The sequence below is a fragment of the Schistocerca serialis genome, chromosome 1 (assembly GCF_023864345.2).
Source record: "Schistocerca serialis cubense isolate TAMUIC-IGC-003099 chromosome 1, iqSchSeri2.2, whole genome shotgun sequence".
Taxonomy (NCBI): domain Eukaryota; kingdom Metazoa; phylum Arthropoda; class Insecta; order Orthoptera; family Acrididae; genus Schistocerca; species Schistocerca serialis.
Window position 1 is genome coordinate 458,557,156 of NC_064638.1, and position 72,089 is coordinate 458,629,244.

Below are 72,089 nucleotides of genomic sequence, written 5' to 3' on the forward strand. Positions count from 1 at the left end.
ACCTTATCAGTCCACCTAATTTTCAACATTCGTCTATAGCACCACATCTCAAATGCTTCGATTCTCTTCTGTTCCGGTTTTCCCACAGTCCATGTTTCACTGCCATACAATGCTGTACTCCAGACGTACATCCTCAGAAATTTCTTCCTCAAATTAAGGCTGGTATTTGATATTAGTAGACTTCTCTTGGCCAGAAATGCCTTTTTTGCCATAGCGAGTCTGCTTTTGATGTCCTCCTTGCTCCGTCCGTCATTAGTTATTTTACTGCCTAGGTAGCAGGATTCCTTAACTTCTTTGACTTCGTGACCTTCAATCCTGATGTTAAGTTTCTCGCTGTTCTCATTTCTACTACTTCTCATTACCTTCGTCTTTCTCCGATTTACTCTCAAACCATACTGTGTATTCATTAGACTGTTCATTCTGTTCAGCAGATCATTTAATTCTTCTTCACTTTCACTCAGGAGAGCAATGTCATCAGCGAATCGTATCATTGATATCCTTTCGCCTTGTATTTTAATTCCACACCTGAACCTTTCATTTATTTCCATCATTGCTTCCTCGATGTACAGATTGAAGAGTAGGGGCGAAAGGCTACAGCCTTGTCTTACACCCTTCTTAATACGAGCACTTCGTTCTTGATCGTCCACTCTTATTATTCCCTCTTGGTTGTTGTACATATTGTATATGACCCGTCTCTCCCTATAGCTTACCCCTACTTTTTTCAGAATCTCGAACAGCTTGCACCATTTTATATTGTCGAACGCTTTTTCCAGGTCGACAAATCCTATGAAAGTGTCTTGATTTTTCTTTAGCCTTGCTTACATTATTAGCCGTAACGTCAGAATTGCCTCTCTCGTCCCTTTACTTTTCCTAAAGCCAAACTGATCGTCACCTAGCGCATTCTCAATTTCCTTTTCCATTCTTCTATTTATTATTCTTGTAAGCAGCTTCGATGCATGAGCTGTTAAGCTGATTGTGCGATAATTCTCACACTTGTCAACTCTTGCCGTCTTCGGAATTGTGTGGATGATGTTTTTCCGAAAGTCAGATGGTATGTCGCCAGACTCATATATTCTACACACCAACGTGAATATTCGTTTTGTTGCCACTTCCCCCAATGATTTTAGAAATTCTGATGGAATGTTATCAATCCCTTCTGCCTTATTTGACCGTAAGTCATCCAAAGCTCTTTTAAATTCCGATTTTAATACTGGATCCCCTATCTCTTCTAAAACAACTCTTGTTTCTTCTTCTATCACATCAGACAAATCTTCACCCTCATTGAGGCTTTCAATATATTTTTTCCACCTGTCTGCTCTCTCCTCTGCATTTAACAGTGGAATTCCCGTTGCACTCTTAATGTTACCACCGTTGCTTTTAATGTCACCAAAGGTTGTTTTGACTTTCCTGTATGCTGAGTCTGTCCTTCCGACAATCATATTTCCTGCAGCTATTTCGTCTTAGCTTCCCTGCATTTCCTATTTATTTCATTCCTCAGCGACTTGTATTTCTGTATTCCTGATTTTCCCGGAACATTTTTGTACTTCCTCCTTTCATCAATCAACTGAAGTATTTCTTCTGTTACCCATGGTTTCTTCGCAGCTACCTTCCTTGTACCTATGTTTTCCTTCCCAACTTCTGTGATGGCCCTTTTTAGAGATGTCCATTCCTCTTCAACTGTACTGCCTACTGCGCTATTCCTTATTGCTGTATCTATAAGGATTAGCGCGGTAGGCAGTACAGTTGAAGAGAAATGGACATCTCTAAAAAGGGCCATCACAAAAGTTGGGAAGGAAAACATAGGTACAAGGAAATACATCAATACTAGATGTTAACTAATTTCTCTTCTTCTGAAACGCTTACCTTGCCATTGCCAGCCTACATTTTATATCCTCTCTACTTCGACCATCATCGGTTATTTTGCTCCCCAACTAGAAAAATTCCTTTACTACTTTAGGTGTTTTATTTCCTAATCTAATTCCCTCAGCATCACCCGACTTAATTCGACTACATTCCATTATCCTCGTTTTGCGTTTGTTGATGTTCATCTTATACCCTCCTTTCATGACACTGGCCATTCCGTTCAACTGCTCTTCCAAGTCCTTTGCTGTCTCCTACAGAATTACAATGTCATCGGCGAACCTCAAAGTTTTTATTTCTTCTCCATGGATTTTAATACCTACTCAGAATTTTTCCTTTGTTTCCTTCATTGTTTGCTCAACATCAGATTGGATATCATCGGGGAGAGACTACAACCCTGTCTCACTCCCTTCCCAACCACTGCTTCCCTTTCATGTCCCTCGACTCTTTATAACTGCCATCTGGTTTCTGTACAAATTGTAAATAGCCATTCGCTCCCTGTATTTTACCCCTGCCACCTTCAGAATTTTAAAGAGAGTATTCCAGTCAACATTGTCAAAAGCTTTCTCTAAGTCTACAAATGCTAGAAACGTAGGTTTGTCTTTCCGTAATCTAGTTTCTAAGATAAGTCGTAGGGTCAGTATTGCCTCACGCGTTCCAATATTTCTACGGAATCCAAACTGATCTTCACCAAGGTCAGCTTCTACCAGTTTTTCCATTCGTCTGTAGAGAATACGCGTTAATATGTTGCATCCGTGACTTATAACCAGATTGTTCGGTAATTTTCACATCTGTCAACACCTGCTTTCTTTGGGATTGGAATTATTATATTCTTCTTGAAGTCTGAGGGTATTTCGCCTGTTTCATACATCTTGCTCACCAGATGGTAGAGATTTGTCAGGACTGGCTCTCCCAAGGCCGTCAGTAGTTCCAATGGAATGTTGTCTACTCCCGGGGCCTTGTTTCGACTCATGTCTTTCAGAGCTCTGTCTAACTCTTCACGCAGTATCGTATCTCCCATTTCATCTTCATCTAAACCCTCTTCCATTTCCATAATATTGTCCTCAAGTACATTGCCCTTCTATAGGGCCTCTATTTACTCCCTCCACCTTTCTGCTTTCCCTTCTTTGCTTAGAACTGGGTTTCCATCTGAGCTCTTGATATTCATACAAGTGGTTCTCTTTTCTCCATAGGTCTCTTTAATGTTCCTACAGGCAGTATCTATCTTACCCCTAGTAAGATAACCCGCTACATCCTTACATTTGTCCTCTAGCCATCCCTGCTCAGCCATTTTGCACTTCCTGTCGATCTTGTTTTTGAGACGTTCGTATTCGTTTTTGCCTGCTTTATTTCCTGCATTTTTATATTTTCTCCTTTCATCAATTAAATTCAGTATTTCTTCTGTTACCCAAGGATTTCTACCAGCCCTCGTCTTTTTACCTACACTCCTGGAAATGGAAAAAAGAACACATTGACACCGGTGTGTCAGACCCACCATACTTGTTCCGGACACTGCGAGAGGGCTGTACAAGCAATGATCACACGCACGGCACAGCGGACACACCAGGAACCGCGGTGTTGGCCGTCGAATGGCGCTAGCTGCGCAGCATTTGTGCACCGCCGCCGTCAGTGTCAGCCAGTTTGCCGTGGCATACGGAGCTCCATCGCAGTCTTTAACACTGGTAGCATGCCGCGACAGCGTGGACGTGAACCGTATGTGCAGCTGACGGACTTTGAGCGAGGGCGTATAGTGGGCATGCGGGAGGCCGGCTGGACGTACCGCCGAATTGCTCAACACGTGGGGCGTGAGGTCTCCACAGTACATCGATGTTGTCACCAGTGGTCGGCGGAAGGTGCACGTGCCCGTCGACCTGGGACCGGACCGCAGCGACGCACGGATGCACGCCAAGACCTAGGATCCTACGCAGTGCCGTAGGGGACCGCACCGCCGCTTCCCAGCAAATTAGGGACACTGTTGCTCCTGGGGTATCGGCGAGGACCATTCGCAACCGTGTCCATGAAGCTGGGCTACGGTCCCGCACACCGTTAGGCCGTCTTCCACTCACGCCCCAACATCGTGCAGCCCGCCTCCAGTGGTGTCGCGACAGGCGTGAATGGAGGGACGAACGGAGACGTGTCGTCTTCAGCGATGAGAGTCGCTTCTGCCTTGGTGCCAATGATGGTCGTATGCGTGTTTGGCGCCGTGCAGGTGAGCGCCACAATCAGGACTGCATACGACCGAGGCACACAGGGCCAACACCCGGCATCATGGTGTGGGGAGCGATCTCCTACACTGGCCGTACACCACTGGTGATCGTCGAGGGGACACTGAATAGTGCACGGTACATCCAAACCGTCATCGAACCCATCGTTCTACCATTCCTAGACCGGCAAGGGAACTTGCTGTTCCAACAGGACAATGCACGTCCGCATGTATCCCGTGCCACCCAACGTGCTCTAGAAGGTGTAAGTCAACTACCCTGGCCAGCAAGATCTCCGGATCTGTCCCCCACTGAGCATGTTTGGGACTGGATGAAGCGTCGTCTCACGCGGTCTGCACGTCCAGCACGACCGCTGGTCCAACTGAGGCGCCAGGTGGAAATGGCATGGCAAGCCGTTCCACAGGACTACATCCAGCATCTCTACGATCGTCTCCATGGGAGAATAGCAGCCTGCATTGCTGCGAAAGGTGGATATACACTGTACTAGTGCCGACATTGTGCATGCTCTGTTGCCTGTGTCTATGTGCCTGTGGTTCTGTCAGTGTGATCATGTGATGTATCTGACCCCAGGAATGTGTCAATAAAGTTTCCGCTTCCTGGGACAATGAATTCACGGTGTTCTTATTTCAATTTCCAGGAGTGTATTAAGTCCTCTGCTGCCTTCACTACTTCATCTCTCAAAGCTACCCATTCTTCATCTACTGTATTTCTTTCTCCCATTCCTGTCAACTGTTCCCTTATGCTCTGCCTGCAACTCTGTACAACCTCTGGTTCTTTCAGTTTATCCAGGTCCCATCTCCTTAAATTCCCACCTTTCTGCAGTTTCTTCAGTTTTAATCTACAGTTCATAACCAATAGATTGTGATCAGAGTCCACATCTGCCCCTGGAAATGTCTTACAAATTAAAACCTGGTTCCTAAAGCTCTGTCTTACCATTATGTAATCTATCTGAAACCTGTCAGTATCTCCAGGCTTCTTCCATGTATACAACCTTCTTTTATGATTCTTGGACCAAGTGTTAGCTATGATTAAGTTGTGCTCTGTGCAAAATTCTATCAGATGACTTACTCTTTCATTTCCTAGCCCCAATCCATATTCACCTACTAAATTTCCTTCTCTCCCTTTTCCTACTACCGAATTCCAGTCACCCACGACTATTAAATTTTCGTCTCCCTTCACTATCTGAGTAATTTCTTTTATTTCATCATACATTTCTTCAATTACTTCGTCATCTGCAGAGCTAGTTGGCATATAAACTTGTACTACTGTAGTAGGCGTGGGCCTCGTGTCTATCTTGGCCACAATAATGCGTTCACTATGCTGCTTGTAGTAGCTTACCTGCACTCCTATTTTTTATTTATTATTAAACTAACTCCTGCATTACCCCTATTTGATTTTGTATTTATAACCCTGTATTCACCTGACCAGAAGTCATGTTCCTCCTGCCACCGAACTTCACCAATTCCCACTATATCTAACTTTAACCTATTCATTTCCCTTTTTAAATTTTCTAACCTACCTGCCCGATTAAGGGATCTGACATTCCACGCTCCGATCCGTAGAACGCCAGTTTTCTTTCTCCTGATAACGACGTCCTCTTGAGTAGTCCCCGCCCGGAGATCCGAATGGGGGACTATTTTACCTCCGGAATATTTTACCCAAGAGGACGCCATCATCATTTAATCATACAGTAAAGCTGCATGCCCTCGGGAAAAATTACGGCTGTAGTTTCCCCTTGCTTTCAGCCGTTCGCAGTACCAGCACAGCAAGGCTGTTTTGGTTAGTGTTACAAGGCCAGATCAGTCAATCATCCAGACTGTTGCCCCTGCAACTACTGAAAAGGCTGCTGCCCCCCTTCAGGAACCACACGTTTGTCTGGCCTCTCAACAGATACCCCTCTGTTGTGGTTGCACCTACGGTACGACTATCTGTATCGCTGAGGCACGCAAGCCTCCCCACCAACGGCAAGGTCCATGGTTCTTGGGGGGGACCTTGGCTACAATAAGGCGTTCAATATGCTGTTCATAGTAGCTTATCAGCATTCCTGTTTCTTTTATTTATTATTAAACAAACTTCTACACTACCCCTATTTGATATTGTATTTATGACCTTGTATTCACCTGACCATGTCCTGTTCCTCCTGCCACCGAACTTCACTAGTTCCCACTATATATAACTTTAATCTATACGTTTCCGTTTTTAAATTTTCTTAGCTACCTGTCCGATTAAGGAATCTGACATTCCAAGCTCTTATTCGTAGAGCGCCAGTTTTGTTTCTCTTGATAATGACGTCCTCCTGAGTAGTCTCCGCACGGAAATCCGAATGGGGGACTATTTTTCCTCCGGTATATTTTACCCAAGAGTATGCCACCATACAGTAGAGCTGTAGGCCTCGAGAATAATTACAGCTATAATTACCCCTTGCTTTCATTCATTCACAATACCAGCACATAAGGCCATTTTGTTTCATATTACAAGACCAGATGAGTCTATCACCCAGACCGTTGCCCCTGCGATTGCTGAAAAGGCTGCTGCCCCTCTTCAGAAACCACACATTTATCTGGCCTCTCAATAGATACCCCTCGGTTGTAGTTGCACATACATGACAGCTATCCATATCGCTGAGACATGGAAGCCTCCCCACCAATGGCAAAGTCTAAGGTTCAAGTGTTTTGCATTGTGCATTGTTTAACTTACGTAACTTCACTGTTATTAATTTAGGACCATGATATATAACTGCTGTTTAAAATAAATTTTCATATAAATTGTGAGCCTGTATGGTAGTTATTTTAGATGTAATGCTAATTTCTTTTTCTTATGAGTTTTTAAACGGTAGTTACAGGCACCTATTGTGTTCTTTAAGTAATGATGTTCCTAAATAAGTTGGATATGTTACATGTTGTGCTCAATGTCTAGGTTAGTAATTACCTGAGGTATAGCTCCAGTGAATCTGGCCAGATCAACGTGCGTTGGGTCTTTTGTTTAACGATTATCCATAACTTGAGTACAGTGCTTAATATTTATTTATATAGCACTTATGCATTGAACAAATAGTAACTGACTGCTGTTTAGGACCTTAGTTGCCCAAGGTCTAGGTTTGGTGTATCAATGTAACTGCGTCTAACTTCGACTATTAGCACTCCTATCCCGGTATACTGAACCTAAGTGGTTCATGGTTTCCGGTTGCTATTGTCAGTTATTTTTTTAAATCTACTTTCACACTACACCCTACTCACAAATTTCACACGTTGTGTTCCGTAAAGGAAGCGATAATCGTGATGCGTAATTTCTGTTATTGTTCTAAAACTAACAGAAAAAAAGGACTGATAATGTACCTTATTATTTCAGGAAAGTTGTTATATTTGCCTACCTTATTGTGGCTTCATGATTTAACTCCTATTAAACATACTATTTGAGTCATGCAAGATTCTTTTAACCACTTTATAATAATCATGATTGTATTATTTGTATTGTTATGACTGGATAAAATGTCATTACAGACTTCTATAAGACATAGATTTTCTGGACGCCATTTGTTGCTAATATTGAATAAAGCATAAGTCACACATTCTATGGCTGTAGATCTTCATTAGTTCTTACACTCTTCGACCGTACTGTCTTTACCAGTTAGCGTGTAATGTCTACCTCTGTAAGCCTCTAAAGCTTAAACACCACATTTTTTTGATTGTAGATCTTCATATGTTCTCGTAAACTTTAACAGTACCGTCTTTGATGTACGTCTGTGATATATGTGTCTCTGTAAACCCAAACTTACTGGTTGTAAACACTTAAGATTCATCTAGTATCACTGATGTATTTCTGTGGTACTTAAATTTTCGAAGGTTACTTGTCTAATGCATGCTGTTATGGAACAAATTTGTATTGGATATGCAGCTGTATGCTGTTTGAATTTAATGCATTTTTGATGAATAGATCTACAGTTTTGTAAGTATTTTCCAGGTGATTGCTCGGCGCACATGTGTTACTTTATTCTGAAAGTTTGTCTGCGTATACCACATATGTTTTTCTTTTCTTTATTTTATAGTCCTCTGGCATGACGTCAGATAAAACTGAAACTGGTTGAGAATAAAGGTGTATATGTACAGCTGGTGGTTCAAAATGTTTTTTCTTCAAATACTTGACAGCCTTATACTTCTCCCTACAAAATGCTTTAAAAAATAATATTGTAGAATATTACACCAGTGCTACGTTATTTTTTATCCATAATGCGATAGAAACTATAGCAACAAAATAATTTCGTAGATCATGTTGAACTGATTACTGCACAACGTGTTCTGCTATAACAGTACCGGCATCCAAATCCGAGAAATTTGATCATTACTGAGAATGCATCTGCAATTTATACGCTGTAAAACATGAATCTTCAATTATTAGAACATGTCCGTCTAACGTAAACAGATGTACTACTTTGAAATTTATTATGTACTGTGGCTTTTATGACATGAACGCTACTTATTTGGTCATGGCGATGAGCACAAGGTGATTTTTGATTTTATACGTTTTATCTATGAAAAATCTTTACATAATGGGACAACTTGGCGTGAGATTTCACCTCAAAATGAGCAGCTTTTATAATAAAAAATTTTTAAGACCTTAAGATAGCAGCAAAGTCTGTCGAAAGCAGTTGTTGTAAATGAAGAAATATTATGCGATCTTGGTTTTAGAAAGGTTTTACTAAGAATGCCTAATGGCTTGATAATGTGATAATGTACATCCGAAACATTTTATGGTAAATAAATCATATTGGTGGATAACATTCTCAGTACTGGCTACACAACCGCTATTCCGACACTTCATTGTGGGATGTGGGGACGCCAGTAACAGCAGTGGTCGTCGGCTGCCGAGAGTGTCTGCAGGGAGGGAGCCGAGCTGTGCCCAGCAAGGTGGGGCTGGAGTGGAGGAGGCGCATTCCTGCTCGCGCTGTCGTCTGCCCACGAGCCGCTCTGCAGTTAAATGCCGGCAGGTATTTTTAGGGCCGCAGCAGCAGCAGGGGGACCATTCCCGCCGCCTTTGACGTGCCGCCCGTGCAGCAGACGTGCGTAAATCCCGAAGTGAGGTGAGATGAGCTGCCGCCCATGCCGGACACGTCGGCGCCATCGTAAATGGGCGACGGCTGCCATTTGATGGTCGCCATCTGAGGAATGCGCCCGTGGGGACGGGAACGTCGCGTCTCCTCCAGCTGCCTACACTACTGCCTCATCACACTCTGGTCTCCGTCTACGTAAACTAGGTGTAGAACCATACAAAGGGTGGTCCACTGATAGTGACCGGGCCAAAGATCTAAAGAAATAAGCGTCAAACGAAAAAACTACAAAGAACGAAACTCGTCTAGCTTGAAGGGTGGAACCAGATGGCACTAGGTTGGCCCGTTAGATGGCGCTGCCATACGTCAAACGGATATCAACTGCGTTTTTTTTTTAAATACGAACCCCCATTTTTATCACATATTCGTGTAGTAACATTCCGCCAGTGCGGACGGTATTTGCATCGTGGTATATTACCCGTGTTAAAATGGACCGTTTACCAATTGCAGAAAACGTCGATATCGTGTTGATGTATGGCTATTGTGATCAAAATGCCCAACGGGCGTGTGCTATGTATGCTGCTCGGTATCCTGGACGACATCATCCAAGTGTCTGGACCGTTCACCGGATAGTTACGTTATTTAAGGAAACAGAAAGTGTTCAGCCACATGTGAAACGTCAACCGCGACCTGCAACAAATGATGATGCCCAAGTAGGTGTTTTAGCTGCTGTCGCGGCTAATCCGCACATCAGTAGCAGACAAATTGCGCGAGAATCGGGAATCCCAAAAACGTCGGTGTTGAGAATGCTACATCAACATCGACTGCACCCGTACCATATTTCAGGAATTTGCATGGCGACGACTTTGAACCTCTTGTACAGTTCTACCACTGGCCACAAGAGAAATTACGGGACGATGACAGATTTTTTGCACGGGTTCTATTTAGCGACGAAGCGTCATTCCCCAACAGCGGTAACGTAAACCGGCATAATATGCTCTATTTGGCAACGGAAAATCCACGATGGCTGCGACAAGTGGAACATCAGCAACCTTGGCGGGTTAATGTATGGTGCGGAATAATGGGAGGAAGGATAATTGGCCCCCATTTTACCGATGGCAATCCAATGGTGCAATGTATGCTGATTTCCTACATAATATTCTACCGATGTTACTACAAGATGTTTCACTGCATAACAGAATGGCGATGTACTTTCAACATGATGGATGTCCGGCACATAGCTAGCGTGCGGTTGAAGCGGTATTGAATAGCATATTTCAAGACAGGTGGATTGGTCGTCGAAGCACCATACCATGGTCCGCACGTTCACCGGATCTGACGTCCCCGGATTTCTTTCTGTGGGAAAAGTTGGAAGATATTTGCTATCGTGATCCACCGACAACGCCTGACAACAATCGTCAGCGCAATGTCAATGCATGTGCGAACATTACGGAAGGCGAACTACTTGCTGTTGAGAGGAATGTCGTTACAACACGTATAGCCAAATGCGTTAAGTTTGACGGACATCATTTTGAGCATTTATTGCATTAATGTGGTATTTAAAGGTAATCACGCTGTAACAGCATGCGTTCTAAGAAATGAAAGTTCACAAAGGTACGGTACATGTATCACATTGGAACAACCGAAATAAAATGTTCAAACGTACCTACGGTCTGTATTCTAATTTAAAAAACCTACTTGTTACCAACTGTTCGTCTTAAATTGTGAGCCATATGTTTGTGACTATTACAGCGCCATCTATCACAAAGCTAAAATAGTGGTCCAACTATAACATTCATATTTCTTTACGTACTACACCAATATGTGATAAAAAAATGGGGGTTCCTATTTTTAAAAAATGCAGTTGATATCCGTTTGACCTATGGCAGCGCCGTCTAGCGGGCTAACCGTAGCGCCATCTGGTTTCCCCCTTCAAGCTAGACAAGTTTCGTTCGCTGTAGTTTTTCGTTTGATGCTTATTGTTTTCCCCCTTCAAGCTAGACAAGTTTCGTTCGCTGTAGTTTTTTCGTTTGAAGTTTATTTCGTGAAATATTTGGCCCGGTCACGATCAATAGGCCACCCTGTATAGCGCGGAGACGCTGTAACAAATATCAAAAATGTATGAAAAGGCCGCGCGCGTTGTGATTTGGAGAGAGGGAGGAGGGGGGGGGGGATGATGTTGTTCAGTTCCTGTTTGTGCTAGGAACACGTGATACAAAGTTTCTGGTTTAGCCCAGACCAACGGCCAATTTTATAGCCATTCGAACATCTCTCTTACTATAGCTATGTTACAATCCATTAAGGAAAGTTTGAGAGATGAAACGGAGCTAGCACCAAGGACAATTGTACGAATCGATTAATGCCTCCTGCAAAAGATTTTAATTGGGCTGAAATTACTACCCAGCTAACGGCACCATTTGCATGTGCACCGTTCGGATTTACTGTGTGAAAACATCACCCTCCTTCTGATTTTTCGTCCAAAAGCAGTCATTCTTAAATAACTCCGGTCTGGAGAGAGACCGGTGGTTCACATATGGTCCACCATTATGAGGGACCTTTGTGTTATACGTTTTCATCGTTGAAAAACTCTTGCTTCGTTTAGATTTTGCGTGCAAGAAACAATTTTTGGTGGGAGATTTTCGAAGCGCTCCACTTCTGTACTATAAACTCGAACAAAACGGTTGAAACTTTCCACAACGGTAGATAAACGGAAAAAGGCAAAACGGAACATTTTATCCAGTAATCTTAATCCGTTGTCGAGATACGACGTGGGGTATAGCTAAATGTAGCACGTAAAGTTCGTTCTTTCCCAAACTGACTGTGCCAAAATACTTTAAAGCGAGTCAAATAAATAAAAATGCATTCTTACGATAAAACTGAAAAAATTCAAAACTCGCTTTAAAAAATATAGCTTCGTTCAAATGTGTAATGAGCAATGACAAAGGGAGAAAGTTACTCGGAAGTATCACAACTGAGGACATAAGAGAAACGACTCAGATCCAGAACAAGATTAAAAGGAGACCAGAAGGAATACAGCTAGGGTGGTTACGGCATGTCGAAAGAGTGGAAGAAGACGGTGGCCAAAGAGAGTTCTTTCATGACAGCCTCTTGGAAGGAGAAAAAGAGGAAGACCACGAAAGGGGTGGCTAACGGGTATCAAGGAAACAGACAGAGGAGGAATAGAAAAGGATGATAAAGGATGGCGAGATAGGGGCGTTTGGCGACAGAGATGCGGGATGCGGAATAGCCTTAGGATCACCGCTACAAGAAGAGAATAAATATTTTCGTCGTCCGTTACCTTCACTGCCTTACATTCTGAAAATAAAGAGCCTCTGCGGTGGATGTGATGACTTGGAATTACGCCGTCCTTGTCGGCGGGTATCTACAAGAAACAATTCAGCGTCGACTCACTGGACTGCTAAAAACTTTCTTACGAAATATAAATGCAAGAGGGGACACATTTGCAAGGTAACTCCTGAGCAAGATGCGACGTAAGTATATGGAACAAATTTCTCATGAAACCTAGTTCAAAAATTCAAACATGAAGGCAAAATGCACCTGACAGAGTCGGCAGATATAGGGAAAGATGTGAGATAATCAATTCGGTATGTCAAAGCATGTGGGAAACCCAATGTCATAAGCAAGCAGATCAGATGTACAATTTATCCGTGGTGGCTACGAACGAACATCGAGCCTGAATATCTGACATTCCTTCCGAGCATCAAATCTCGGATTTACTGAAAACAATGATGTTAAGGTTGTGTAGAAAGATAGTTGCGAGTGCGAGAAGCTGTTTGTAACTCACTTACCTTTTCAGATGCTCAGCACATAGACGAATTTCGAACGCCGTATCTTCCGAAGCAATTAAAAATGAGAGCAGCATGAAAATTTTGCTTGTAAAAATCAACCCGAGAAAGACACGATTTTTCCCAAGATACATGTTATAATGGATCCCAATCATACACTGAGGTTACAAAGATCATGGGATACCTCCTAATATCGTGTCGGACCTCCTTTTCCCCTGAGTAGTGGAGCATCTCAATGTGGTATGTACCCAACAAGTCCTTGGAAGTCCGCCGCAGAAATGATGAGCCCGGCTTCCTCTATAGTCATCCATAATTGCGAAATTATACTGCAGGATTTTGTGCACGAACTGACCTCTCGACTATGTCCCATAAACATTTCTGTGATTCATTTCGGATGAACTGGGTGGCCCAATCATGCGCTCGAATTGTCCACAATGTTCTTCAAACTAGTCGGAAACAATTGTGGCCCGGTGATATGGCACATTGTCATCCATAAAAATTCCATCCTTGTTACGGAACATGAAGCCCATGAATGGCTTCTGATGGTCTGAAAGTAGCCTAACGTAACCATTTCCTTTGGACATGCATACAGTCCAAAGGAATTATGCAATGTAATCAGAATAACACAGGCATTGCAATATCGTATAAGCATTTAGAGTCAATGATCGGTTCAGTTGGAACAGAAGATTCAGTCCATTCCATGCAAACAGAGCCCACACTATTATAGAGCCACAACCAGTTGGCATAGTGCCTTGTTGACAATTTGGGTCCTTGGCTCCGTAGGATTTGCGCCACACTCGAGCGCTTCAGTCTGCTCCTACAAAATGCAGTCGCGACTCATCTGACCAGGTTACGGTTTTCCAGTCGCCGAGGGTCCAACCGATATGGTCACGACCCCAGGAGAGGCGCTGCTGGTGACGTTGTGCTGTCAGCAAAAGGCACTCGTGTCGATCGTCTGCTGCAATAGCCCACTGTCCTAACGCATGCATTCGTCGTACTTCCCACGTTGATCTCTGCGGTTATTTCACGCACTGTTGCTTGTCTGTTAGCGCTGTCTAACTTTATGTAGATGCCATCGCTCTCGGTTGTTAAGTGTCGGCCGTCGACCACTGCGTTGTCCGTAATGAGAGGTAACGCCTGACATTTGGTATTCTCGTCACTGTGATCTCGTAATATTGGATTCTAAAATGATTTCCGAAATAGAATGTCGCATGCGTCTAGTCTGTTAATTCCCACAATGCGGATATAAATATGTCGGAAACCTTTTCACATGAATCACATATGTGACAGCTCTGCCCGTGAACTGCCTTGTGTACCTGACACCGCTTGTATATGTGCATATCGCTATCCCATGGTTTTTGTCACCTCAGTGTATAAATGTATCAGAAATGCTCATTGAGTGCTGAAATTCCTCCGGCACACCGAAGGTAGCTGGTCAAATACATCCATACCAAACCCCAAGGTAAACATTTAAATACTGCTTACTACTGCGTGCTAGAGATGGCGAAGAACGAGACGACACTGCCTTTGTATTTGAAATGCAAAATGGAACTAAACGAACGCAGCACATCTAGTGCTTTCATTGGCAGCTTCGTGATAAGAAACGTCTGCCCTTCCTTCTTTCGCAAAAATGCTTCGCTCGCACTCGTGACTAACGGTCTGTGAATCAGCAACTGACTTACGCACAATGCGTCTGTGTTATGTATCAAAGGCATTTGCTATGAAATGACCAAATTTCGACTAAGTCGAACAGAACATTCTCTACGACTTACGTCCAGTATTTATTGGTTACAGAGATGAAAATGATTACAGAGATATCATTTCGCACTTTGTTTATTTCTAGGTGTTTATTTATCTGATGAACGATACAGTTTTGTACACTGTAAGCTGCTCTTCAGATGCATTCATTTGTTACACTGTTATTAAGACACATAATGCACCATCAGTGTCATGTGATGCATAGGGTAAACAAATAACTGTTTCGTGTCGATACCGATAACACAGAATATTTGGCATACTCTAAAGTAGAAACATAAGGTTACTTATGCCCTACATACTCTACACGTACACTTCCAATGACGTGTCCGTCACGTATAAAACTTTTAAAATGATGTGGGCGTGGAAAACATAGAACCCTATGAATATTGAAAATTTAATTATATGCCTATACATCACCATGTCTGCATGGCCATGATAGGCTCCACTGTCTGTCTTACCTCTTCAGTACACAGATCTTCGAGTGTACATGTTATAAACGCAAAATGACCACACTTCCTGTTCGTATCAGACGCTACTGTCACAGCAAAAAAATACGGAAAGGCTAAGGGCTAAGGGTCTCATAGCATAAGATTCTTCTTACCTCTGAGACCACACCCAAATATTTCTATGGCATGCACTCATACACAATAAATTCCACCTTTTATGGTAGCCTATAGAGGCAACGAACAGAAAAAAAGATAAGGACTGTTGCCAACTGTTATAAAAAACCCAATGAGCGAAATCAATTTAAATGTAATAAAACCTGTGTCTATTACACAGGGTGAGTCACTAACTATTGGCACCTAGAATAATTCCGAAAGTATGATAGTAGCTGATAAGTTTCTCGGACAAATGTTGCATGGGACAACGGCGGCCATAATTATGACGTCGGTTACTTTGTTGCATCGGAGATATGAAGGTCAACTTTGTTTCTTTTTAATGGGATGCTATAGTTTGGTACTTACTTTCTGACAGTGGCCATAGAGACGAATCCAATGATGTCTAACAGTAAGGTCTTTGAAGGTCGAAAAGGTGACATGACCGTCCATTTGTAGAAGGTATTCCAAATGATGAACATTGGTATTAATGCAGTGCTGAAAGCTTCTTATCATGGATTGATTGGTATTACTTATAACTTGGGCACTTATCGAAGAACATGCTCTGCAATTCTCTCTCGTATATTGTGCAAATATATAAATAATACGGAGTATCCATCTAAATTGTCATTGACATGTAAACACCATTCGACGGTTTCGCAATACAACACTAATAGGAAAGGTAAGCCTATTATCGTGGAATCAAATGAATGTGAATGATGCATTCCTTCGAAGAACAAGCCGATATGCTCCTCATTTACAGAAAATGCCAACAAAATTCAGTGAGAGCTAGAGATTTACACGCTGAAAGATATCCTCAACGTACAAGATATCCTACACGTCATACATTTCAATATTTGTGTGATAAATTGAGAACAACTGGATCTTTAACGCGTCGGAAACATATTCGGCAAAGGAAAGTTACTAACGAGGAAACGGAAATTGGTACTCTTGTTACTGTGGTTCGAGATTCTTGTGTTAGCTCGCGTCAAATCTCAAGGGAATCTGGCATGAGAAAGAGTAGTGTTGTTCGTGTTCTGCATCGCCATAAATATCATTCTTACCACATCAGTCTTCACCAAGAATTAACTGGTACGGGTTGTATGCCTCACGTTGAATTCTGCCGATGGGCTCAACTTCACACATTTATTAATTTGATTTTATTTACTGACGAGGCTACATTCACGAACCATGGAATTGTTAGTTTGCATAACATGCATTATTGGGCGACTGAAAATCCATGTTGGCTGCGGCAAGTAGCACACCAAAACCCATGGTCGGTGAATGTATGGTGCCGGATTGTGGAGAACAGAATTATAGGTCCCTGTTTCATCGAAGGAAGTCTTAATGGTAGGAAGTTCACCACATTACTGCAAGAAACATTAGGTCTGTTATTGGGAGAAATACCTTTAGGAAGAAGGAACAGAATGTGGTATCAACACGATGGGTAGAAATAAGTTGCAGAGACAATTCTCAAATCGTTGGACTGGACGCGGAGGAGATATGTCGTGGCAGGCTCTTTCGCCATACTTGACACGCCTGGATTTTTTTCTTGTGGGAATTCGTGAAAGATATTGTTTATAATCATGTTCCAATTACACCTGAAGAAATGCTAGAGAGAATTGTCAGAGCATGTGCTTCAATAAGTGCCGATATGATAAGGAATACCACTCAATCCATGATAAGAGGATTGCAGCACTGTATTGATACCAATGGTCATCACTTCGAACACCTTCTGTAAATGGACGTTCATGCCACCTTTGTGATATTCGTTGTCCTTATAGCCGCTATCAGAAAATAATATCAAACCGTGGCATCCCATTTAAAAAAACCAAGTTGACCTTCATATCTCTGAAGCGATCCCACCTAGCAAAAAAAACCGACGTCATACTATGGCCCCCGTTGTCCCATGCAACTTTTGTCCCACAAACGTTTCAGTTCCTATCATACTTTCGGAGCAATTCTTGGTGGCAATAGTTAGTGACTCTCCCTGAATTACAAGGTTGTCAGTCCGAACCTGGAATTGAGGACAGAGAATTTTAGCAATATATTCTCTCTTTTAGACTAGTTACTAACGTGTTTTACGTAATGTAAGTCCGTTATGCTCATATTTTAACGAAAAGTTTTACGTAACTTTAATTTTTGGTATTTTAGCGTAAGAATCTCTCTTTCTGTACGATTAAATGTAATTTGTTACAGAATTTGAATCTGTTATGCTGACATCATTCGCACTCACCTTTCCTGCTTTCTTGTTCGCCTCCCCCTCCCTCTTCCGCCTTTTTTCTCATCCCCCCCCGCCTTTCACCAGTCACCTGTTTAAAACATCGACGACAGTTGCGTACTACAGTATTCTGAAGTCCAGTTCCAATACAGATAATATGGGTTGTTGATTCAAGTAGACAAATTCAACAGTTTGTAAAATAGTAGAAAGAGCATACTTAGTTTCACACTAATCCAGGATGAATGAAGCTAGTTATACTGTAAAAAATGTGCAACCACGGCTGAAAAATAAATGATATGTGTACATGTATTTTTGAACATCAATATAGATATTGAATTCTCTCGCGATGAATGTTTCAGCTGTAGTGACATAACTGTCATATATCACTAAGCAATATTGTTTCACTTTATGCCATTATTTTGTCGTTATTTTATTGCGTCTATTAGAAGATGGTCAGTTTTCACAGAAATGAGATTCGTACTTTTCTGCGCAGACCTGACACCTAGTTGAGGGCAGGACACGGTGCTGTCATTATCATCCCAGAGAATAATAGAGCATGACATTTTTTACTTTTCTGTATGAATATAAAAGGTCGACATGCCGCAGTTATATCCAGCCATTGAGGGAAAAATTGTTGCTTCCGTTCCCAAATTTTTGTCATCCAATTAAACCGAGCTTCCCCGCCACCACGCTAGGTGTGAAGAGGCCAACCAACCGAAGAGGTCAGTAACAGCCTTATGTTTATTAAAGTGAATTTTGTACTCAAAGACAAGGGAGTTTCAGCTTCATTCCCCTGATACAAGGGACATTCTCGTACATCACACTGACAAGAGCATTCAGAAGTCACCCAGGCATTGTCCGCTTCTGATGGGAGCACTTTGATGACTTTGGGGAAATGTAAGTTCTGCAAGCTTCAGTAGCAAATCCTTATTTACTTGTTGCTATTGGTACGTGTCATCCGATTATGGTTTGTGATCTATCTCACTGTCTTTGAATTCATGAGTTGCATAGATAACAATAACTTGTTGCATTTTCTCCAGGTATCATTTCTGTGTAAATTCTGTTCAGCTTTTTGGGGGTGTTGCTTTCTGTCAACTACCTGAAAACTGCATGCAACAACTAGAGCAAATAAAACTCGGCTATATTCAAACTTCAGTTGCATTACAATAACTTTTAAATCGTCGTATACCTCTTCCCTGCTTAGGTGACCCATTAACAATAAATATATCCTGTTACACACCTAGGCTTGCCTTTCTCATTGTTATGGTTGCACAGTCGCAAAACTCTACGCTCATTCTCCTACGTTCAGTGAAGATAATGAGCATTACAGTTGCTCAGTTTGTTTCATTATAATTCTGTTTATAGACTAGATCGAGCTGAGTCTATTTGCCCATGAATAATAAGTTTTCTGCATGTTGCTGCATGACTGATTAGCTAACGACATTGCAGTTCTGAGACATAATAAATAACGGCATTTTACAGCAACATCATAGCATAACGTAGGTCTAGGGTTAACCGATCGTACGATCATACTTATGGTTTCTTCAGCTATCCTGCAAAAAACGTCACATCTTGGGATACAAAAAGGTGTAGTAAACATTAATGTTCAGTTTTCTATCTTTCACGTAAATCTGCAGTTGCAGCACATTTTAACTTGGCGCATGCGAACTACATGTTGTATATAATTTGTTTAATTTGTACGTACCGTATTTCGGGTGATTCCATTGGGTAAATTTATATTGCTTGTGCAGTTTCTTGTGTTATGTAAGGAGATATTTTTGTACTCATGGCAGATTTGTGACAGCGATAGTTAACTATGTAGTACATTCTGTTTTCATTTCTTTCAACAACTGGTATGGCGTGCGGATTCAAATGCCGTGATATTTAAACGGTCAGAATACGACGCTGCGGTCGACGACGCCTATATTAGACAACAAGTGTCCGGCACAGTTGTTAGATCGGTTGCTGCTGCTACTATGGCAGATTATCAAGATTTAAGTGAGTTTGAACGCGGTGTTATAGTTGCCGTATGAGCGATAGGACACTGCATCTTCGAGGTAGAGATGAATTGGAGATTTTCGCGTACGAGCATTTCACGAGTGCACCGCGAATATCAGGAATCCGGTAAAACAACAAATCTCCGACATCGCTGCGGCCGGAGAAAGATCCTGCAAGAAGGGGACCAATGACGACTGAAGAGAATTGTCCAACGTGACAGAAGTTCAGTCCTTTCTCGAAATCCTGCAGATTTCACAGCCGAGCCATCAGTAAGTGTCAGCGTGCGAACCATTCAATGGAACTTCATCCGTATGACCTTTCGTAGTCGAAGGCCCACTGCTGTACCCTTGATGAATGCAGCACACAAAGCTTTACGCCTCGCCTGGGCCCGCCAACACCGCCATTGAACTGTCGATGACTGGAAACATGTAGCCTCATCGGACGAGTCTCGTTTCAAATTGTACCGAGCGGATGGACGGGTACGGGTGTGGAGACAACCTCATGCAACCAAGTTGATGGGGCGTGTGCAGTTGGAGTAATATGAGACTCCTGATACGTCTAGATTAGACACTGAAAGGTGAAAAATATGTAAGCATCCTGTCTGATCACCTGCATCCATTCATGTCCATTATCCATTCCTATGGACTTGGGCAATTGCAGCCGAATAATGCGACGCCTCACACGTCCAGAATTGCTGCAGAGTGGCTCCAGAAACACAGTTTTGAGTTTAAACAGCTATGATGGCCACCAAACTATTTTGTCATGAGCATTATTGAGCATATCTGGAATGCCTTGCAACGTGCTGTTCAGAAGAGATCTCCACCCGCTCGTACACTTACGGATTTATGGACAGCCCTTCAGGATCCATGGTGTCATCTCTCTCCAGCACTGCTTCAGAGATTAGTCGAGTCCATGCCATATCGTGTTGCGGCACTTCTGCGTGCTCATGGGGGCCCTAAACGATATTAGGCAGGTGTACTACTTTCTTTGGCTCTTCAGTGTATATGAATAGGGCCAGCTGAGAATGATCTAGAAAGGCAAGGAAAATTTTCAGCCAGGAGGATTCAGTGGAATCTCAGGAAGTCGCGTGGGGATTCTCTGATGCGGACATGTCAGCAGCAGTTGCGTTGCCTGGAATTTAGAAAACCACATCGAAAACCGAACAGAATGAAACTAGCAACGCAAGCGAAACAGAGGTCACCGTGGCATAGAGCGGATCATATTTTGGAATCATGGGGGATATTGCACCCTCAGTCAAACGAATGTCATAGAGAGCAGATAAATAAAGGAAAGAAGTGCAGGAGATGGATATGAAAGCTAAGAAGAGAGATAGGAAAGCCAAGACCAACAAGAAACAGGCAGAAGCAGATAGGGTATAAGCAGAAGCTGCCAGAAAAGAAGCACAAGTGAAACAGGAAAGTGTTTCAAAAATAGTAGAAAGTAATGTGACAAAGCTGGCCTAGGTTAGGCCAAATTTGAAGAAGCAAGTATTCCGCTTTCTCAAAGAATGAAAACTGCAGAAGAAACTAGCTCCTCAGTATCCCAAATAGTGAGGAGCTACAGAACCGGTTCAAGTCTCAAAAACACAGGAGTTTGCTTCTCTCAACCGATATCTAGAGCTAAAGGAGAGAGCTTGAGCAGAGAGTAGGCTTGGTTAATAATGTGCGGAATATTCGTGAGAGTTCAGAGCCTAGTGGCTCGCTGTCAGCTGCGGAAGATTTTTGTGAGGGATACATGAGCGGCACTGGTGTCAGCGTCCGTCAATCGACAGGACTCTGATAGAACGCACTTCTTTTGCTGCAAAATTTCTCACTTCTTCCTGAGGAGGAGATATACATATAAAAACGCGGACTGGGCAGTTTAAGAGGAGCCTGCCTAACTACTGGCCATTTCGGAGAACGCTGGAATTCACGAGTAGTCACTTGAGCGAAGTTGTAAATGCATAAGTTTTGCCAGTCACAAGACCACGTTCAGCGTGTACAGATTTCGAATCCGGAATTACAAAGTTTTATGGTCTGTTGTATAACAAAATAGGGTCTGCCTGAGCATCATAAAAGCTCGGCCACTGGCAGCATTATGCTGTCTTACTCGAAGTGTTTCAACGAGGTCCTAAAGAGGAATCAGCATTGTGACCACACGCACAGCAGTAGCGAGTGATTCAATTGTTCCTTAACACGACTGCTACAGAATCCTAGAGAGCTCTTGGGGTGTGTAGAAAAGAGTGACTTGGAGCTGTTTAAAGTAATTCTAATGGATCTCGATGCTTATGCGCTGGAAGACAGGGGAGTGAGTTCTGCAATGGAAAGACAGGGATATGTAAAGTAACAGGAGAGCAAGCGTACGAGTGGCAATGTAAGTGACTATAACAATGATAGGCAGTCTCAGAATCATAGAAATAATTGGAGAAGTCAGAGACAAATATATTATGTGAAATGGGAGCAGGAAACGGAGCAGTGGAAATAGTTGAAATAATGCACCCAGCACCAAACAGTAGTCAATAAGCTCGGCTAAATAGTCAGTAGAGAACGACTGCATACAGCAGTCTTCTCTACAGTCAGAATATTATAAAAGACTCAGGATGAGAGACGACCTGTTGATCGAGGTGGACAACAGTGAAGTATCAGTGTCCTGCGCAGATATTAAAATTGGTAAAGCCCCTGTTTGTGTTCATCAGTACGTTTTTATGTAATTTTTATGACAATTGTGGTTTCAGCAGTTTTTGTATGTGTTTGTTTGTACCTTTAGGGCGTAAGCCAGTATAATGACGCATAAACCACTGGAGCTTTGAATGTAAATGTCTGTTTGCCTACGACTGTCTGCCTCATAACTGCATGGTGTGATAATCAAATATAGCATGAGTGTAATGCCTGTTTTGTAAATGTTTTAGACAGTGAAGTACAGCTACAATCGGCGAAAATCATCAGTGGATCCTGACGATACCCACTAGTTGTTCCCTTTCAGAAGCTACTAGGATGAGTAAGGTAACAAAACGTGATGTAGTGTCATCTTCAATTTTTTGGTCCTGTCCTCCTCAGTTGCGCGTAATACTACGGTATGTTGATGGTTTTCACTTATGGACCGTCTGACAGCAACTGAATAAAACACAATTTTAGAGCCATACGCGTTTCGCCTTTATTTTCTGCAAGGCATCATCAGTGGCATATTACGCTCCTGTTGCATTTTTGGTCTTGTTCTTCTTCCTATGAGCGCCAATTTGCTGTTTTTTCTGCATTCCACAGCACTATGCACTGAACGCTTTTCAAGCGTTCAGTGCATAGTGCTGTGGAATGCAGAAAAAACAGCAAATTGGCGCTCATAGGAAGAAGAACAAGACCAAAAATGCAACAGGAGCGTAATATGCCACTGATGATGCCTTGCAGAAAATAAAGGCGAAACGCGTATGGCACTAAAATTGTGTTTTATTCAGTTGCTGTCAGACGGTCCATAAGTGAAAACCATCAACATACCGTAGTGATGTAGTGTCCCCATAAGATTTATTTGTTTATCTATTTATTTTTACAGGGCCTCACTTCATTTTCATCTGACATTTTGTCCATTCTGTCCATGGCGTAAGTTCTTTGTGTGATGATACATCTTCCTTTGGGTAAATAAATAGTTTCTGTCAATTATATTAGAGTCTAGAAGGGTGTAGCCTATGGTATTGTGACATGAGAAGTAACTTTTTGTGTGGCATGAGGATAATTTATGGATTTAACATCTTAAGTGGTCATATAACGAACAGCAGACGTTACTATCAGTCTCTGACCTCACATCATCTGCGAATTATGCCCTGGGATGCTTGCAGAGATTTTCTTCTTCTGTGTAAATTTCGTATTGTATGTTCACCAGTCTGGGTTGCTGGAGTATGTTGTCTACTTTGGATTATGCTACCCTCTTTGAATTTGGTATGAATCAGGCACATCTCACTTAAACCATCACTTGGGCAGGCCTATGGTAGATAACTAGAAATTTGTTGAGCTTAAGATATTTGGGGATAATGAGATTTGTGTAAGGTAATGAGTAAACGAAGCTATCGGAGTCAGGATTTGCACCAAACTATTTCTGTGGAAACCGTGTTTTGATATGTCTGGATTTCAGAAGGTAGTAAATTAATAGTAGACTTCAAACTATAGTAGTTACAGGCCAAATTTTTTTCCAAAGTTGCACATTCAGATCCATTCAAATGTACATTCGTAGTAAAACTTGTTGTCGAGATTATCACACGTAGTGTATAGTGTCAAAGCTTGCTGACTGAATATTACAACTGTTTCAGGAGCAGGCAGGCTGTAGACAGACATGACAAGACAAGAGGCCGGAGCAACAAGCAGAGTGGTGGACTACTCCCCTCGTCCCATAGGACTACACAGGTCAGAGGCTGGCCTATATGTTAAGCCACAAAGGGACTCTCGCACCCACCTATTGTTAATAGCATGTCTACCAGTGCGTTACAGGCACTAATAGGCCCTAGGCCTCAGGAAAGTCTAAGCCACACATGTGATCGACACTTCAAAGGAGCGCAGCTAGGGGAAAAGATATTATTTAATTGTTTCCCATGTCAGATAAAAGTTAATCCATTTCGGTGAAGAACATTTTCATCTACAAACATAATTAATTTAAAACTTAGGTACCACTAAAATTGTAAATAATTTTCACACTCACTTATTTTGTATCGTATTCATGTGGCAGATGCCAACTTTTGTTAATGCAAAATATTTTTACTTACTAGATCTTAACTACTAAATTTGACTTTAAAAGCAGCCCACTATTTTGTGGGCTTTTTCTCAGATTAACGTGTTAAATAAATGGTAAATTGTAAAAAAATTATCAAATCTTTGCTAACATAAGAGACATTGTTTCTGCACTCTGGACAGCCCAGTGTGGTAGAATATAAATATAAAGTTATGTGAAAGTTCGGTCAATTGTGTTGATCAGCACTGTGCTCCCATTGTATCCATGCTAAAAATACGATAATTTTATGATTATTTGTGGGGAACAATGATTCTTGATATTATGTTTTAATATTGTTAACATTCTCTATTCTCTATGTCCAAACTAGAGGTACCATATCCTCACATCATACTTATTATTATAAATCAAACAGATATTATCTTTACTCTGATCGGAGAGCGTTGGGATTCCTTTTCGGGTTCAGGTGTTTGGCTTGGGATGCCTATTCCAGATGACAAATGAGTCTTCAATTTTAGGATCTTTTTTCCTTTTTCAAAGAAGGATGAACAGGTGAAGTGAAATTGCAATCCTGTATCGCTAAGAGACGTTGTTTCATTTTCTGCCACTCTACTGTACATGTGGGCTGTGGTGGGAGGGTTTGAATTTTTCGTACTGGGAAGGTGATCTCCCCGTGTGGGCTCAGGGTGCTTCTCTTGCCAGAAGACACTCCTCCCCAAGGAGACCGGTAGCCTTCGCGGAAATGCTGGTGCGGCCTGCTTCGTGCTTTTGTGGGTAGGGGACACTGTGCCACCACTCCCGTACCCTGAGAATAATGGAGTACGACATTTTTGGCTTTTCTGCACTAACATCGAACGTTAAGACGCCGCAGTGCAACCCAACCAGCCTGAGAAAGGCGTCTGATTTCCTCCATATGTTTGGTCATTGAATTGCACTGAGTCACCCTGCCATCGTTCTTGGTATGACGAGGCCAAGCATTCCTGTAGACATTGCTCTGTTTGTAAATGTAGATTTTGTACGCCAAGAATAGGCAGTTTCTGCTATGTTTTCATGAAATAAGCGATATTACCAACCATCACATTGGCAACAACATTGAGACGTCCCCTCCAACTAAAGTTTCTTGAAAACAGAGAGCTGAGATCTGTGAACAAAGTACAGTGCCATTCGTATTCGAGCTGCCGTGTTTTGGTCTCCTAGTCGCTGTATGGTGCTAACAGGTACATGTCTTGATTATAATTTATGAACTATCTCATTAATATTAAATTTTCCAGTTGCTTAAACAAAAATAAATTGTTGAATTCTCTCTAAGCGGTCTTTCTCATAACTCGGTACCTCCCGACAACCTTAGTGTCATTTTTGTGTAAATTCAATTTTGATTTTCTTCAGAACTTTGCTCTCTGTCAACTACTTATCAGATATGTCCAATAACTAGAGTAAATAAAAATCTGTTACACCCAGCCTCGATTTAAGCAACAGAGTCCTTTAAATTATCCTACACCCTTTTCTATGGGTAGGTGACCTACTAATAATAAATGTAACCTGTCACACACGTGATCTTCTTGTTCTCACTGTGACGGTATAGTCGTTGTGTACCCTGGACAAATCATTCTCCTACCATTCAATGAAGGTAAGGGCCATTTCACTCTCTGGTATTGTTTTACAATAAGTCTGTTTATCGACTAAGAAAAACCGTGTCGATTTCTCTTAGAAATATAATTTGGCGGCGTGTTACTTCACGACTATTTAGCTAAAGACCTTGCATTATTCAGACATAATAAGCAACAACATTTTATAGCAACATAATAACATAATGCAGGTCTGGAATATCGGTCCTTACAAACAGCTTATGATTGGCGACTCCATGAAGTGTCCTGTGCACCACGACCAGATAATGGGTATACTTGGAAGGAGAGACAGCATTGGTCGTATTTTTTTGTTTTCTTAACCGCAAAATCGATTTTCGGTCACTTAGTGACCATCTTCAGTGCTGTAATATTGAGAGGCACTCACATGCCTTGCTCATACTGTGGCATCAAGCAGTCAGGCCTGCAAGATGAGTGGTCTGCCAAGCGAGTGGATTCATTCTTATTTATCGAGTAACATGAACTCTAGTACTCACACTTAAGTTACAAGTTATCCTCCTATATGGTTAATACGCAACGGAAACACGCATCTGACTATCAGTAATTTACAGAACTCTGACTGTACACTACGCACTGGCAATACCACATTTTCTTTTTGTCTTTTATTTAACGGCTTTTATCAACACGTGGCCACCGCACTGAATATGAATGGCGCACACATTATAAATTCGGGACATTATTACAACATACAATTCGAAGGAAAAGTCCACCAATCTTTTTCTTTTCACTATCTTATTAATTCTGATAAATTCTCTAACCTAAACACACAAATTCTATAACCTACAACAATAACACATGAGAAATTCCGCCCAGTGGGCATGGCTTTACAATGGTGAATCTCTATATTATGGTCTCGTAATTATTTTTAACGCTACAGTGCACTTTCTGGATAGGATGGTGGATCTTTTATTGTACCTCACACTTCGACTCTCACAATACTCATCGATAACTGTGTGTAGCTTCCTCATTGCCTCTTTATTTCCCTTATCCATTGCCTCCAATCTTTCCTTATTTGCTTCCAATCTTTCCTTACTCTCCCTATCTCTCTCCTTAGTCTCCCTATCTCTCTCCTTATTATCTCTATCCATCGCTTCCAATCTTTCCTTAGTTGCTTCAAATCTTTCCTTATTCTCCCTATCTCTCTGCTTATTCTCCCTATCTCTCTCCTTATTATCTCTATTCATCGCTTCTAACCTTTGCTTATTATCTTTATTCATCGCTTCTAATCTTTCCTTATTATCTCTATCCATCCTCTGTAAAAACTGCAGTAGCACACTGTCATTTGCTACTTTCGGTGCGCTCACCTCGTTCGCCTGAGAAACCGTAGCTTCGCTAAGGGTAGCTGCACTTTCACTGCATACCTGACCTAGTCCCGGCTCACCCGTGTCGTGGGAAAAGGCCCCGATTGTGAACAAAGCCCGCCGCATAAAGGATCACCCAGCGGCGGTCCGCTGAACAATTCAGCCCCTTCTGAGTGTTTGCCGTCCCCGATCATTAACCAATGGTCAACAGCTACTTCCTGCTGCACTGATACGTTCACCCCAGAATCGCTATTCTCCATGGTGGCTACACTTTTCGACTGCGACCTAGTTACTATGGACATTCCGCAAAAAAAAATTATACCACGATCTTCCAGCCTTGGACGATGTAGCAATTAATTACATAAAAAAAATAAAAGATCGTCACCAATCCAGAAAGAAATTGCAAACAGAAAAAAATTTTACTTCCTATCGCTATCACAATACATTCCATAAAAAAAACTTAACAGCAAACTCTAACAGCAAAATATCCTGGCAAAATATATCCTGGCCAAATTATCCTGGCAACAAAATATCCTGGCAGAAACGGAATCCTGGCATGGTCGAAATTATGAGAGGCACCCACATGCCTTGCTCATACTGTGGCATCAAGCAGTCAGGCCTGCAAGATGAGTGGTCTGCCAAGCGAGTGGATTCATTCTTATTTATCGAGTAACATGAACTCTAGTACTCACACTTAAGTTACAAGTTATCCTCCTATATGATTAATACGCAACGGAAACACGCTTCTGACTATCAGTAATTTACAGAACTCTGACTGTACACTACGCACTGGCAATACCACATTTTCTTTTTGTCTTTTATTTAACGGCTTTTATCAACACGTGGCCACCGCACTGAATATGAATGGCGCACACATTATAAATTCGGGACATTATTACAACATACAATTCGAAGGAAAAGTCCACCAATCTTTTTCTTTTCACTATCTTATTTATTCCGATAAATTCTCTAACCTAAACACACAAATTCTATAACCTACAACAATAACACATGAGAAATTCCGCCCAGTGGGCATGGCTTTACAGTGGTGAATCTCTATATTATGGTCTCGTAATTATTTTTAACGTTACAGTGCTCTTTCTGGATAGGATGGTGGATCTTTTATTGTACCTCACACTTCGACTCTCACAATCATCATCACTAAACTTTCCTCCAGACCGAGCGGTACCGAAGGAACAAGCATAACCCACTAATCTTTTGAAACTACCTCACTACCCTCCCGTGCAAACCACACATACCCAAATTACGTGACATACACCACACTACAACATGAAAACTACACAGAGAATGGTCACAACATTATCACTTTCAGCTTTCCCACTTAAATTAATATTTATCCCAGTTTCACACGACACTGCCCCACTTCGTAATTCTACTTTCCTACTATGAACTCTGGAGATATATGCACGTCTTCCTGTGCAATGCAAGCCAAGTGGCGTTGCTGGATAGACGGCCGACTCACCTTGCTTCTCTCTCAGAGTTTGAATCTAGCTTCACACGGAATCATATCACGCAAAGTAATATTAAGAACGTATTCATCACACACGCGAGTCCTCAACTGATACCATGGACGAGTACTTCTCTTTATCTTTTGTCTCATACAGAGTTTCAGACTCACACAGTACTCACCACGTGGAAGTACTCGTCTCTAATTTCAAGTCCTGCACACGCCATTTCTTAAATATGTCAACTTATGGTACACGCGCTATTTCTTAAGTATTTCAACTTATTGTACACACACTAGTAATTCAGCTTAACTTAAGCACACGGAAGTATTTCAACTTATTGCTACACGTGGTTTCATTGTGACCATTGGTCACTTCCGAAGATTACTACGATCCCATTAATATTACCTGCCTGACATTTAATTCTCCCCACAAAAGTTCCTGAAATAGAGAAATTATTATTTCAACCTACTCTTAAATATTCCACATGCATACCATGTCTCCACTCTTTCGTCATTATGGAGCACAACTAAAACAGGTCTTAACAGCACAAGGTCCAGCGGCAGAGTGCCGAAACATGGCCGTTCTTGAGGTTCTCTCCCACCTCTGTCGAAGTGGGGGAGCACCTTTCTACCGCATTGGTCAGCCACATTTCAGGCGCTCAAAGCTCAGGCTAATTTCATCTTTTTGGTCCCATCAAAGGTGGCCAAAGGATCGACTCAAAGATGATCATATATTCACATTCACTATCTGCAGTTAGCAGACGACCATACATTCATTCATTTCACAGATCTCACCAAACTGGCTGTAGGGATTTACTTTGTGGGAGTGCACATGTTATCAATTAAATAAATAAATTGTCATTCTTTCCCACACTGGTATCCGGCTTCGCTGTATTAATTGGAATTGAGTTATTTTACAAAAAAAATGTGTTCTTCTGACAAAAATAATGAAGTATGTTGTACCTATTTTCAATGTCGGGCGGTACTGTACCCTTTCAATATACAATTTAAATTGGTAGGCACAGGTGTCTGTTAGAGTGATCGCTCTAAGCTTGTTGACACCAGTGCCTACCAATTTAAATTGTTATTACAGCACTGAAGATGATCACTAAGTGACCGAAAATCGATTTTGCGGTTAATAAAACAAAAAAATACGACCAATGCTGTCTCTCCTTCCAAACAGCTTATGCTTTCCATAGCGTTACTTACTTCTTAAGAAGTTAACATAAAAGCATCGTAAGTACTCAAAAGGAACAATATCTAAGCAAAAACGCAATAACAGTCACCATTTTATTTTTGTTGCTTTGAATTAGAGCACGACTTCTGAAACTTGCTTATTGAATTCAAACGTCGCACGTAGAATAGATGACCACAGATCGTCACATAGGTCAATTATCGAGACTTCCTGAGTGTGGAAAATCATTCATGCCAGAAGGATCTTTCTTGAACAATGAAATCCTTTGGTAACTTGATTTGTCAGATAGCATTGGCCCCAAACATGATATAAACGTTTTAGCTGCCTCTACTACCTCACCCACCCATTAAATCGAGAGCGAACACTATGTTGAAAACGTTAGATATTCTTACTAACTTGAATACAATGTATTAATGTTCCACAATAATATTTATTAGTTCGTTATGAACCGGATTTCAGCTTGTTAAACCATCTTCAGATAACTTAATGTTGAACGGGTAGTCCACACAACTTCAGCGAGAATTCACAGCTGTACAAAGAATGCTGTACAATGATATGCAACATTTTATGACTACTGTTACAAAACAAAAGAGTGTTGTAATACCTAAAGCGATACTGATCAAATAAGTCTTACATTGCAGTATATTCAACCATTAAAACTATGTGAGTATATGAAACAGAAATGTGCTGCAAGTGAGTAACGGCACAGGCGACCATGTTATATGGACAAACTGGTGAATGTGATGAATGGACTGAATAAAGAAAGGAGAAGAAAGACGTCGATCGAATGTGCGTGTGGAATACTTATAACAAGCTTATTAACTAATGGTGAGAGGAATAATAACTGGCTGCTACTTTAACAAGGGTGAGTAGTGGAGTTGTGGTCATTATGGACCATGTCAGGATTCTTCGATTGGTGTTTATTAATGACTAGAATTTCAAGTAATGTTAGTTTTCCCCCTTGAGTTCCTTTATGGAGGAGATCACATTTCACATGATATGACACACTCATTCAGAGCATGTTCAGCAAAGTGGAATCTTTCTTTCTCAGTCTCCAATTCCGTCCATGCTCAGCCAGTCTAGTGGTAATAGCCCTACCTGATTGACCTAAATATAATTTGCCTCATAGATTGCAGGAATTTCCTTAAATTCCACTCTGTTCTAAAGGTGAAATCGTATGTTTATAACTGAACAGAAGTTGGGCAACAGTATTCCTAGTGTAAAAAGGTGGAGTATGTTTCCTGGACTTAAGTTTCCTGGCAAGAACCTGTGAAGTGCCACCCACATATAGCATCGGGGCCCATTTACTACCAGTTTGAGTGGATAAAAGAGATCTGTTATCCTCTGTCTCTTCTCTTTGCTGTTTGTATTGTCAATCAGTGTAGGAATACAAGCATTACCATATGCTATTTCTTTAATTATTTTCCACTCATTTTCAAAATCTGATTTGATTTGGGGTACAGATATTAAACGATGCACTATGGAGTGGAAGGCTACATGTTTACGTGTTACGGGATGCTGTAAACTGGCTGGTTGGTCTATTGAGGTTACTTTCCTGTACATCTTAAATAAATGCTGTTGGTTACTGCTATCAGTAGTGAGATCTAAAAAGTTGATAGAGCCTCCTCCCAACTCCATGGTAAACTTGATTTTGCTGTGGTGTGAGTTTAAATGTTGACAAAATTTATTTAATTGTCTTGTGGTACCTGTCCACAAACATAAAACATTATCCGCCTGCCTGGTCCAATATTGTGTTTTAGAACTTAGAGGCTCTTTATCTAAAAATGTTTGCTCAAAATTGTCCATAAACATTTCAGCTAATAAGGGACTCAGTTGGGATCCCATTGCTTATCCATCTGACTGACTGTACAAACTGTTGGAATGGGAAATAATTCTGCTTTAAGCATGTTTCAGTTGCCATCCTGATATCTTCTGTGTCCACTGGATTAGACATTCTTCTACTTGCAACTATTTTATAACGCTTGGACAACGTTCAAATGATTCAACTATGAAAAATGCAATACTGAACTGCTAGACAACCACCAGAATTCCATTAAGGAAATGACAGTTGACAGATACGCTGATACAACCTAAGGCCATTGTGTTTTTGTACGTCTTTTAGCTGTTTCGAGTGCGAAGTCAAATTACAACCATAATCAATTTACGCTTACTAGTGCGAGAGCATGCCAGAGGAGTGCTTCTCTACGATGACTTGATCGAACGGCAGCTGGCGTGAGGCGATAACTTATTTATGGCCACTGTAGGAACAGGAATCTCTCGAGCATAAACTATTCTGATCTCGACGCTGCAGTGAGCTCTTTCGTGGAAACGTTTCTGGATGTTTTTGCTGTCAGTGAATGAGAATGTGATTAAAATTATCTTTAAGGCTTCATTAGACTGATAACTTAGCAAACAGCCGAACTGCAATTTAAAAAATAAAGGAGTCGAATCGAACTCGCAAATCGAACTCGTAACATTGTGTTTACATTCCGCGACGTTTACTTCTACACCACGGCATTGTAACACCTCGAGTGGAAGAGAACACTCCCTCAAGAAACTTATGCATCCTACAGTGCTGCCAGATTGTGCTGATGGTCGGACTTAGAATTCTGATGGGCAGTCAGTTTTATTGACAGCATATGTGAACGACACATAGTCTCAGCAGTCGCCTGCCAGGTTACACGCCCAAAACTGTACCTTCGATAGCTCTAATGCGTATCTCTCGGTATTTCGCCCAACACACACAACTAACTCATCCAGAACATGAGAACATCTTTCACAGTGTGCCTGCATTCTGTCTTGTGCAGTGTTTACCTGGACACTAAGTTCAAATGGCTCTAAGCACTATGGGACTTGCCATACGAGGTCATCAGTCCCCTAGACTTAGAACTACTTAAACCTAAGTAACCTAAGGACATCACACACATCCATGTCCGAGGCATGATTCGAACCTGCGACCGTAGCAGCAGCGCGGTTCCAGACTGAAGCGTCTAGAACCGCTCGGTCACAACGGCCGGCGAACACTAAGTAATTACGTAAATTTATGTTAGACTCATTGATATCCTTTTAACTTCATGATATGTTATGTTACAATTATTGAATGTTCCCTTGTAGACATGAAGTTACAACGCACAGGACAGTGGTTTTACAGTTTTCGCAATCATAATTTTTTTCTATACTTCTTTTCGATTTTTAACAAACTTGTGTAACATAATCGAAAACAGTGTTAATGTATGACGTATGTCATACTTTTCTTTTTTTCTTTTTTTGAGTCATCAGACAAATGGTTTGATAAGGCCCACCGCAATTTCCTCTACTGTATTAACTGTGGCGTCGATAGTTACGATGCCACATCGTAGGTGCACGCTCTCGTAGGTTGCCACTACGAGAGAAGACTAACTACGCCGACCACAGCGACTTATGGCCGACGCTGTGGAGCTCAGGGAGTGCCGACGGCCTGGAAATATCGCTTCTACTACTGAGTGGACTAGCTTGCTATTGAGACTTTGTATTTGTTACGTTCAGTTAAAGTTTGGACAGCAACGAGTATTTGTTAATTTTGAGATTATACAGAACAGTCATCCTAACTTCACAGGATTAGACATGGGCTACGGCTTCACACCTACGTGCTAATCCTAGCCAAAATTATGTATGCATTAGATATTTACTTGTGACTCTATTAAAAGTGTTAAAGTTACATGCAGTACCGAAGCGCTTCACCTCTCCTGCTCCTACTCGCTTCAATCTCTATCGGCCTATATTACAGTAGCAGTTCACAGGAGCAAACCCACGTACCGCCTATCCAGGAGGGATACAAAATCAACCACTTCATCTCGGAGCAGACCTTGCATCCGATGTCTCAGTTACATGCTGGATGTATTACATTCTCTTCTTCTTCAGTTTTTACCCTCTTCTGCTCCCTATAGTACCATGGATGTCATTCCCTGATGTCTTAACAGATGCCCTACTATTCTGTCCCTTCTTCTAGTCAGTGCTTTCCATAAATTCCTTTCCTCGCCAATACTCCAGAGAATCCCCTCATTTCTTTCTTTATCAATCCATTTAATTTTCAACATACTGATGTAGCACCGCATCTTAAATTCATCGATTCTCTTCTGTGCAGATTTTCCCACAGTCCATGTGTCACTACCATACAATGCTGTGCTCCAAACGTACATCCTCAGAAACTTCTTCCTGAAATTAAGGCCTGTTTTTGATAATAGTAGACTTATCTTGGCCAATGCCCTTTTTACCAGTGCTAGTATGCTTTTTATGTCCTTCTTGCTCCGTCCTTCGTTAGTTATTTTCCTGTCTATATAGCAGAATTACTTAACTTCATCTTCTATGTAATCACTAATCTGAATGTTAAGTTTCTCGCTGTTCTTATTTTTGTTACTCATCATTACTTTGGTCTCTCTTCGTTTTTCTCGCAATCCATATTCTGTACGCAATAGACGGCTCATTCAGTTCATAGTATCCTGTAATTCTTCTTAACTTTCACACGATATCAATGCTATCAGCGAATCTTATCGCTGACTTCCTTCCACCTTGAATTTTAATTCCACTCTTGAATCTTTCTTTTATTTCCGTCACACCTTCTTCGATGAATAGATTGAACAGTAGGGGCCAAAGACTGCATCCCTTTTCTACACCCTTAGTCGAGCACTTCGTTGTTGGCCATCCACTTTCCCTCTTGAATTTTGTACATGTGGTATATTATATGTCGTTCCCTATAGCGTATCCCTATTTTTATCAGAATTTCGAACATGAGGACCAATTTCACACGGTCGAATGCTTATTCCAGATAGACCAATCCTAAGAACGTGAGGTCAAACGGTCCCTTCCCGCTTCGCACATCGGGTGAGAAGGTTCCACCTGGTCCTGCCTCTATCGTTGCGCTGCGAGAGCTTCCTTATCTGTCCTCAGCGTCGTGTGAGTCGTCGAGAGCAACACATCGTTGTTTGCCTCTTCACGTCTCGTGTTTGTGATTCGTACTGACGCGGTGTTGTCTTGCGCCGCGAAGTCGACCATAGCTCCATGGAACATTCGTACAGGTACTGTCAGTTTTAGCTTTGACAAGTCTACGAGTCATGCAGCCGAGTTCGTTAGAAATTCATGATTGGCTTGTAGGTCTCTTCACGATTGGCTTGTAGGTCTCTTCACAACAGTTTCCCATGGCTTACTTCGATTCTCAATCATATGTTTTTTATGCCAAGTTTATCGACTCGCTTCAAGTTGACAGGCTCTTTTGCGGCACGGACAACAAGTCCATTTCACTCACCGAGGTGGCTCTAATAACACTGTTATTCTGACAAACGTGGAAGTAGAGTATACGACTATGAGGGTGTTTAACCTCCCACCTGAAGTCGATGAAAGTTCCCTGAAGAGCGTCCTGCTTCCTTTTCGGGATATACAGCATATAAGGCGGGAACGTTGGTCCGCTCAACATCGATGCGTGGGCATGGTGGTCAAACGGAATATTCCTCTCATTTGCAGATGTGTGGATACTGGGTAATTTACACAGGACAAGAAGTGGCCTGTTTTATACGTAACGAGAGTTGATACTTCCGTTTAAACTGCCCGCGTCATTTAACGGTCTTAAAATACACTCCTGGAAATTGAAATAAGAACACCGTGAATTCATTGTCCCAGGAAGGAGAAACTTGATTGACACATTCCTGGGGTCAGATACATCACATGATCACACTGACAGAACCACAGGCACATATCCACAGGCAACAGAGCATGCACAATGTCGGCACTAGTACAGTGTATATCCACCTTTCGCAGCAATGCAGGCTGCTATTCTCCCATGGAGACGATCGTAGAGATGCTGAATGTAGTCCTGTGGAACGGCTTACCATGCCATTTCCACCTGGCGCCTCAGTTGGACCAGCGTTCGTGCTGGACGTGCAGACCGCGTGAGACGACGCTTCATCCAGTCCCAAACATGCTCAGTGGGGGACAGATCCGGAGATCTTGCTGGCCAGGGTAGTTGACTTACACCTTCTAGAGCACGTTGGGTGGCACGGGATACATGCGGACGTGCATTGTCCTGTTGGAACAGCAAGTTCCCTTGCCGGTCTAGGAATGGTAGAACGATGGGTTCGATGACGGTTTGGATGTACCGTGCACTATTCAGTGTCCCCTCGACGATCACCAGTGGTGTACGGCCAGTGTAGGAGATCGCTCCCCACACCATGATGCCGGGTGTTGGCCCTGTGTGCCTCGGTCGTATGCAGTCCTGATTGTGGCGCTCACCTGCACGGCGCCAAACACGCATACGACCATCATTGGCACCAAGGCAGAAGCGACTCTCATCGCTGAAGACGACACGTCTCCATTCGTCCCTCCATTCACGCCTGTCGCGACACCACTGGAGGCGGGCTGCACGATGTTGGGGCGTGAGCGGAAGACGGCCTAACGGTGTGCGGGACCGTAGCCCAGCTTCATGGAGACGGTTGCGAATGGTCCTCGCCGATACCCCAGGAGCAACAGTGTCCCTAATTTGCTGGGAAGTGGCGGTGCGGTCCCCTATGGCACTGCGTAGGATCCTACGGTCTTGGCGTGCATCCGTGCGTCGCTGCGGTCCGGTCCCAGGTCGACGGGCACGTGCACCTTCCGCCGACCACTGGCGACAACATCGATGTACTGTGGAGACCTCACGCCCCACGTGTTGAGCAATTCGGCGGTACGTCCACCCGGCCTCCCGCATGCCCACTATACGCCCTCGCTCAAAGTCCGTCAACTGCACATACGGTTCACGTCCACGCTGTCGCGGCATGCTACCAGTGTTAAAGACTGCGATGGAGCTCCGTATGCCACGGCAAACTGTCTGACACTGACGGCGGCGGTGCACAAATGCTGCGCAGCTAGCGCCATTCGACGTCCAACACCGCGGTTCCTGGTGTGTCCGCTGTGCCGTGCGTGTGATCATTGCTTGTACAGCCCTCTCGCAGTGTCCGGAGCAAGTATGGTGGGTCTGACACACCGGTGTCAATGTGTTCTTTTTTCCATTTCCAGGAGTGTACACTTATGTACAACGAAGACGGCTAACTTCTGGGGATCTAGTTCCCCAAGTGCCTAACCGCGCAAGGCGAGCCTTTGCGTGATGGTCCTAGTGCTTATCCACCTTTAGCCTCGCTTACGGACTTCGACACTGTAGCTTCCGCGCCGGCACCACCTTCACTCCAAAACAAGAGTAGTCGAACGCAAGATGGCGAAGAGTCAGACGATTTCTCTTCGCTTCTCCGCAGTACTGAAAAGATTCCGGTGCAGAAGGCCTCTCCCCTCCCAGAGTTTAAATCGGATTATAATATATCAGTTGCTGTTCAAGATTTGAAAGCGTCTAGCACTCCTTCCGACCTGATTCCCGAGACCGATACCGCCTCTTCGGAATCATATGATGTTAGACCTGTTCTGGATCTCCGTACTATATCTACTGACTTGCCAGATATCCCTGAGTCTCTACCGTACTCCCACCTTTCTTCTGAACCCCCATGTTAAAATCCTGTCACAACCCGTTGCTGATACGAACCACATCGGCCCAAATGTGCCAGCGGCACATATGGTGCAGTAAAAGACATCCTGTCAGTTTCCGTTTGTGTTGATTCCGCGGAGCCGCACCGCCCACCTATGGAACAATGGGGAGTATCCTCTGTATCTGAAACTGAATTTCCGCATGACTCCTCACGTTGTCCTACGCGACAGACGCCTTCCCGAACAGCCTCAACCGACAACGTTTTCAAACTGATCACGCGGCATCGTGAAAAAAAGAGAAAACAAAAAGAGGGTGGAAGAGAGGGATCCACCTCTTTACATTCCACCTCTTTACATTCATATTCATCCGTTGATTCTGCCATAGACTGCTAACGGTCATTTGCAAGCAATAAACTGCATTGTTTTGGTAATCAATAGATGAAGGCCTTTACCTTTCTTTTCTTGAATTTCCGAACTTAGACTTGCGGTGCTGTGACAATTTATTTACGATTCAAGTGCAGACGTGATATTCTTGCAAGAAGTTTTATTTGACATTTTTCCTATTCCCGGCTTTTCTACTTTCTTCAATGTGCCTCTTGAACTGTCAATTGGTACTGCGTTGTTTTACGGAGAGGACATACCACTGACTGATTTTAAAGTTATTGATAACGGTCGGAGAATAGTCTGCACCTTTTGCGACCTCACATTAATTCTTTTTAATGCCCCTTCAGGATCTGGTCATTCCACAGATCGTGGGTGTTTTTATAAGGAGGATATAGTTTATTTATTTCGTAAAACTCGGCAGAAACTTCATTTAGGCGGAGATTTTAATTGTGTTTTGTGTCCTGTGGATCAGACCACTAATTTTGATTTCAGTCGGGAACTAGACGATTTGGCGCGTTCTTCTCAAATACGAAATGCGTGGGTCTGTCACTATTTAACTCTCATAAGGTATTCGCAATTTACAGCTACATCCAGAAGCCGATTCTATCGCTCTTATCTTTCTGACACTTTGCGTGGACAGCTATTAGCGACAGACGTGATACCCGCTTGTTCCATTGATCACGGTGCCGTAGCCGTAGCTTCAAATCATGTTCCGCAACCAGTACAACTGTATAGCCCCCCATAGAGGTTATCGTTCGAGGGGTTTGGGCGCGTAGCTTGCGTTCGTCGGACCGCTACCTTTCTCTTATGGAATCGTCGTCAGGGCATGCCAGACCTTTGCTCCGGAAATCGTTAATGCCTTACGGCGCTGATAGGGCGATAAATCTCCATCAGACCCAGGAATTTTGCTATTCTGTCTTCAGTCAACTTTATGACTGTGCCAGACAAACTCCCTTACGGATTATGGACGTCCGTCATGTTAAGGCGAAACTTCTTCAGTTAAAGGGGCAACAACTGGAAGGACTCGGGATGCGATCAAGCTCCCGCTCCTTCCTACAGGCTGAACTGACCTTATGTCACCTCATCCGTTTTCGGACGCGTCCCTTACTCACTCTGATGGTCACATACTGACATCCCAACGTAACATCTCCACAGAGATCTATAAGTACCTTATCGATCTTTATGATGATCCTGCTACTGATACGATTGTCCCTGATGAGCTTATTAATCTTATCGATTGCGTGGTTACTCCTAAATTGAATGATGATTGTCTAAGTGACTTTACTTGCGATGATAAATATCGCCTTATTGTTGATTCACCATCGCAAATATCGCCAGGACACGACGGTATTCCTAAGGAATTTTATGTGCATTTTTGGCCTCTTGTAGGTGATACCTAATGCAAGATAACTTGATGGTACCATTACGTCATTGGAAAATGACGTGATCCGGAGGAGGGGTTGATTCCTGACCCGTTCAAGGTTGGTAAAATCGTTCAAATTCCGAAGACAACTGGACGTCCAGACACTGATAAATTGCGATCGATCACATTACTTACTTTCGATTACAACACTTTTTTGCCGCGCGAGATTAGCCGAGCGATCCGAGGCGCTGCAGTCATAGACTGTGCTGCTGGTCCCGGCGGAGGTTCGAGTCCTTCCTCGGGCATGGATGTGTGTGTTTGTCCATAGGATAATTTAGCTTAAGTACTGTGTAAGCTTAGGGACTGATGACCTTAGCAGTTAAGTCCCATAAGATTTCACACACATTTGAACAACAAAACTGTTGCCAGAGTGGTTAATAGATGCTAGAGAAAATTCTTGCTGTGCCCCCAATCTGTGTGCCTCGGCGTACGATTCTGCAGCGACTTCTGTCTTTGGAGCATTGCTTCTTACGGATTTTGAAAAAGCATTTGACTGGGTCAGTCATGGTTTCTTAATGCTGGTGCTCAATATGATCGGTCTCAGTCATACTGTGTGTCAGGTTTTATACACTCTTTTTTGCTGGTATTCACGCATCTGTCGTAATGAATGGTCAACTTACTCCCCAGATCACCGCAGAGGGGTCCCTCTCCATGTCGCTTTTTGTCTTGTCCTTAGAGCCCCTGATTCGCCGTATTGCTGATCAGTTGCGTGGCTGGAAGATATTAGGAGAAACCTTGACGCTACGAGCCTCCACGGATGATGTTACGGTACTGCTACGTCATGTCGATGATATTTCTTTGCTCAAGGACGTATTGGATTCTTTTTGTTCTCTTTCTGAGGCCTGCATTTAATGAACGGACATGTACTGTATGCAGAGGTTTCAACATGTTATCATTCAACAGGCAACAGTTGTTGCTCGCCACAAACCGTTGGGAATTACCATGGATCGCTGTCCGATGAAAATGGGTGCACTCATTTGGTGGGAGGTGATGAATCGAATTCATGGGACAATTCGTGAACACGGACGTCGTTCCCTTAGTCTTAGATTTCTAAATTTTCAGCAAAATGCACTATATTGCACAAATGTTCCCGCTTCCCGCGATGATGGCGAACAATTGCTGCAAATGTCCGGTCGTTTCCTTGGAGGTGTAGAGGACAAGGGGTTACTGTTAGGAAATATGGTGCGAAATTGTGATTTAGTGTGTTTCAGTGCGCGATTCGCCAGCCTCACGGCAGATGGCGGACGAAGGCTGGCCGGCGGGTTATGCAGGTGACACAGTTTCGCAACGAGCGTCGGTATGTGTGTACGTGCGCGGCAGCCATCAACAGCCAGAACGCAGCATTAGCAGAATTACGCAGGCGCAGGCCGCGTGTGACGCGGTTGCGTTAGCCAACTCTTCTAATAAACACGGCGCTGCGTAACCGGCGGATTCAGCAGCGGTCTGCACTATTTAAGGGCATCAGAGGTGGGGGTCGGCATTCGCTTCGACCGATTGGGTTTTCGGTCGCTGTTACGTCGTCTTCATCAGTGACGTTGTTACGTCGTCGTCATCAGTGACGCTTTCCCCGAGGACCGGCCTGTGGAAGGCGTTGCCCGCTGCTGCACCGGCGACTCACGGCGTCATCACGAGCCACCGCGTCAGCAGGAGACGCGCTGGGCCGGGCCCCGTACCACTAACCGCCTACCGCCTGCGCAGCCACTGACCGAGCACGGCCTCGCGTTCCCCAGACTGCGCGCATCAGCACGCCTCCACTACGACACGAGTGGTGGGGCTGAGCTACCAGAAAATGTATTGGGAGAACCAACAATAAAGAGGAAGATTGCTAAAAACAGCCACCTTCTTCTACCCAGCCACGTCCTACAACACCGACCACGTCATCCACTCCGGTCGTCCTATTACAGAGGGTTGGGACTTCCCAGTATCGAAGTGAAGGCTTCAGTTCTGTTTATATGGCGTACTGTTTTAATGTGTACTGGAGCAACTCATTCTATAACATCTTGCATGTATTTGACAGGCCAGTCTGCCTCCGTCCGCCGATGCTGTTCGAATCCACTCTAAATTGCGGCACGTACGTGAATATTATATCAGATCCTTGCTTTGTCATTGGAGAGCACAATCATCCCCTCCCCTCAGTTGAAATGGCTGCGCCGTTGGTATCTTGGAAAACAGTGTGGTTTCACGTTAGTCTTCCTATCCTCCCAATGGTAGTCGCCTCATCGTGGTCACTCATGTCCGATGGAGGAAGGCAGGGTGATAGTGGGAAGAGCTCGAAATTTCCGCAACATCGCGGGCCAGGGTGTTAGACATAGCAATAGGCTCCACGATAACATCGTCTGCTACTGTCAGGCCTGAAATTGGCAAATGGATCTTGTTCCCAGAGAGCCGCTGGAAGTTGGCCCACCCGACAGAGGAAGGGGTGGAACTATTAAAAGAGCTAGCGAATGAAATCCAGCTGGGCTTTTTGCTATCCCGAAGAACGGGATGACACTTTGCACGCATCTGTTAATAATGAGTGCAGGTTTCCATTGCAGGATGACGGTTAAAATCGCGAAGAGCACATCTCCTTGCGTGAATTGCGTCGCAGTATGCCTCAGACCACCAAGGGACTGGAACACGACGTGGTAAAGAAAATGTGCGAAGAATGGAACTTTCTGCTGCAGTAAAGTTAATGTTTGTGAGATAGTCCATCTGGTCATCGCAAATGGGGAACTCATGTTCTTTGAAGGTCGCCAGGGAGGATTGAAGCCTCCAGTCAGCCTTAGTAAGCTGCCATGTGGGTGTGAGCGCAGGTGGGGCAGGAGTCAGCAAACGGATAAAACATGCGAAATGGTCGCTCGAGTAGGTGTCAGACAGAACGGACCACTCAAGCTGGGCAGTGCAGAAGGAGAGATCCAAATGGGAACAAGTGTGCGAGGAGTCGAAAAGGAATGTGTGTGCTCCTGTGTTAAGGCAGAAGAGGTTGAGTTGATTAAGAAGAGTAGCCAAGAGAGAACCTATCTGACGGGTTCTGGGAGAACCCCAAAGGGGATGATCCACTTTGAAGTCACCGAGTAGCAGTAACAGGGGCGGTAGCTGCCCAATAAGCTGAAGGAAGTCTCCACTGGCGACAGAGAATGATGGCGGGACATAAATGGTACAGAGGAAACAAGTCAGGCGAGGAAAGGAAAGGCGAACTGAAACAGCTTGAAGATGGGTAGTCAGTTAGATGCCCATTACGAGACGACTGGAAGCTGTTTTGAAAGCCAACTGTCTTCCTACATCGTGCTAAGCACGATAATTTGTTGTGTATTTGGGTGTTTTTGGTGTTTCCATATTTTTAACGACCCTCTGTACATTTGTGTGGGGGTCGTGTAACGTCTACAGTACACAGCTCATGACAATGTCTATAGACGTGCGTTGGAAACAGATATATAACTCTTATGACTGTTCGTACACACGTATTTTGTCGCCCCAGGGGGCTCGCCACTCTTTAGCGGGTTCGTGCTTGGCTACAAGGGGACCCCAGCCTTTGCAGCATCTTTTCCCTTCCGTGCAGCATGTCTATCCTCTTGCTATTGTTTTTCTCCTCCATTGGGGAACATGTCTGGGGTGTTATTGGGAATGTTCTGCATTGTCTGTCGCTGACATAAGAACAGTCTCACCACTGTTTTTCGTTCCCTTTCCTAGTCTTTGTTTCCCTTCTCCTCTCGTTCCTCTGCTCCGGCGTTTGAGGTCACTCTTTTTCTTATTCCTCCCTGTGCGCTCCTGAAGTCCGGCCCAAGCATCTCACGGTTAACAGTTGACTGGGTAATGCGTAATTCCGAGCCCCAGGTCGACAGGGTTCGAAAGTACCCCGTGGTACAGGCCAGGCCCAGGGAGGGGTGACTGCCTGAGCTGCTACCTTCCCAAACTGCTGATTGGTCCCTACGTCAGGTGTTCGGGAGATGTGACCTGATATGTGAACAATCATCTAAGGCCAGTGCGCCCCTTTGTAAAGGGGGTCCCCAGTTGGAAGGAGCCCGCCATCAGAGACGCTGGCAACCATGGGGGATTTTCTTGAAATGAGCCAATCATCTTCACAATCAACGTCTGCGGAACGTAAACGGAATAAGGCTAACGATTGAAAGACGTTTCCAGCCGCACCACAGTTCCTCGTGGTCTCATGTACTTCACCACGGTAAACTCGCTTATTATTCGGAAAGGTGTTGATGCAATTGCCGGCCCTGTGAAATCCAGCTCTCGTTTACAGAATGGGACTTTGCTTTTGGAGACTACTTCTGATTCTTAAGCACAACAACTGCTTGCCGCCTCGCTTCTCCGTGGCTGTCCTTTTCGTGTCGAGGCCCATGGACCTCTGAATTCTTCCCATGCTCGACAGTCTGCCCGAGGCCGAAATCTGTCTTACCTCTCTGATCAGGGTGTCACTGCCGTCCAGCTGGTGATGAAAAAGGTAGATTACTCATTAGTGACCCCTCGCACTCTTTATCTCACCTTTGATAGAGTGGTGCTTCTGTCCAAGATCAAAGCAGGCTATGAAATTATCACAGTCCGACTGTACATTCTGAACCCGATATGCTGCTACCATCGTTTCAACCACACTAGAACATCTTGTCGACACCCAGCCAAATGTGTAACCTACGGCAGGGATGCGCACGAGGGTGATTGTCCCTCCTTCTCCCTGCTGTATTAACTGCAATGGCGGCCAAATGACCTCCTCTTGGGATCGTCCCATGTATCGGGCTGTCCAAGAGACCCGGGTAAAGGAAAAGGTTCCTTACCCAGTCTCTTGCAAGTTATTGGCTAGTCGCAAACCTTGCCTTCTCCCGTCTGGCACCTACCTATAGTTCTGTTCTTGTTAGCCCTCGCTCCATGGCCCGCAGACATGATACCTCAAATTCAGTTCTGAAGTTGTGAAATCGGCCAGTGTCAAGGTAGCATCGCCATCCCGCCGTCCAGCTGTGCAACAATCCATCCAACTCTCGCCTCAAGGGACCAAATCACCAGCTACACAGTGGTAGGCCGGAAAGGACAGAAGGAGTACTCCCGCGAAGACTTCCTACGTCCCTCCAGCCAACCAACACCCAAGTCTTCCTCTGCTAATTAAGAAGGCTCGAAGAAGTCGACCAAAGGCAAATGGCCTCCTCCTTCGCAGACTCTAAGATCATTTTCGACGGTGTTGCCAAGTGATACCTTGGCCTGGCCGACCTCCGTTTAGTCAGTGCGCACCAGAAACCGTTTCTCTGCGTTTGCCTCCCCAGGCCGACAGCACCATCAAGCCGATGCTTCAGTGGACCCCATGGAGCAGGATCCTCCTGCTTCTGTGCCCCGTGATTCTTCGCAGGCTGTCACACAGCAACTGCCGAAGTGACACCCTTTTGCCTATTCCTCATCATGGCTCCTCCAATGGAACGTTCGCGGCCTTCAGTCCCACAAAGAGTATCTGTGGCTGCTTTTGGCATCGCAGCATTCCCTAGTACTCTGCCTTCAGGAAACAAAATGGCGCTCTCACGATCACTTTGAGCTTTCACATTTCTTCCCAGTTCGTTTTGACCTTCCACTGAGGTCGGCATTCCACCTCATGGGGACGTCCCACAGCTCATTTGGGACGACACAGACTGGAAACAAGACTCATCAGACCAAATCACTTTCTTCCGCTGCACCATAGTCCAGGTTTTATGGCTTCAGCACCACGTCTTCCTACTATGGGCGTTTGCATCACTGATGTGTGGTTTTGCAGTTCCAGATTGACCTGCAGTTCCCACCTTATGAATTTCTCTTCGAGTTGTTTTGGTGCTGAGATGGTTCCAGAGTGCGACATTCAGTCCTGTATTGCATTTCAAACCATCATTAATTAGCATGAGAAATGTGGCTTTACATGTCAGTCAGAAGTGGCTAAGTGAAATTAAGCCTGAATAATTAATTTCGAAACATTGGAGACACCTGACGTGGATGACGTGTTAGTTTTCAGTGTGAAACGTCCCCTTTGAACAATTATACATGACTGTGCTTAAACTGACGCACAATATTTTGTTAGCGCAACGCAATCTGACTTTCAAAATTCCCTACAAAAGAATGGCCCTGACTAACATTAAACTATACCTTTCACAAATCACTTACCTCACAAAAATCTTCGCTGCTCAAGCTACTGCAATACAGCGAGCGCCACTACTGCCAGCTAAATAAAAGATTCAAACTATGGAAGGCACTAACTACTGATAGGGATAGTTAGCAAATGAAAGATATTAATAGAGAACAAACAATGTATTTACCTTGATATCATCATATATAAATATAGCAGTTCATGACAAATTTCAAAACTCCGCCATCTCTCTCCCCACATCCACCACTGCTGGCGGCTCACTTCCAACACCACATCCACCACTGCTGGAGGCTCACCTCCAACTGCGCAACGCTATGCGCTGTTCACATCCAGCTGCCGCTGCCCAACACTACAATGGCAGACAACAATGCAAACTAGCCACAGACTGCACACAGCACAGCCAGTGATTTTCATATTGAGCGCTACGTAACGTTGCGAATAAGAAAACATAAACAGCCTACTTACATAGAGAAAACATAAACAGCCTACTTACATAGAGAAAACATAAACAGCCTACTTACATAGCCCCCATGCTCCCCACAAAAAATTTTACTAATTTTTTTTGGGCAGTGGCCAATAATGATTTGATAAAATTTTTCATAATTACAATAACAAAGAAATCAAATGCACACACTTATTGATACAATGTTGGTCAAAAGCTAAAATTTTCTCACAGTCCATAAAGATAGTCCTGATCATTCATCATAATAGTAATTACAGGGTTTTTTTCACAAAGTCTCATTAGTAAAAGAAATTGCACACAGTGGATTTCCATGCAGTCTTGAAGAAGTAGTGTTGTCCTTCCAACGGAAAGACAGTGCTGACTCTTGACATGCTGACAGGTAATGGGCCACAATGGAGCAAACCCACAGCAGAGTCATTCGAAGTTTTGAAGAATATTGGTAGGTAGGTCATCACAGTGCAGACCCACTGGAGTCCTGGTAGAGATTGTGGTATTGGTGGGCCACCAGAGGTGCAGACCCACTGTAGTCCTTGTAGAGATAATGGTAATGGTGGGTCATCAAAGATGCAGACCCACTGTAGTCCTTGTAGAAATAATGGCGTTGGTGGGTCATCATAGATGCAGACCCACTGTAGTCCTTGTAGAGATAATGGTACTGGTGGGTCATCAAAGATGCAGACCCACTGTAGTCCTTGTAGAGATAGCCAGCAGCCATCTGTTGTGACTGTGCAGGTGCACAATCACCATTGAAGAGTCTTGCGGATGATATAGCAAGTCCACAAACCACCACTTGTGCACTCACAAAGTTTTTGAAATTGTCCTTAGAACCAGCAATGCTGTTATCCAGTCCCTTGCTGAATTATTAACACACGTGCAAACACTAACAGTCCCTACTTCTCACATATTGTCCATATACTATGACCAACAGAAACGTGTGCAGTGAAATGTAACTAACAAGTTAATAATATCATGAACTGGTGACAATTACAATTTAATAACATAAGAATACAATTACAAAAGTACAAATACATCATTAAAGAACATAATAGTACAGATAACATTTGTAGTAATATGGGCTTTACAAAAGAATCGAAATAACATATACATCAGTGTTACAGGAATTATGACATGAGTACATACATAAAAGATCAGAGTAACTTTCGAAACATCAACTTCACACATGAGCATTAAACAGAACAGAATTAATAATATCTAACATCTTTACAAAGTAAATAACATATTATTAATGCCAATTATATTCGAGGATAACAGTATTCCTCATCATAGTGAATGTAGCTTAATATTAAAAGAAGAAAAAAATTATATGAAATTACACAGAGACAGGAAGAAAACAAATACACAAGGGTACACAAACACATAGTGGGATAACACCAATAGCAAAGGACAGGGTTCGTTTTCAGTGTAACATGTGGTACTGCAGTCCAACCAAAAACTTCATATATCTTTCCTCTTATTTCATCCTTTGTTTCCACCAAAAAAAATTCTATCTAAGCATGCTTTCTGTATTTATATGTTCACACATTTCTTACCTCAACATTTATTTCCAAGAAAATCCTACCTAAACCTGTTTTCTGTACTTTTTTTTTTCGTATAACTTCTCAATGCATTTCTTCCAATTCATCGAAACTCATTCTCTTAGAGGCTACCCCCTCTTAAGCTAACTTAAATCTACTGAGCTCAGATGCTAAACTAAGGAACGAGGCAATGCAGCAGCACAAAATAAGTAATACAAACAACAATGACCAAAAAAATGGAAAATTGCAAAGCAAGCTACAGTAAATCTAAATTACCAAGCAATGCAACATTACAACTAATATGAGCCAATGTGCAGCAACAAGGAAAATAAATGAGTAGTAAAATTGGCTTAGCAGAGTAACACAAAGTCAAATTCAGTAACACTAGGCCTGGCAAACAGCAGTAACTTATACCTAAACATGACATAGCTCAAGCAGAAAAAATATTACAGTAAAAACAACAATGCAGATAAGGGAAATGTATATTCACATCTTAATATCTATGTAATTAAAGTGGTGCACCACAACAACTGATTGTAAAAAGAAATATTACCATGTACTTGAAAAGAAAATTACGTGTTACTGTTACTAGTTCCTTCTTATTGTTCTTTCCTTTCCAAGTGCTCCTTTTTTAAAGAATGTGGATCATAAAATAATTATTTAATAGATCTGTTGACAGAAAGTGTTCACATTAGCAAATGCATTTCATTTTATAAAAGCAATGCTGCAACACAGCTGGAAACCAGATATCAAATGAAATAAGCAACTATGAGAAGCAAAGCATAAAAATATCATTCAGTAGTCACGTGACATTTCATAAGTTAGTAGAAGTTCTCTCAACTCTCATAGAAAGACGCTTGTCATAATCAGGTGTGCAGATGTAAAAATATTTCTTGTCATTTTATTAGGCATTTCAGTAAATATCATAAATTACGAGCTCCACAGTATGCTTTCAACAAGGAAATGTCAGTAGCGCAGACAATGGCCTCCCCTTTTTTTTTCTACCTGTGCTGCTGAAAGGCTAATGGCTTTTTTTTTTTTTAGTTTTTTTTTCGGGCGGCTGTCGCCCAGGTGGGTGCCCGCGACGCATTACATGCAGGTGGTCACTTAACTTTCTTACGGAAATATTTACGACAGCAGTTTCCGCTACAGTGACAGTCTCACATAAAAAATATTTCACAGGTCAAGAATTAGCATTGCAAATCTGTAGAAAGAAAATCCTATAAATATAAGTGTCCAAAAAAATTTTCGCCGGCATTGTGATACATTCACGCATTTACACACATTTCATAACTCTTAAAGTACGATTCTTGGTTTCCAACATCCTGTTTCACAAGTCAAGAGTCCCTACCCACTATTCATTACTCCTTACCTTATTACACGTATACGCATCCATCGACACTCGTCAATATTTCGTCATTATAAATATGAAGCATAATCAAATAACTCATATAGCCTCAGCCTATTAATCATAAACATACCTCAGCAGCATAATACACATCATCGTCGTAAAAATAACATCATAACACCTCAGTCAAATCTCAAAATCGTCGTAGCTTCCTCCAATAATTAAAAAAATTCTCTGCTCATGTCAAAATTGTCATCTGCCTCAAACGTACTTTAAAAATCATGAATCCATACCAAATACATCAATCAAAGCTCTCATAGTATCACAATGGTTCCAAAAAAAAAATGAACAGTTTACAAAGTACAGACAAAATACAATTTCATAAGTGTGAAGTTATCCAACTCTGTAATTGCGTAAACATCTGTCACTGACGTAGTAAAAAAAATAATGTTTGTTTCTCTGTCAAATAATCAGATAGCTGTGTAATTGTGTGTTAGAGAAATATGGTACCGAAGTGTAAAGTTGTATAAGCAAATACCATATTAGCTAGGGCTCCTTGTGCTTGCCAAACACATGGTACACAAAGTGAGCGTGTACCCCCCTGAGGATAAATGTAATTATACTCCCAGGTGTTACAAATTACAGCAATGGAATGAAATGTATCACGGAAAACTTTCTTTGTAATTAAAAAAATATTTAAAAATAAGTGTTTTAAGTATAAGATTAATCACTCAAATGCGTGTACTGTAGCGCTAAACTGTGCATCTTGTCACAACATAATCTCTGTGGAAGTGTTGTAGTTATCGTCCTCCGAAAGCTAAGTTCTGCAGAAGTCAATGTACTTACCACATGATAAACAAAAGTGAAATGCTTTGCGTATAGATATCGTAGTTATTATGCTTATTGGCGTGATGAAGAAAGTACTGTATAGTAACATATTGTTATGCCACGAAAAAGGCTGTCTCATTGTTGCTATACCACAAAAGTTACTACTAAAACATGTTTTTCTTCCTAGAAGAATTCAGAAAACTGTGCAGATATAAAACAGATACACTGCAAAAGCAACATTGTAAATTGTCACTCATTAGTAGCGTCGTGATAACATCGTGTAGCTGTCACATAAACTAACCACTGTGTCCTCTGGTATCTCACAGAAAGTACTTTAAACCCAGAATGTATTTTCAAGTAAACCAAAATGTTGCATTAAAATCTCATTAGCAGTACCAGTATGTGTCCTAAGTATGTAAGCCTGATAGTCGTTACATAATCGTGCAACTAACAAGCAAGAATGTACAACTAACAACACTGTGTCGTCTGTTCATTATAACAATGCATTCGTAATTTCTGTTTAAATAAGTTCTCTTGGTTCTTGACTGGATATTTCACTTCAAACATTGTTACATGTTAACAGATTCTAAATCTGACAAAGCATACTAGAAATTTGAAGTGAAAAGTTATATGGCAAAGACAAAGTTAAAAAGCAGATTATCTTTCAATAAACGGTTTTACATGTGAAATGTGGTGTAAACCTTTACTGTTCCTAGTACGCAGAGTTTCAACTTCAACGCAATTATCATGTGGTATACGTCGGATTCTGTAAGGTCCATTGTAAACTAGAAAGAATTTGTGACTCAAGTGTTTCTTCTTATGTGACAATGAATGAGCTTTAATGAGAACTTTCTGACCAATATATAATTTCTTTGCATTTGCTTTACCGTGTAGTTCTCTCCTTTTGTCTGCTGCAGATTTTATATTTTTAAGAGCCAAATCAATTATGTCTTTGTGTCGAAGTTTACGTGTATTCGGGAAAGGTACAAGCTCTCTGATTCTGTTCGGTGGTTCTTCATTCTTCAGTACAAGAGTAGGTGGTAAAGCAGTGGAATCATGAGGCATTCCATTCAGCACATTTTGAAATAATTGTAGATATCTGTCCCAATGCTGATGCTTTCTGTGACAATAAAGTCTGCAAAGCTTATTGATTTCTTTCATAATCCGTTCAGACGGGTTGCAATGTGGTGAGTACAATGAAATAAAAACAGGTTTGATTTTATGATTCCGAAGCGTGCGTGACCAAACAGCAGATCTAAATTGCGGTCCGTTATCTGAAATGACTTTAGCAACGTGGCCAACTTCACGTAAGAAATTTTTAACAAAGGCGTTGGATACAGATCGTCCAGTGGGTTTACGTAACGGAGTGAAAGAAACAAATTTTGAAGTAAGTTCAACAGCGACTAGAACGTACGAAAATCCATTGGATGTTCTGACAAGCGGTCCCAAGAGATCAACAGCAGCAAATTCTTTTAATTTAGAAGGAATAATAGGAAACAACGGAGCACGATGTGAGACAGTAGATGGTTTCGCCTTTTGACAAGTTTACAAATAGACAAGACTCTTCGAATTCTTTTTTCCATATTGTTAAAATAACAAGTCGTTCGAAGAATATGATAACATTTTCGTGGACCAAAATGTGCGTAGCTGAAATGAATGTACCAAATGAGCTTATTAACAAAATCGTCAGGAATGCAAAGTACCCATAGCTTGTCATCAACAGTGCAGCGTTTGAACAGTATGTTGTTTCTAACCAGATAATAATGCCGAATCTGTGTGTGTGTCTTTTCATGCCATTTGCTCTTGATGTCTTTCCAAATCGGATCTTTATCTTGTTCATGAGCAATGTCGTTTAAAGATGTGGTGATGAAGTTTTCAAAGGCGACTTTCTGAATGTAAAGAATACTGAAATTTTTCTCGAGGTTGCCTTCTGTGGTACTTTTCTCAAGCCCAGCCGGTGCGCGAGACAGTGCGTCCGCAACAATGTTCTCCTTGCCGGGAATGTAGACTATTGTGAAGCGGAATTCTTGCAGAAACAATGCCCAACGTTTTAACCTGTCATGATTTAATTTTGAAGACATAAGAAATTGTAATGCACGATGATCACTGTATACTTTTACGTGCTTACCAGAAAGAAAGAAACGGAATTTGTTAAATGGCCAAACGATAGCTAAAGCTTCTAATTCAGTAACGGAATAATTTTTTTCAGATTTTGTTAGCACTCGGCTAGCAAAAGCAATGGTTTTCTGAACGGTAGTGTCATTTTCTATGGCTTCTTGAAATAAATGGGCACCAAGACCGACTTTAGAAGAATCCGTGCTAAGGCAGAAATCTTGTGACAGATCTGGATGAGCTAAGATTGGCGCGTGAAGTAACGCTTCTTTCAAAGAATTGAATTCCAATTGTGCTTGTTCGTCCCAGTTCCAAATAGTATTTTTTCCAGTGAGAGAACAAAGTTTTGGTGTAACAAGAATTTGCATATTCAGAAAGCGACGGTAAAAATTTACGAGACCTAGAAAACTGTGGACTTGTCTTTTTGTGGATGGAACTGGAATGGCTCTGATTCCTTCTAACTTTTCAGGATCCGGCTGAATGCCTTCAGAAGAAATAATATGTCCCAAAAACTTCACCTTTGTCCTACCGAATTCAGACTTTTCCAAGTTAACTGTAATTCCAGATTCTGCAAAAATGCGTAACAAACTGTTGAGGATGCGATTATGTAGTTCCCATGAAGCTTCTGCTATTAGAATATCGTCCACATATAAGGTGATGTGACGTTTTAAGAACTCAGGTAATATGGAACTTAGCCCGCGAATGAATGCTGCTGAAGAAATGTTCAAACCAAAGGGAAGTTTCCGAAACTGATAACAAACGCCGAAACAAAGGAAAGCTGTGTATTTTCTACATTCTGGATGAAGTTCGATCTGATAAAAGCTGGATCTGAGATCAATGGAAGACAACACTTTTACACCATTAAAATTTTGAAGAAGTTCTTCCAACGTTTGCGGCCTGTCTGTTTCAGGAATAATGATCGTATTGATTTGTCTCGAATCTAAGACAAGCCTGATCGATCCATTTTTCTTCTCAACAACATGTAATGGATTGTTGTATGAGCTTACTGCAGGCTCAATAATGCCCTCGTCAAGCATAGATTGTATATCTGTTCTAACACGGTCCCTATAATGTGCTGGAATTACATATGGTCTAACACAAAATTTAGTATGCTCACGAACACGAAATTGGTATTGAAATCCCTTGATTGTTCCTGTTTTACGAGTAAAAACTGTGGAACGTTCTTGTAAAATCTCAAAAAGGTCCTGCCTATCAGTGTCATTACAATTCTCAATTGTTTGAATTTTATTCTGAATTAACTCATTAGTATCAAATGCGCCGTCGATATCACCCCTGTCAGTACTTGCAGAGTGATTGTTAGTGTCAAGTTCCGTCGAAAATTCCGAACTGTTGTCTAACAGAAGGTAAAGCCGATTAATTTCCTCGTCATGGTTTGAGAGCCAATCTTCAAATTTCAAAGCTACTGACTTACCTTCTTTTTCTAAACTTATTTCAGCATCGTGAAAGCTTAAGATTGCTTTGTATTCATTTAAAAAGTCTACTCCCAGTATAATTTCCGTCGACAATAATGGAACAATAAGAAAGTTCATAGAGAAGCTGTGGCTTTGACAAAAGAATTCTAAGTTGGTTTGTTGGCGTACATCTACACTTTTTCCAAAGATTGCACCTTGCAATTTAATCTTACGTAACGGAAGTGTGGGGCAATCGTTCCCATTTGTTGCATTTGCTAAAGGCTGTTTCACTGATTACTGAAATGGGACTGCCAGAGTCAAGTACTGCCGTAAATTTTACGTCATTTACTGTAATGTGAATCACAGGATATGCAATGTTGTTATGTTTTACGTCGTGTTCTTGGAGTAAGATGTCCCTAATGTCTTCCATTTTTACGTAATTACTAGCTACGGCAGCTGCGTCGTTAGTTTCATAAGTACGTTTTGTTGCTGCCAGCGGTGTGAGTCATTGCCTATTGTCTCTTTGTTGGCGCGCGTCGTTATTGGGATTTGGAGACCTAACTTCTACAAATTCACCGTGACGAGAGGGCCCTGCTCTGTTTGAATCCCGCCAGTTCTGATGCAATTCAGGTCTGTCGTTACGATCATATTGTCTGTCGTCATGTCGGTAGATTCCATAGTTTCTTTCTTGTCGGTCACATGGTGGAGAATTTCTCCCTGAATCGTAACTGCGCGCTGGTCCGTTGCGTCTAAAGTTATTCTGTCTCCCTTGATAGTATTTATTTTGGTTCCCATATTGTCTGTTTCTCTTATTGTCTCTGTCATAGTCATTACCACGGAGAGGTGATCTTTCCCTGTAGTTATTACTACTCAGCCAACGGTTGTCATACGGGTGGTGTCTGTTTTGGTCACGATTTGTGTTGTGAGAATAGACGTATCGTGTCAAGTTATTACTTCTTTCATCGCGGAATTGCGGCGGATGTGACCTGTAATTGTTGTGTTCCTGGTTTCGCGTTCCGCGATTATCAGTGTCAATTTCTAATTCTTGTAAGAGTCCCTGAAATGCTTCAATGTCGTCTTTGCAACGTCCTGCCAAAATAATATGTCGTAAATGTTCAGGCAGTTTGATTAAGCAAATGCGGATGAGTTCTGAGGGGCTGTATGGGTTTGAAAGATACTGATTCTTATGCAACATGTCTTCAAAATATTTCATAAGACTGGAAAATTCAGATTGTTCGAAACGTTTCATCATTATGATGCTATGTTTTACTCGGTCTTGTGTGGCTTGAGACCAATATGCCGAGAGGAAGGCATGGTAAAACTCTCCTTCACTGTGGCAATCGTGAATTACCGATCGCATTCTTACAGCTGGTTCATTCTCCAGGTAGCCACACATAAATTCTAATCTGTGTTCTAACGACCAGTTGGGAGGAAAACAATGCGAGAATTGATGGAGCCATGCTTGTGGATGAATGTCGTTGCCAGAATTCTTAAATGTTTTGAATTTACGTGTAGTAATGAACAGCTTATAGTCAAAATCATCATGTCGGCGAGTCGAATATCGGTCATTGTTAGGTCGTGTCGGCCGTTCCATCTCAAAATTCGGTGCACATTGCCAATTTCTTTCATAACTTCCGAAATGCCCTGTGTTATTATTTTGTGGCTGTTCCGTATTTCTGTGTCCCTCTTCCCGTATTGGGGCGCGAGTATCCTCTGAAATACGTAATTCTTGTATTACCTGTGTCAGCTGATCTTGTACTTCCCGGATTTCTCTTTTGTACTGTGTATTGATTTGATTTTGATTCTGTTTGAATTTTCTAATTTGTTCATACTCTTCTGTGTCAGTGAAGGCTACAGGTCTTGTGTCATTCAGATCATCATCTACCTTTGTAGATAAGTTAGTGACCTGATCCGAAAGTTCGGCTACTTTCTCCGATAGTGAACACATTTCCTCAGTGTGTTTTTCTGAACCAAGTTTCAGAGTGTCCATTTGTGTTGAAATCGAATCTACTGTGTCCTTTAAGTTTTCCTGAGTTTTTGCAAGTTGCTTAACCGAATCGGTAGATGCAACTGAGTCAATTTTAGCCCACAAGGTCTCATGATTTTCATGAACAATGGTTTGCAGTTCTTTTATGGCTGCTTCGTGATTCTGTAATGCATTTTCATGCCGCAAAAAAATAGGTTGAAAATGCTCACAAATTTGTGTTTTTACGTCATTACAGACTTTTTGACATTTCGATTCAATGTTATGTAACTCAGTAGTTAAATCTTCACGTGTTTGTTCAAGTGTGGTGTCTAACTTTTGAAGATTTTGTTCCATTGTGTCTAACTGTTGCTGTGTTTGTCTCTGGTGTTGTTCCATTGTGTCTAACTGTTGCTGTGTTTGTCTCTGGTGTTGTTCCATTGTGTCTAACTTTTTAAGATTTTGTTCCACTGTGTCTAACTTTTGAAGCTTTTGCTGTGTTTGTCCCATTTGTTGTATTAATTGCAATAACAATGCATTGGTGTCTGAAACATGTTCCTCAGTGCTTTTCGGCAGTGAATTTACACCGGAAACATTCACATTTTGACAAGCAGAAAATGTGTCTTGACTTATTTGAGAAAACGGTGAGGATCCAAAACCTGAATCTACAGTATTTGCGAGATCGTGTCGTGTCATTTCGGCTTCCTGAGGCGAGCTATTGCCGACCGATCGATCGATAATGCTTCCCTCTTCACTAATTGTTTCACTGTCCACGCCATTGTTTGACGCCCGCTCCATTTCCCTGTGCACAGTTACCAAATTACTACTTTGAACATTAGTAAATTCATTACTCTGCGGCGCTGATAAGCTACGCTCATCGTCACTATTATTTCTCAGTTTAGTTTGGAGCCTAGTGTTACGTTTTTCACACGCCATAATTGTCACAATATTTCACACGATAACACAGAAAAGCACAATTTGAAGTGCAAAAATAGGAGAACACATTAACATAGCACTGAAAATAATATCTAGTTAATTGCAAGCGTAGCTGCGAAATACTTGGTCCAAATCTATATGCATGCCACAACTGTTTTACTGTACAACAATGAAAGGCTACAACTACAAAGGGGATTCTCTCTACAATTACGCGCTAGCAATAAACAAAAGCTACGCTAAATACACAAACTACAAGAAAAAATCAGAAGATTCCAGTGAGGTATCCTAGGCTAAGGGTCGACATATGAAACGTCCCCTTTGAACAATTATACATGACTGTGCTTAAACTGACGCACAATATTTTGTTAGCGCAACGCAATCTGACTTTCAAAATTCCCTACAAAAGAATGGCCCTGACTAACATTAAACTATACCTTTCACAAATCACTTACCTCACAAAAATCTTCGCTGCTCAAGCTACTGCAATACAGCGAGCGCCACTACTGCCAGCTAAATAAAAGATTCAAACTATGGAAGGCACTAACTACTGATAGGGATAGTTAGCAAATGAAAGATATTAATAGAGAACAAACAATGTATTTACCTTGATATCATCATATATAAATATAGCAGTTCATGACAAATTTCAAAACTCCGCCATCTCTCTCCCCACATCCACCACTGCTGGCGGCTCACCTCCAACTGCGCAACGCTACGCGCTGTTCACATCCAGCTGCCGCTGCCCAACACTACAATGGCATACAACAATGCAAACTAGCCACAGACTGCACACAGCACAGCCAGTGATTTTCATATTGAGCACTACGTAACGTTGCCAATAAGAAAACATAAACAGCCTACTTACATAGAGAAAACATAAACAGCCTACTTACATAGAGAAAACATAAACAGCCTACTTACAAGTGGAGCACAGAGTCTTGATCTCATCAGCACAGTGTAGTCGTCTCTGGCAGAGCAGCGACAGCTAGCACGGCTGCTCTGCGTGTCCCTGCTCCTCGCCCACAGGCATGCGGCTTGAGGGCTAAACCGCGCCGCACAGATCATGAAATATGCGCGACGGCTGTCAGTCATGTCCAGTACCTTCTCTCGCTGGGATATCGCAAGCGCCTGCTCAGCTGATGACTCAGCCCACGCTGTACAACGTTGCCAGAGCATCCCAAGTCGTGTTTCTGTGGAAATTTCGTCCAATTTTGAGCGACTACTGAAGACATCTTTGCCGCTGCTCCAGAATGCGTAAGTTTGGTTTGAATTTTCTTCTAAATAAAAAAAGATCTCAACCAACAGAAGAAAATGATATATGGACTAGTGAGTAAGTGCCATACTCACCAGCAGAAGCAAAATAAGCTGCATAAACTATGTAAGAACCACTATGCTACAGTGCAGTGGCCTACAAAATTTCGATTCTTCTGTCTGCCTCTGCCCTCCGTGGCACGGCGTCTCGTGTGAACTGGTTGGAATTTCTACGTTTAATTGCTAATTGCGAGCTTCATGATAACGCTCCTGTAATGGTCGAGTACAGTATTGGTGGTGTGCCGGTGGCAGCGTCACATCGATTAAATATAAGTGCGTCACATTGCAAAGCGATATGAAATCACAAGAGCAAGAAAGATCGGTTTAATGAAGTCGAATGGTTAAAAGAGGGAATTGTTCTGTAGCTTATCGACTAAGTACACCGCGTATTAAATACGGCTGCGACGCATTCTTTGGTAGTATCGAGTGTTTGGGATCCCTTCAAGGTCGTGTTAAGGAAAATATCGAAGCAGTCCTGAGATGTGCTGCTAGATTTGTTACTGTTAGCTCGATAGAAACGCAGTTGTACAAGTGTTACGTAAATGCTTTGTAAACTCACGTGGCAATCCCTGAAGGAAAGGCAATGTTCTTGTAAAACACGAGAAGTCAGGGCTCATACGTTGGCATACAGATAGAAAATGACGTTATCAGTGCAGACGTACGCTCTGGCGTGCAAAATATGATAGCTTGCACAATGCGTACGTAGATTTAGATTTAAGTAAAATTAAAAATGTTCACTCTACATCGATCATCTGAAATCGTGAGTATTGTTTATACAAATCAAAACAAGAAGCGTCAGTTAGTAAATAAAAGGCGGCTATTGTAACGCCGGAAATGCATATCCTCCTATTTCCATCTATTGCACTGCAAATTTTTTTCCTTATTTTGTTACCTGAAGATATGACTTTTCTGTGTCTTTATATATTGTAATTGTTTTACTGTTTGTATATATATATATATATATATATATATATATATATATATATATATATATATATATTTATGCATTTATGTTGATTTGTTTTGTGAATATTATTTGTATTTATACGCTGGGTCTGGCCTAGGGAAAACTATGCTATCGAACGAATACATCGATAGGTCGTGTGGAGAACCAAAGTGTTTAGGATCTTTGGTAGTGTTAACTCTGCCGCGTGGAGCGCGGACTGAGCAGAGGGGGTCAGGCTGGAGTAGTGCAGTGGAGCAGGTGTGTTGTGTGACGCTCCCGCGAGTTGCCGCGCGTTCGGGGTTGGACAGCATGTAATTGCGCTCGACTGGCTATAACAGTTTCTCGCACGGTGTCGCGGACGGGAAGCATTAGCTGGCACACATCAAGAGCCCGTTTCGTCTGGTGACCGTGTCGAGAAGAAGGCGCGCCAGCATCCAGCTTCTGCAACAGCGACGGCCGACAATGTGTGACTGTCGCCACCTCCTCGATCGACGACTTCAAACCTTCAATCAATCACCAAGGAAGACTAAAATTTGCAATCGGAGACTTAGTACTTGTAAAAGCTCTTGAGAAATCGAGCGAGATAGACAATGAAATCTCTAAATTTAAGTTTGTTTATAATGAACCATATAAAGTCATTGGTATACCTCACACAAATGCTTATTGCTTAGAGTATCCAAGCTCTGGAAAACGATTAGGTATACGGAATATTGTAGACTTGAAATTGTACCAACCTAGGATCGATTAATACCACACAATGGGTAATTTGTACAGTATGTAAATATAGAGTGTAAGATTAAACGATTTGCTAGATTTCCATGCTTTTGCCTGACCAAGAGGACATTAAAGAAGTTGTATTTAATAAATAATTAATTTTTACTAAATGATTTAAGAGAAACTGATTATTAAACTACTGAAAAATCCAAGCTGCTGGTTTAAGTTTTCAGCTGAGTCACAGTATATTAAGGAAAGGAAATATGATTTTGTAAAGCTGTAAGATTTCATGAATATGTGTTTTACTAGTCATTGCCGATGTACTTAGACGATGTTTCAAGTTTCAGGCTTGTACATGTGTGATGATGGACAGTGTTGAGTTATCCACTGTGATAGTGTTAATGGACTCCTTGAGATTAGTCGGGAGTGAGTTTTTCCGAAAGAATTCAGTGAAACGGACGTTCTGAAAATGCCGTTACACAGGCGAGTGAGATCAAGCGTGCCGCTCAGGCGGGCGCAACAATACTGGCGAGGCGGAGCCGCTGTCGGCTTATGTGCCGCTGCCGGCATTCTTTGAACTTGCGAGTACGGGAGGCGGAATTGTTTTTCTTCCCCGACAGCTGAAAGAATTCTGCTTTCAATATTTATGTTTTTTTTCGGTCTGCTGTATATTATTTTCTTGTTTAGCGTTAATTGGACTCTCATGACGAGAATATTAATTATGAAAAGGTTACATAAAAATGTGTATAATATGGAATTAATAATTAATTTGCGTATTTTGATCTACCTGTTCTTATGACATGTACTCTGATTAATTTTGTAAATAGTATTCCCTTTCTTGATAGTGTTACGAATTATGACGATTTTGGAATAGCTAAACCATTTTCTATGTTTTCTATGAATTTTAATATGTTGTCAACCTGTTTTATTTTGTGCAAGATGACAGAGTGGAATAAGATTAGGAGTGTCTCCACTCAATTATTATGGTCTAAAAATTGATTTATGCTTAATTAGACGAATACTAAATTTTGTTGGTGTTTTGAGCACATGCATTTCCGCTGTTTCTTTTTTGGGACATTTTCTGAGTCTGTTTAGGTTACACGAACATCCTCAGACAATGTGGGGCACGTGTAACGCCGGAAATGCATATCCTCCTATTTCCATCTATTGCACTGCAAATTTTTTTCCTTATTTTGTTACCTGAAGATATGACATTTCTTTGTCTTTATATACTGTAATTGTTTTACTGTTTGTATATATATATATATATATATATATATATATATATATATATATATATATATATATTTAGGTTGATTTGTTTTGTGAATATTATTTGTATTTATACGCTGGGTCTGGCCTAGGGAAAACTATGCTATCGAACGAATACATCGATAGGTCGTGTGGAGAACCAAAGTGTTTAGGATCTTTGGTAGTGTCAACTCTGCCGCGTGGAGCGTGGGCTGTGCAGAAGGAGTCTGGCTGGGGTGGTGCAGTGGAGCAGGTGGGTTGTGTGAAGCTCCCGCGAGTTGTCGCGCTTTCGGGGTTTGGCAGCATGTAATTGCGCTCGACTTGCGATGATAGTTTCTGACAGGGTGTCGCGGACGGGAAGCATTAGCTGGCGCACATCAGGAGCCCAATTCGTCTGGTGACCGTGTCGAGAAGAAGGCGCGCCAACATCCGGCTTCTGCAACAGCGACGGCCGACAATGAGTGACTGTCGCCACCTCCTCGATCGACGGCTTCGAACCTTCAATCAGCCAACAAGGAAGACTGGAAGCACGTAAAGTTTTAGAACTGTATGGCAGACCTCAGCTTTTCGAACTTTTATAATTGTTGCATCACAAAATTACAGCAACTTAGCATGAACCTTTGTTGCTCATTGTCCCAATTGCATTGTCAAGCAGGGTCCCTTCCTTTTCCGAAATGAGCCCGAGTGTCGTTGAAATTCAAACGCCAGCATCATTCGATTTCACTGCTTTAATTTCAAAGTTCAGTTAAGGTATTCATACCTGGCTACAATATTTAGATTGAACAAGCACAAATTAAGAGTGCGAGTTTAGTTACCGTATTTCAGTTACCTGTGACTGCAGCTCAGCTTGGTACGCACTAAATTTTACTATTGTTAATTGTTCAGAATCATTTAATTCAAGTTCAAAGTTAAATCTGTTATTTCTAAATTGCGTAGTTTCAAGTAGCTTTTGAAATGATTGTTGAGGTAGTCCAAGACTAACCGTATTTTACTGAATTTCGATATGCTTCAGAAAGAAAGCTCACTGTTAACTTCAGTCACTAAATTAACTTTCGATTTTCCGGTTTTATTAATTCTTTTGCTAAATTAAGTCAGAGTGTAGCGAAATTTATTACTTCTGACAAACTTTCAGTTTTCGCACTACACGTGTCAACCTTCAGTTGCCACGCTTCTAGTGCTAATTATATGTGTAATAACCTTTCTTTTTCAGTTATTATAGTAACTGTCCTTAGGACTGGCGACCGTAATTTCCCCCAAATCTCAAATATCTAATTACCGCTAGTTAATTGTTAACGCAACAGCTGCACATTTACTTTCTTTATTAACTTTACCCCTTTTCAAAATTAATTTCCACCAATTTCATTTGCATTTTTCCTTTCATTTAGATGTAACCCTTTCCTCCCTCTTTACCGACAAATTGACGTCGGTGACGATTGCTTTTCCCAAATTTCCATTAGGTACACGCGGTTTAATTTTTCACTGTCATTAAGGTCGATAAGTGAGGGGGAGGTTAACTATAGTGCTCAGAATTCATCCGCCAGAAACATTGTACTGGTCACGATATAAATTTATTATACAGAATGAAGATGGATGAAAACGGTGCAGTGGACGTGTCACACGATGGAAAGGTCATTGCACTCCCCCTTACCCATATTTCATCCCTTCCTTTGACGTCTTCTCGTTGTACATCAGAACGCCCAGCGCTTAGATCACGTAGTTTTCTCGCGGTGCCCGAGGAAAAGAATTCAGACACGCCGCCGCTAAGAACAGACACAGAAAGGCGCCACAATGTGACACAAAGGCCCTAGCGGCGTTCGTTTTCACACATTTCGCAATCTAAAAAGATATTTTTCTGTGTGTTGTACATCAGGATGACGTTCTTGACAAATTTTGTCACTGCTGACAGCCCCCGGACGATTTAATCCTTTTCACAGGATATCGCGTTGCTGCAATCCCATTGTGATCTCATCCCTTTGGAATGTAGCATGAGCGCAGTTTTTGCTGTGGTATACACGTTGGAGAAACTAGGGACCGGTCTAAATCACTCGAAGATAGCGGAAAATGGTGACCATGCTTTTATATCCCTCCTTTTCTGCGCCTCTTGTCGCGCGTGCATCAGGGAAAGGGGGGGGGGGGGGTGACGGGGCGGTGGCGATGTCATTGATACACACTTAAAAGAGGTGGAAACACAATTGGTGCGACTCAAGAACTTGGTGGGCAATTGCAAAATGTGCTTGTACAAAAATGATAGTCATTCACCGATCCCAGAACGCAAGTGAGACAGACGACCTGCTCTACGCTTGCGCCTGCTGGCGGCATACGAAGACAGACGCCTGTCGAAAGGGTTGCCTATCCGGGCGGCGGCTAGAGCCCGTCAGATGGGTGTATGTGTACAAAAACATTATTAAGGCACCCAAAGAAACATTATCAAGGCGCCACAAAAGTTGCGGACATGGCTCCTAAGATGTTGCTGAACTGGGAACCTTACAGGGATACTTTACTATTTTATTCAAGTGCATTTCGATGTCGCACCCTCCTCGTCACCCCCTTACCCGTCATATGGTACAGGAGAGTGGAGAGAAGGAGTGATGAGAAACTATGAACACCCTTCTTTGTACCGGATCACATTCAGTTTTCGCCCAGTCTTTTTCAACGGTTCTTAGTTGTTCCACACTGTATACCAAAGCGAAACTTGCGGCCAAGCTACGCTTCAAAGGAATGAGATCACGGGTCAGAGGAACTGCAGTTACGCGATGGCCTTAGAAAACGGCAGAATCATCGGGTAGGTGTCAGCAGTGCCAAAATTTGTCAAAGACGTTGTCCCGTTGAACATCGCACTGCAAAGTGTCGTCTTCGAGCGTGATTTGTGTAAAAATGAACGCCGCTATGGAAGGGGTGGTTCCAGTGACGCCTATTCTGTCACCTCCTGAGGTCTTCTCGGGTCGATTCCGAGCGGCGGTGTGTCTGGAATGTTTTCACCCCCCACCCATAAGAAAACCACAGTTTTGACCTCCATCATGGAAGCTTCAAGGCGGGTGTGGTGATCTCCCACCGTGTACCGTTGTGCAGAACTGTGGCGAAAATTATTGGCAATGGGACGTCATTCACACATTTTACATCTCACACGAACTCCTGAGATCTCTTCTTCCTTTGGTGTGAGTCAGCAGTTTGCTGTTTGAAGCGTCGACAAGCCAAAGAGTGACGTTACTGGGCGCCACGCTTTTGCGTAATTTATACAGGAAGGTAGTAGGTACCTTTGAGACAAATTACCAACTTCTGGGTCGGAATGGGTGTTCCAAAAAAATGGCAATTTAATTGTGTTGCGTGTTGTATATAAAAAAATTCGCTTTTGTGTTTCTTGGAGTGATTAAATCCACAGCCTTCAAGCTCTACCAACATTGTCGTGGATAAATTACTGTCTCATTCTTTTATTGGCAATACCATTTCGCACTGAGGACTGACAATTCCTTCCAACCCATTTCACACGTTATTAAATTTGGGACTTCCTGAGGTATTAAGACCGTGTATGGGGCTGCGAGAGCAACTCGGAGGTAAGAACTTTGCCCATTAAAGCCATAATTTCGCCTTCGAGTTTCGGTTAATCTGCCAGTTTTAATGTCTCAGAAAGTTTTCAAACTTCGCACATTCTACTGTAGAGTGAAAGCATCAACGTTCCTAAACATTTTTGTTCATTCAGTTGGAGCATTCCGTACAATTTTCACTGAGTGTCCTCATGATTGTCGAGAGATCAGGTACGGAAATTTGTTGATGGTATAAGGTGAACATAGGCAGCTGCCTAGCGTTATTTTCTTTAAATGGTTGCTGACCGTCCCCATCATTGAAATTCGGAGCGCCTTCATATGGCCTTTTTTTTTTTTCGTCCGCGCACACACACACCAAAGACTGATCAGCAGCCTTCCTAGAGATGTAGTCTGTTGTCCGGGAGACGAGGATCCCAGTTGTAAAGCGTAAAGCCGGCCGAAGTGGCCGAGCGGTTCTAGGCGCCTCAGTCTGTAACCGCGCGACCGCTACGGTCGCAGGTGCGAATCCTGCCTCGGGCATGGATGTGTGTGATGTCCTTAGGTTAGTTAGGTTTAAGTAGTTCTAAGTTCTAGGGGACTGATGACCCATAGTGCTCAGAGCCATTTGAACCATTTGCAAAGCGTAACCGTTCTCCCGCCCGATTATTTTCGCTACTAGGTTGCAGCTTGCTCATCGGTATCGGCGAACGTATGAACGTTATGCGACAGGAACGTCTGCGTGCCTCACATGTTAGTGAAAGTGGTGTATGGGTGTGCGGTGTTTATGAAATTTTGACAGTATTTTGTATTTCCCCTTAGTTTCTTCCTTAGTCGTCAGGATGGTGGGTACTGTTCCCACAGCTTGACAGCTTGCAGTCAGTGACCTGTTTTGGGCCCTCTTCTTTACTTCTGTATAACTGGTACCTGTTTTGTGGAAATTATGAGTTTTCGCCGCCATTTCTTTCTCTTTGCCACTGATTCCTCGACCAAAAGAATGGTGCAACATGTCGAATGTCTTATCGCACATAGTATTATTCTGCTTCCTCATTCCTCAAATATCTCATTTAAATGGTCTGATTGTCCTTTCTTTTCCTAGCACATGTCACTGGTTATTTTTTTAGTCCATTATATTCAGTGCCACATTTAGTTCAATTATTTTTTTCAGATCTAGAATGGTCCTGCTCTCCAAATCCTATGTGACTACAATGCAAATGATAAAGCAACTTTTCGTCTTAATTTTATTCACAGTTTTTGATGGTTCTATCTGACACATTCTCATGAATAATACCTTGGAATTTACAGTCCTTGATCTAATATCCTTCTCACTATTTCCGTTTGACTCCCTACTCAAAGGGAGTTAATTACTTCTGAACATGGCAAAAATGAGAGATTTCGTACATAGGACGTTATTTCTTTGCCACCGTTGCTTACCGCTTTTGTCTGTACCTGCTTCGTCTGTAGCTCAGTAGTGTCGTGGTCTGAAGGACGTTGTGTCAACAACTTAATCCAGTTGTTTCCACAGCACTAACTTGGTGTAAAACATACAATGTATTACAATAATGTATAATGCTATAATCAATTTGAAACTTCAAAGTCTTGGCGATGACAACATAAGTTGTTGAACCTAGTTGCCTTATAATAAAGACTTTAGTAGCTTTTCGGCGGTATGTACAGGGTGAACATTGATAAAATCGATAAACTGCAGGGACGGATCCCTAACTGGAAGAAAGATCCTATAAACACATGCCCAGAAATGCATTGCCCGCATCTCGTGGTCGTGCGGTAGCATTCTCGCTTCCCACGCCCGGGTTCCCGGGTTCGATTCCCGGCGGGGTCAGGGATTTTCTCTGCCTCGTGATGGCTGGGTGTTGTGTGCTGTCCTTAGGTTAGTTAGGTTTAAGTAGTTCTAAGTTCTAGGGGACTTATGACCACAGTAGTTGAGTTCCATAGTGCTCAGAGCCATTTTGAACCAGAAATGCATTGTATCCATTGTATCCTCGATTGGGCAGTAGTAAAGTTTAGTAACAGTGATCACGATATCGACTTTCAAACAAGAAGAATGTAGCTGAATCCAAGAAGTGAATACGTAATCCAAATCGAGTTTCGTAACCAAATACGCCCACGCTCGTCATCTCCAGCGACTGCTAACACACAGATTCGTCCACGCTCTGGGAACAAATAGATCCACGCCCTAGCATTGTTAACGAAGAGGAGACGACCGGAATGGATAATTTAAACAAAACAGAAATAAAATTAGCTGCTACTTTCGAAATAAGCTGGTCTCCGAAATATCGTTTAAATTACTGAAAAATACACAAGCGTTACAAACCACAAGCAAGTACAGGATACTTACAAGACTTGGGCTGAGCTGCAGGTCTGACATCAGAAAATCAGGTCTTCACGTTTTCACGAAACGTTTCGAACACGCACACAGTGTGCATAGAGCCGTTTTTGATGATATTTTACATCTACTGTAGCACTAATGTAGTGAGGCACGCCGATGCGTTTTGCACGCGTCCGTTATCTACAACGACCAAGCGCCACTTAGTTATTCGCAGATCTGCCAACGGCGCGTGATAGTTCGACTAACAGCCGTCGCGCCGTAACGCGACCGAGATAGCGCCACCGGGTTTCGTTTCGCACGCACGCGTGGACAAAAGCACGCACGTGCGTATCTGTTGCTGTAGCATGCATAAAAATGGGAGAGAGCTGTCTGTATGTGCGTGCTGCATGCAGCAGATACAGCGCGGACCGAGGCGTGGTGCCATGTGTGGGAGGAGGGGGGGGGGGGGGGGGGGACGCACTACTGCACGCAGCACCGCCGCACCTGTGCCGCCGCTCTTACACCATTGCTGATTCGAACTGTCGCTATGAATAAAACCATTTTGGCTATCAAGCAGCAACAGTCTGCTTAATTAGGCAACTAATTGTAAATGATAATTTTAAAACTAAAGCTAAAGTAATTGCCTGTAACTGATTGACCATTCATACTGTATAACACAGGTGGTCACATACAGGTTTTAAAACTTTCAAAAGAGAAGAATTAATGAAAAACAAATTCTTTACAGTAGCTGTATTTATTGAAGTCGATTAGAGACTCACATAAGCGGTTCCACAACTTTTAAGTAGTATCCTCTGAAGTATAATTGTACAGAAATTTTTATAAATTAATACTTTGATAATGGGGAAATGCTCTGAGATCAACGTACTGAGTGCATGGATTTAACGAAGGAAGAAAATATTACATAGCTGGTTAGGAAACTACGTGTGGATCACATACGCCCCATAAAGGATTTGTAATTTCATACGAAAAGTTGGTTACTTACAGTGCTATGTCGTACGGTATCGGGAGCTATCAAAGACTGCCGCAGATTAACAGTTCGCATGGCTAGGCAAATTTCTCAGCATTCTTCAGTTCGTAAAAACCATCATCAGTGATGTATGTCACGTCTGTAAAAGCGAAGGAATGGAATTAGCAATCAGAAACGGGTCCTTGGCTAAAGAACACTGAAACAACAACTGAAATAACGTGGAACAACAGACAAAAACGGACCTGACGTATGTTAAAATCAAGCGTAACTGTCTTCACTTTACCGATTAAAAGTATCGCCATCTTTTGGTACGAAATCGCAAATCTTATTGGCTGGTTCAAATGGCTCTGAGCACTATGGGACTTAACATCTATGGTCATCAGTCCCCTAGAACTTAGAACTACTTAAACCTAACTAACCTAAGGACATCACACAACACCCAGCCATCACGAGGCAGAGAAAATCCCTGACCCCGCTGGGAATCGAACCCGGGAACCCGTGCGTGGGAAGCGAGAACGCTACCGCACGACCACGAGATGCGGGCGCAAATCTTATTTATTGTACACACGACGCATGTTGTTTGTGGGCCATATGTGATCCACGCCTAGTTCCCTAATCAGACGCATAATATTTTCTTCCTAATTTAAATCTGTTTACTTAATACTTTGAAAATGTCTTAGATTACTTTACTTCTCCATTATCACAGTATTAATTTATAAAAACTTCTGTACGGATATACATCAGAAGATACAACTTAAAAGTTGCGAAACCGGTTTTGTGAGTCTCTAATCGACTTCAATAAACACAGCTATTGTGAACTACTGGAATTTTCATTCTGTTTTTTACTTTGAATTTTTAACACCTGTGTTACACAGCATAAATAGTCGATCAATTATGTATAACTCTAAAAGACGAGCCACGTGTCGGACTGCTTGCAATAGTCTTCCGCAGGGCGACAAAATACCATGAGTCTGAAAGTGATAATACATAGTTGCATAAAATTTCGGGGGAAATGCCCGGGTTTGCAACTTGCTGCCACAACATTTCGGCCCAGAGTCTTCTAGTCATCTTCAGCGAAAGTAGGCAGAATATTTAGAAGATGTCAAGTTAAAGCAATCTCGTCCTCCTTCCAGAATCTCGGTGCTATTGGGCTCTGTTAAAGCTGACTTACAGTTGCGCAAGTCAGGTGTTTACAGGATTCCGTTTGAATGCCGCGTGCATTACGTAGGGCAAACGACGCGCACATTGCAGGATCGCATTGTGGAACATCAGCCATCAGTCATCAGAAGATCAAAATAAACTGCAAAACGATTTAGAAAAGATATCTGAATGTTGCTTAAAGTGGCAGTTGACCCTAAATAACGAAAAGTGTGAGGTCATCCACATGAGTGCTAAAAGGAACTCGTTAAACTTCGGTTACAGGATAAATCAGTTTAATCTAAAAGCCGTAGATTCAACTATATACATAGATATTACATTTACGAACAACTTAAATTGGAACACACAGAAAATGTTGTGGGGAAAGCTAACCAAAGACTGCGTTTTGTTGGCAGGACACATAGAAAATGTAACAGACCTATTAAGGAGATTGCCTACATTACGTTTGTCCGTCCTCTTTTGTGTGCGCGGTGTGAGATCCTTACCAGATAGGACTGACGGAGTACATCGAAAAAGATCAAAGAAAATCGGCATGTTTTGTATTATCGTGAAATATTGGAGCGAGCGTCACAGAAATGATACAGGATTTGGGCTGGAAATCATTAAAAGGAAGGCGTTTTTCGTTGCGACGGAATCTTGTCACAAAATTCTAATCACCAACTTTCTCCTCCGAATGCGAAACTATTTTGTTGACACCGACCTACATAGGGAGGAACGATCACCACGATAAAATAAGGGAAATCAGAGCTCATACGGAAAGATATAGGTTTTCATTCTTACCGTGCGCTATTCGATATTGGAATAATAGACAATTGTGAAGGTGGTTTGATGAACCCTCTGCCAGGCACTTGAATGTGATTTGCGGAGTATCCATGTAGATGTAGATGAACTTCCTATCGAGCTTTAACAACTGGCAACTGAAGTGAGTAGCATCGCTGTGCCGTCAGAGTGGCCGTACGGTTCTAGGCGCTACAGTCTGGAACCGAGCGACCGCTACGGTCGCAGGTTAGAATACTGCCTCGGGCATGGACGTGTGTGATGTCCTTATGTTAGTTAGGTTTAATTAGTTCTAAGTTCTAGGCGTCTGATGACCTCAGAATTTAAGTCGCATAGTGCTCAGTGCCATTTGAACCCAGCATCGCCGTGTGTTTAATGTCTTCCCAGACGGTCCCAAAATGATTGAAACTAATCGTGGCAGTGTCAACTACAGCACGATCTGTACACAGTTAATCAACAAACAATAAAGCTTCGACAGAAAAGCGCCTATGCTAATGTGCAACAAGACATCCCAGGTAATAATTATCTTGCAGGAAGAAGTGATTTTTCTACACTTTGAGAGCTTAGCTGCCAGCTACAAACTTCCACTCTTGGCTGCCCAGTACATGAACACCTAACGGATTTCAACTTTCCAAACTTACCACTAAAGTCTGTCATAAATGTTTCCCTGCAGAGCGTACGTTGGCTCAATAACGGATCGAATCACAAGGGAAAATGAAGGCAGCATACATAGCTATCGTGGCAAAGGATGAACGTATACATAGTAAGGTCTGATGCAGTGAGTACACTGTATGAAATTACTAATAGTATAGAAAGAACTTTCAGTCTCTTAGATGGTTTCGTGATTTCCTGACAGAAAGGTCGCAGCTTGTGATAAATGAAGGGAAGTTTGCTGATGATGACGCCGTTTACTGTCACGTAATATCATCCGGATCTCAAAACAAATTACAAAATGGTTTATATATGATATACGCATGATACAAAAAGTGGCAGTAGACCTTCAACAACAAAAAGTGTAAGACTAAAAAGAATTAATTAATTTTCGATTACACGATAAATCACAAAAATTTAAAAGTGGTAGATTCAATTAAATACGAAAGGACTATAATTGCAAACATCTTAAATTGTACCATTGCATAAAGGATGTCGTGGGAAGCGAATTGAGGATTGCGTGTTATTGGCAGAACACTTACTGGATGCAACAAATCTTCTAAAGAGGGTGTCTACACTACGTTTGTCCATCCTTTTCTGAAATATTGCTAATCTTACTAGATAGGACTAACAGAAGACATCGAAAATATTCAAGGAAAAACATCTCGTTTTCTTTTATCGCAAAATAGGGGCTGTAATAAGCGAGTTGGGATGGCAAACGTTAAAAGGCATTTTTCTTTGCGGTGGTATATCTACATCTACATCTACATGGATACTCTGCAAATAACATTTAAGTTCCTGGCAGAGAGTTCATCGAACCACCTTCACAATTCTCTATTATTCCAATCTCGTATAGCGCGCGGAAAGAATGAAAACAAATCTTTCCGTACGAGCTCTGATTTCCCCTATTTTATCGTGGTGATCGTTCTGCCCTATGTAGGTCGGTGTCAACCAAATATCTTCGCATTTGGAGGAGAAAGTTGGTGATTGGAATTTCGTGAGAAGATTCCGTCGCAACGAAAAACGCCTTTTTTTTAATGATTTCCAGCCCAAAAGCTGAATCATTTTTTATGGGACTTAACTGCTAAGGTCATCAGTCCCTAAGCTTACACACTACTTAACCTAAATCATCCTAAGGACAAACACACACACCCATGTCCGAGGGAGGACTCGAACCTCCGCCGGGACCAGCCGCACCTGCATCATTTCTGTGAAACTATCTCCCATCGTCAGTCCTACCTGGTAAGGATCCCACATCGCGCAGCAGTATTCTAAAAGAGGACGGACAAGCTTAGTGTAGGCAGTCTCCTTAGTAGGTCTGTTACATTTTCTAAGTGTCCTGCCAATAAAACGCAGTCTTTGGTTAGCCTTGCCCACAAAATTTTCTGTGTGTTCTTTCCAATTTAAGTTGTTCGTAATACCAAGGTCTTTAATTGAATTTACGGCTTTTAGATTAGTCTGATTTATCGTGTAACCGAAATTTAACGAGTTCCTTTTAGCACTCATATGGATGACCTCACACTTTTCTGTATTTATGGTCATGTGCCACTTTTCGCACCATTCAGATATTTTTTAAAAATCGTTTTGCATGTTGTTTTGATCTACTGATGACTTTATTAGTTGTTAACGACAGCGTCATCTGCAAACAACCGTCGTGAACTTTCATTCACCAGCTTTCTCATTCGATAACGGAATTTTTTTGTTGACTTTCATATAGGGAAAAATGAAATCATAATAAAAATGAGAGAAATCAGAGTTCACAGAAAGAATTTACGTGGTTTTTTTTCCCACGAGCTAGTGTAGAATGGAATTGTTAAAAAAAAATCAGAAAGTAGTTCTATGAACCTTCTGCCAAACAATTAAGTGTGGATTGCAGAGTCATCTATATGTATATGTATAAATATTTGTAAATGGTCCCACGGATGAGTTCACAACGTTGCAATGTGACGCAAGTATAACACACCAGCGCCTGCCAGCACCGCAGGGCTAGAGGATTTCACAAACTTGTGCAAGGAATAGGATCTTGATCACCAGTCGCGGGACATCTTCACAGACTCTACACCAAGACTGACAATGAGTAATGTCGTAGGTACTAGCACGTACATGTACATGTACATGCGATTCTTGTGTAATTTTCTTATAATCATGCCTACATGCGTAACAATACGAATTGGAATGCAGTTAAATCCGGTAAAGTGAGAAAACCCCGTAAATGTGGCTAATCTTCAGGTCCAGTCCTTTTTACTCCCTAAATCATGTCTATCTGTCCAACAGTTTTTCCTGCGCGGACGCCTTTAAGTAAGATCTCCTGATCTTCCACCCCCAAAAGAGCAACTTCCACGAAACACATCTCTAGAGTATTTTCACGTATAATTTTAAATTTTTGCTGATATGTGTACGTTACTATATACATCCATATTTTGAAAAATCGAATTTGTACACACTCCAGAAATGGAATGTCTAGTGCGCGCGCTAAAAAGTAATCCAAAAGCACCCACAGTTATTGTTTCTCTGCATGGCTTGTATGCTTTGGCGAATTATGAGGAATTAGTTACAAGTGTCAGTCTACAGATCTTTGGAATGTTTAATCGACACTGATCAGTGAATTTTAAATATGAATCAGTTTGAGAGACATATTTAAGTATCACAACGGAAAGCAAAAGGAAGGTGACTGATTCCTTATCTA